Below are 71,014 nucleotides of genomic sequence, written 5' to 3' on the forward strand. Positions count from 1 at the left end.
AAAGGTATCGGTAAAATCGATTATCTGTCAATCTAAATGAATTAGAATATTGTATGTATCTATCGATACAGCTTCAAGTCTGTCTTTAGGTCTTATGGCAGGAATTTGTGTTGTTTTCTCTGCTGGTTTGATTTGCTATCACCACAATAATGTTATACATTAAGCACAAACAGTTGATCCCAAGATTTAGTGTGCGAAAATGATATTTGAAAGGTGTGTAATATGTATTTCTCAAAAGTTTGAAACAGTTATTTCCCTACACGCTGCTGCTCCCTGCTGGTAAGAACAGTGGAAATTGCAATGGCAACCCAAGCATAAAAACACTTGCAAATGATTTAATAGTGGTAATATATTAAATGCAATAAACAAATCATTTAATACCATTAAATATGAAGTGTCTTACATGTGTTATTTTATTACATTGTATGACTTGTTTTATTTGTTTTACCAAGAGTTTGGTTAATCAGACCAATAAGATAATTGTTTTGATTATAAGGAAAAAAAAGTTTAATGTGTATAATTTAATTTAGTAAGGGCAAAGATTAGGGTTGGGGTAGTGGTAGACATAAAAAAAAAATACATAATAGCCACCCACATGGAAAGAACCTATATATAAGCACATATATGATAATATAAATGCTGCATGTATGCGTATATATGCCACATATAGGCAAAATTGAGGTGCATATATGTGCATATACAGGCCATATCTCCTGTATTGCTTCTTTATATCCGCATATAAGCCCTATATGTACATACAAGATTTGTCTCCTATATAGCTCATGGCAGGATCTGGTCATTTAAGCTCATATCTCACTTTGGCAACTGTCATACATGATGCCTAGCTCATATTTTCTATTATCAAGGCAATAACTAAGAACTAACTAAAAAAAGTAAAATGCAAAAAACTTATGTGCGAACACGTGAAATTGGTATCACATGTAATTGGCATGTTATGGAATTCAACTATGGCAAATAAGTGAGAGGAGATGGAAAGCTATGATGTCTACACGTTTTCCTGAAACATTTACAAGGTCAATTCTTTCTTGTATGAAAATAGTGGAAAAGAAGGAAATGTATAACAAAATGGTTTGACGTTTTTTTTTTTTTTTTTTTTTTGTCAATCAAGTCTTTTTTCCTATTTCAAGTCACTTCCAGATTCACATTACAGCTCATACACATCCACACATTCACTGTTACATCCACCAAATGCAATGCAAAATGCAATGTTTTATGTATTGTCTTAAAGCAGTTTCTAGATGAATATGGCTGAAAGGTCATTACAGTCTAAACGTAGCAAAAAAAAAAAAAAATCCAAAGAACATGCATTCAAGTAATCAGCATCATCATCATCATCATCATCATCATCATCATCATCCCACATTTATCTGAGCATTTCACTGTGCTTTTATTTATGTTGTCTAGCTGCTATGGGTTTTCATGCGGGGGCAGCCGTGACCTAATGGTTAGAGAGTCGGACTTGTAACCCAAAGGTTGCAGGTTTGAGTCTCAGGTCCGGCAAGGATTGTAGGTGGGGGGAGTGAATGTACAGCACTCTCTCCACCCTCAATACCCGGGCGCCGCAGCAATGGTTAGTATGGGTCACCATACTTGGCCTCACTTCACCCCCTTTCCTTAATAATTTTACTAATATATAGGTAAACATATATGTACATATATATGTATATGTACGCATATATAAAATTGGCCGTTTTCCTATATTATATGTACAAATATGCACGTGCATATAGGAAAACGGCCAATTTTATGTATGTCACATATATTAAAAACCTATATCAAAACCTATATTAAAACATATGTTTATATAGGTTCTTTCCGTGTGGGCACAACCATCTGATGGCACGCTCTGCACCACTGAAAATACTTCACGAAGGTGTCGAAGCTTCATACAGTATCTATTTACAGCGCACTCTGTCGGGTGAAGGTATAGAGATATTATTAGAGGGATGTGATTTTCTGATTTCGACACCAGAGAGTGATGGTGTGATTGGGCTGAATTTGCCGAAATATCCAGCAAAGCTATATTTACACCACTATGCTATCAATATTAGTTTAAATTGATTTAAACAGGAGTAGACTGACTGACAGAGAACAGTGAGGGGAGGGATTATTACAATATTTAAAACGTTTTTTTGCGAGTTAAGTTAGAAAATAAAACATTACAGCCCGGTTTAACAGACAGGGCTTAGGCTAAACAATTAGGCTAGGACATTTAAGTAATTTTTTTTAAACATGCTTGCAAAAAACAAAAAAACAACAACAACAAAAAAAACATTATTGATGTGCATATTAAGACAAAACAAAAGCACTGATATATTTTAAGACCAAACTGTGAAACAACTCAGATTTGACATTTTAGTCTAGAACTAAGCTTAAGCCTTGTGTAACACCAGGCCAGCAGAGGGAGCCCTTACTCACACTAACTGTTGCTGCTCCCTCTGCTGCCTCTGTGGTAACTTCCTGTCTGTCTGCCATATAAGAAGGGCCTAAACTAAACAGGCCTTGCAAAGTATTGATTTGCTGTTGCGGACTCTGCTAAGCGTTTCTCTTGTTGCCTTGCCTTGCCTTGCCTTGCCTTGCCTTGCCTTGCCTTGCCTTGCCTTGCCTTGCCTTGCCTTGCCTTGCCTTGCCTTGCCTTGCCTTGCCTTGCCTTGTCATTTTCACGGTTTTGTTTCACGGTCATAGTTTTGTTTTCATTGCCAAAGTTTTGTTTCTTAGCCATAGTTTTATCTTGTTTCACTGTTTTGTTATTTTGCTACTTTGGACTGCTCACCTGGATTCTGACCCACGCCTGTATTACTAGATTACGCTTTTGTCTTTCCCTGGATGTTATTGTTTGCTGGTGTTTTGACCCTGCCTGTATTGACCACGATCTGTTAAATAAAGTTTGCCAATTGGATCAATTGGACCAATTGGATCTTCAACGCTTCCCTGAGTCCAGTGTTACAGAAATACTTCGCCTCCCAAAGATCCAGCGGCTTTTGGACACAGATCATAATGGACCCGGTATCATGCCTCCTCAGCCTAAACCAAGGTAAACGGCCCATTGAAGAATATGTTGTGGACTTTTGCGAACTGTGTCATCTAGTAGAATTTAATGATGTAGCACTAAAGGACATTTTTCATTTTGGACTATCTAATGCTCTTTCTCATTTGATGCCATGCCACACACCGCACTGGACTCTTGAACAATATATTGATTTTGCACTTTGTTTGAGTGGTTCCTCGTTTACTGTGGGGGTTGTGGATGAAGAACCCTGCCACCCCACAGTACCCACAACACAACAGTGCTTTCACGTCCCCACCGTCATGTCTCAAAAAATTATTATAACAAAACAAGCATTGCTTTTAGAGTCAGGGTCACAATGTCCTAAAATAATGCCTTTGTAAGTAATGGATACATCTAGCTGATTATTATTAAATGAACCAACATTTTCCCAGAATTGTTCAGAATAAATGACGTTTCACACCACTTTGCTTGTTCTGAACCGCCTGCACATTCCACCTGAGTCAGTTTCGCCTAATGTTTTTTTTTTTTTCTTGTCTGACGCCTTTTAATCTGAGTCCGTTTCGTATGATATTTAATGGTACGAAGCCATTTAGTCTGAGGCAATGCAACTTTTCATTATGACTGAGGTCTGAGGGTGTCATAAAATGTACACCGTAGCACTGCTATGAGTCAGGGTTCGCAGAGCTGTAACATTAATTCCAGATTCGGTATTTGATCATCTTTTTTGAGGGGAAATTTCCATAAACATGCCCCTCCATTGATTTCTGCAAAGAAAAAAAAAAAAAAAACAGTCAATCAAAAGCAACAGTTTAAAAAAAACATTGAAAAATTATGATAGAACTTTGCTTCCAAGTAACTCAGAGTGAGCATGCAGGCTTTAATTGATTTCACCTTTAAAGTTGAAATTGAAAAGTTTCACCTTTTTTCGTGACGTTTCTGAATGAGTTCTGTCTTCCCCCTGTGTTCGGACTGCATTAACAATGACATAATACATGTTAAAACAAAGTTTTCAATCCTATCTTGAAATTTGTGACTTGCAAAAGCTAAGTATTTCAACATATGCATTAATTGTTTGATATCCAGAGCTATTATTATTATTATTATTTATTTATTTTTATTTATTTTTTTACCTTTTCTGCAGATGGAAAAGATCCCAACTGCAGCTACAACGAACAGAGATCCAGCAGCAGCAGCAGAGATCAGTACTATCAGAGATGAAAAGTCTGGAAGAGGAACTGAAGGAGAGTGAAAGAGAGATGTATTGATTAAATCAGTCTGATCTACAACAAAAGACAGAGATCAGCTTAATGGATAAGCATTAATACCACAGCCATACTTGCACATGGTTGACAGAGTTTGCTGATGTCCAAATGTTGAGTCTGGTTGCGAATGGGATTGTTGAGCACACAGCTGTAGGTGTTGTTATCCTGATATTCCACCTCCAGAGGTAGAGAGAGACTGATGCTGAGATCAGACACACTGATGCTGGACAATAAACTGTTTCCATTGTACCAGGAGAGAGTCACATGACTCACATTCACCACTGAACACAGCAATGAACAATTCTGCTGTGATGATGATGACGACGACGAACAGTTTGGAGGGTTACTGCTGATAACAGGAACAGGCAGATGAGCTACAAGAAAAGATAAAAAAAAAAATAATAATAATAATAAATCCCTCTGCACTCTTAAAAATAAAGGTGCTTTAAATGGTTCTTTACTGCGATGCCATCGAAGAACTATTTTTGGTTCCACAAAGAACTATTAAGTCAAAGGCTATTTAAAGAACACTTGCTTTCTTACTTTTTTATAGTATGAAGAACCTACTTTTCACCACAAAGAACCAGGAAGGTTCTTAAGATGGTAAAGATTCTTTCTTAAACCATTTAGACAAAAAAGGTTCTACAATGGCATTGTGAAGGACCTTTAATTTTAATGAGTGGTGATTGAAATCGCTGAAGGGGCTTTTTAGCATCACGGTTAAGGGGAAAGCAGTTTATGACTGTCACATTATAGGATTTGGAGGTGTTTTTTGCATTCATTTTAAGGAGTGGCAAAAGAAGTGGCAAATAAGTGCTGAACAGAATGGCATACTACAACGAACATTCAATTCAAATCGAAACTAAAACTATGATTTGATTTAATAACCAGTTAGCTACATCCATTGTATCCCTTGTGGCGATACTCAGATGTAAACAGCAGCATGCCGTATAATAGAGACGCATGTTATTATTTGGTCACGGTCATTTAGTAGGCAACCATTGCTGCAGGTTTACCAATTTTACAAAAATGTGAGTGATCAGTCTGGTTTCAGAATACCCGAAAAGAGCTGATGCAACCAATCAAAGGACCTCTAATGATGCCAGCCCAGAAACAACATACAGCAAGTTGGATTTTAACACATAATCACTACTATGAAGAGTGTTCATTGTCTGTTTGATTACACCATTACTTTAACTTACATCTATACCATATGTTCATCGACTTGACACACAGTAGTCACCATTAGTAAGCTATTAAATATTTTGTAGTAACCTAAATTTTCTGTACAGCAGCTGTACTACGATTTGTATCTTGGACCGCGCTGTACAAATAAACTTGAATTGAATTTAAATGAATTGATCATGGTCTCTGCAATTCACTTGTAATGTAGACTGTCTACATCTTCAAGATCGTTCCTGATATAAAATGCCATTATGCACTGAATATTGTTTCAATAAAACAAGATATGTAAAAGGCATGACAAATGATCTCTACTCACCATCAACAGAAACACTGAATGTTTTTGATGATTTTTTTGCTCCCGCTATTTCTAGTTGATAGACTCCTGCATGTTCGGTCGTGATGTTTGTGATAGTCAGAGATCCAGTTTGATTGTCCAGCTTCAGTCTGTTTCTGAATATCCCATTAGGACCATCATATGTGGAGTAGATTTTCTTCCTTTTCCTGATTTTAGCTATTTGAGACTTTTCAACTCCAAATTTCCACAGTATGTCATCGTCTTCACATATTTGAATAGCGTCAGTGTGTAGAGTAACAGTAACAGAATCTCCCACCGTTACTGCCACTGGCTCACCAAACACACCTGGTGAACAAACAGATTTTAGGCTTCTTAAGAGTTACAAAGCCTGAAACAAGCTGTCATTTGTGAGTTGAAAAATATTCAGAACAGCTACAGAAACACAAAAGCAATTAAAGGTGATGCATGAACATAAAATGTATTAATATAGCTGTATTTTTTGTGTGATCAAAGCTGAATTTTCAGCAGTGCAGTTTTAAGTGTCACTTGATCCTTCAGAAATCATTCTTATATAGGGATTTGTTGCTCAAAAAATGTTTTCTCATTACTGTCATTTGAAAACTATTTTGCTGCTTTATATTTTTGTGGAAACCGGGATACATTATTTTTCCAGAATTATTTGAAATTTTTTTTTATTTTATTTTTTTTTTGTAACAATGTAAAAGTCTTTTGTGTCACTTTTGATCAATTCTGATTAAGTTTATAAAAAAAAAAAAAAAAAAAAAATGAGGGACAAAAAACACCCTAGGACTGATATTTTGTATGCAGATCAGTCAATCCACCCACCCCTACCACATATTGCATTTAGAGTTGGGGGTGTAAAATTTTCCACAGTATGGTTGGAGTAAATTGCTCATATGTGACACTGAACACCAAACCCAGGCATGAGGGCCAATTTTTAAAACTGAGATGCATACATCGTGGTGAAAAAGTGAATAAATAAGATTTACATTGAGGCATCTTTTAGTAGGATATGACAATATTTGGCTGAGATACAGATATTTGAAAAATCTGGAATCTGAGATTGCATAAAAAATTGAAGTTCTCTAAATGTTCTTAAAAATGCATATTGCTAACCAAGTTGTGATATATTTGCATTAGACAATTAACAAAGCATCTTCATTAAACATACTTAATATCCTAGTGATTTTTGCCATAAAAGAAGTCTATCATTTTGACCCATACCATGTACTTTTGGCCATTGCTACAAATATATCTGTGATACTTAAGACTTGTTTTGTGGTCCAGGCTCACATATTATGTCTAGAAACATGTAAACATTTGACAAACACTAGCTTCTGAAGGGTTGTACTAAAAAATAAGATGTTTCAACAAAACAACCAATCCACCAATTAATTTACACAAATTCAATTCTGTGAAATATCTGAAATAAAGTCAATAATGTCTGCCATCTCACACTTTGACAGTCATGCTGTTGAAAAGTTTACAGCACAGGGCAATGTTATGCGTTGCCTTGAACATCAGCGAACGTTTGCAACTTTTGATAATCTAGCTAACATCATGTATATTAAGTAGAAGAATCAGACGTGTGGAAACATTTGACCCAGTTTTTATTTTTTTTGATTAAACTCAACATCTGTTATGCGAAACAATTTATTTTAAAGTACTGAATAAAAACAGTTGCAAGATTGTATAACTATAATTGTATAACTTACCAATCAGACGCCACCAGCACAAACAGAACAAAACAAACACGTGTAACATTTTCTTCAGATGTTCAGTGAAAAATCCGCAAAAATGTTAATAATGTCTCCCATCTCACAATTGTGACATCTTCTCAGCACATCTTCAGAGTAAAACTGAAACCTGCTGTGGTCGGTATTCATGAGAAATGTTGAGTGTTTTTTTCTTGTACATGGGTGTTTAGTCTGTAGGTGAAGGGTCTTGTTCCATTCCCGCTTTTATTGAACCGCACAGTTGATGTCTTCACAAAACAGATTTACAGTGTAATAAGAAATAAAGCATAAGCAGTCAAAAATGGTCAAATCATTGTAAGAGGCCTAAACTAGAGCTGTAACTTCACGTGTCATTGATGTCATGGTTCAGGGTGCCTTGCCTTCCTTGCTCCTCTTGGTGTCTGTGTTGTCCTGTCAGGTTTGGCGGCTTGTGATCTGGACAATCAGCACTGATGGTGTGGTGACTCTCTACCACCTGTCGCTTATTTTCCCACCCCTTCATATGTCACCACTTTCCCTTTCCTCACTGTGAGTAGATTATTTTGTCCTTACCTGTGTTTCGTGTCACTCTCATGCTACATTCTGAACCTTCTTTCCCTTGTGCTGTAGAATTCTTTCAGCTGCTTGGATGGCCCGCTGTTTCTGCCCACCAGCTCTGGAATCTCTGCTTCTCCTACCAAGCGGTAAAATATTGTTTATGTTACTTTATGTTTTGTTGCTGCCGGCTTGCTCTGGAATCTCTGCTTCTAGCAGCAGTTTCTATTTTTTATGTCAGGGATGCCCAACCCTGTTCCTGGAGATCTACTATCCAGCAAAGTTCAGCTCCAACCCCGAAGAATCACACCTGAACCAGCTAATTAATCTCTTAAATAGCACTTGATAATTGCAGAAAGCTGTATTGGAGCAAGGCTGGAACAAAAATCTGCAGGTAGTTAGATCTCCAGGAGCAGGGTTGAGCAGCCCTGGTTTGTTATTTTGTGTTTTGTCACAGGACGTTCTACGCTAATGTGAAAAATGCTTCACGTGGCTTAACGTACATAAAAAAACGACCAGGAAACCCCAAATTTCTGTCAAACCTTATTTGGAGCAAACACTAACTACTGTCAAAAGAATGCCTCAGGTAGCCAGCGGAATTGGGTCAATTGCGGCTGAGTGCTGGCTCACTCAGCTGTGTTCTTGCAGCGGCTCGCCAAAAGTGAGCCGGCTGTGGCCCAGTAATAGTTGCCGGATTTGGCTAGGCTTTGGATCTGGCCCGATTCTGGTTGAGAAAACGGCACATTTAGACACATTCAGCCCGACTCTGGGCCATAAGTGCAAGTCCCAAAAATGTAAAGAAATCATGTTTTACTCCTTGTGTAAATAATTGGTCCCCACAATAGAGATTAAAACACACACACACACACACACACACACACACTGGTTTACATGTTTTATGGGGACATTCCATAGGCGTAATGGTTTTTATACTGTACAAACCGTACTTTCTATGGCCCTACACCTACCCTACACCTAAACCTAGCCCTCACAGGAGATTGTGAATACTTTTACTTCCTCAAAAAAACTCATTGTGCATGATTTATAAGGCAGTTTCCTCATGGGGACCTGAGAAATGTCCCCACAAGGTCAAAATTTACTGGTATTCCTATCCTTGTGGGGACATTTGGTCCCCACAACATGATGAATACAAGGTACACACACACACACACACACACACACACACACACACACACACACACACACACACACACACACACACACACACACACACACACACACACACAAACACACACTTTTTTTTTTTTTTTTAATGGGAAGCTTTAGAGATGTCAAACCTTTTCCCTGGCAATGTTATTTATTTAGTATCACTATTTTAAATAATATTTATATTCATTTTTCAGGCCAACCGTGGACTTTGTTTATAATTCGTCTAAATTATATGACACTTTCTGACTGTGTGTGTTTGTTCTGCACCCCAAAAATAGAATGGTTTCTGTCTGTAACAGAGCTAATAAAATGCTTTTAACAGGCCTCCCCTTTATAACACTAATTTATAAATAAAATACTAATCATAAGATAATCATAATGTGGCATAATTGCAAAAACTGATACTTTAGTATGAAGTGGTAAACTTTTAGCAAAATATGGTTTTAAATGTTATAATCATGATTTTATGGCAAAAATTAGTAAGTAGAATGAACCAATAATTGATATTCTGCTGACATCTTCTGATTATGAAATAAGTGAGTGACACGATTGTGATATTTTATTAATAACTGATATGTTATATATTTAAAAAGAATTTTACATATATTATATATGTGTGTGTGTGTGTGTGTGTGTGTGTGTGTGTGTGCGCTTTATATATATATTTGTTGTGTTCTCATACACCAGCCCAGACTAATCTTTACAAGTTGAGAGAATTTATGTATTATGTGCATTCACAGTTCTGCTGAAGATATTCTAATTCTAAAATATGATTTTAATTTAGTGATTTTAATCTTTTTTTAATTATATTATAATAATGTGTATTGCATTGTGTATTGCTTGCATTGTACGATTTTTTGTTGTTGTTGTTGTTGTTGTTGTTGTTGTTTTTGTTTTTGTGTTTGCCGAGTTCATTATTTCAGTAGACCACTAGATACAGCAGTAGTAGTTCACCACATATGTCAAGCTGAATGTGGTCCCAAGGTCGATTTGGCCAAGGCAAAGACCCGAGTGGCGGCGGAGTTGGAGGGCCTGTTTTCCCACTTACAAGACATGGAGCATAGTCCCGAACAAGCATTTCGATGTCTTTGTCCAAGCCTGGCCACCATACAAGATCCCTACAGCGCTGCTTTAGTTTTACTATTCCGAGATGGCCCTCATGTGCCATGGTCAGCACTCGTCCTCTGAGTTTAGCAGGTATAATGGCACGTGGTCCACGGGCCAAACATGTGTCATTCCAGCATGACAATTCGTTTTTCACTCGGGCATATGGCTGGAGATCTGGTGCAACTTGAGCTGGCCAGCCATTCATGACATACTCACGGGCTGCAGATAGTGTGAGGTCAGCAGCAGACTCCTCTGTGAGTTCCTCCAAGGACACAAAAGCTGTCAGGGGTGCATGCACTAATTGGATAACGTCCCTGTCCTCAGCCACCTGACCAGTGGCAACTGGTAACAACATAGAACGGGACAGCAAATCAGCCACCACATTATCTCTTCCTGAGGTGTACTGTATTGTAAAGTCATACTGCTGGAGACGGTCAGTCCAACGGTACATGCGCAGTGGTTTGTGTCCAGACCCAGAGGAAGACATGAGTGCACTAAGGGCTTGGTGGTCGGTTCGAAGTGTAAATTTTCGCCCGTAAAGATAGGCATGCCAGCGCTCGCAGGCCCAAACACAAGCCAGAGCCTCCCTCTCTCCAGTTGAGTACTTTTGTTCAGTCAGGCTGAATGCACGAGACGCAAAGGCCACGGGCCGTTCGATTCCATCCTGGAGTTGTGAAAGAACAGCCCCAGCAGCAGTAGCCGAAGCATCACAAGTGACCAGCGTGGGGCAGTCAAGATTGAAGTGTGCCAATACAGGTGGGCTTGTCAACAATTCCTTAAGTGTGCGCACAGCATCAGAACATGCTGAAGACCAGGTCCATGGAGCATCCTTTTTTAACAGCTGGCGGAGCGGGTACGTAATCGTGGAGTACTGAGGCAGAAAACGCATGTAATATGTTGTCATCCCCAGGAACGATGCAACTTGTGCTGCGGACGAAGGCTCTGGCACTTGATGTATAGCCTCAATATTGGAGTGCAATGGTGAAAGGCCCTTGGCTGAGACATGAAAGCCAACAAAGTCAACCTCTGGTACTGCAAATACGCATTTGTCCATGTTAAGGGTCAAATTGTGTTGACTGAGTGCTGCAAAAGTAGCCCTTAAGCGCTGTTCATGAGTCACTGCATTCGGGGCATGGACAATGATGTCATCGAGGTAGATGGCAGTGCTGGGAACGCCAGCCATTATGGTGGACATAATTTTTTGGAAACAACTAGGAGCCGAGCTGAGCCCAAAAGGCATTCTTGTGTAACGAAATACGCCATTGTGCGTAACAAATGCAGTAAGATTCCTGCTGTCTGAGTGGAGGGGAACCTGGAGATATCCTTGGCGGAGGTCAAGTTTGGAAAAAAATTTCGAGCCATGAAAGTGTGTAGTCAGCTCTTCGATTGAAGGCAGAGGGTAGCGATCTGGGATAACTGCTTTGTTGACTGACCTTAAGTCCACACAAACTCTCAGTCCACCCGATTTTTTCTTAGCCACTGTCAGGTTAGACACCCACGGGGAGGCGTTGACCGGTTCGATGATGCCCTCTGCTTGCAGTTTGGTAAGTTCTGCTGTGACTTCATCCCGCAGTGCCAGTGGAATTCTGCGAAGTGGTTGAATGACTGGTTTAACTGTGGGATCCAAGAGGGGCTGGTGAGTAAATGCAGCTACACAGCCGAGGCCTTCAAACAATTTTGGCCATTCTTGTTGCCAGGGACAACTGACTGTCAGAATTTGGGCCCCCTTATTGTCCAGCAGAGAAAAGTCCAAACTCTGAAACAGGTCCAATCCAAGAATATTGCTACCATGGCGTGTAACATGAAATGGGAAGTTGGGTAGCGCCTTGTTGCCATACTGGACAGGGGCATGTACAAGACCAATAACATCAATTGCAGAACTTCCATATCCAGACAGATTCAGAGAAGGCAGCTGAAGGGGCAAGTGTGGCAGGAAACGTTCATAAGTGGCCCTATTAAGTAGTGAGACTTTAGCCCCAGTGTCCAGGAGCAGAGGAATACACGAATCTGATATGTTAACAGTGCATGTAGAAAAACCTGCTGCATTAGTGTTTATTGAATGAATAATGGCAGGGGTTGTTGCATTAGCACGTGGGTTTCGTTGTGGATGAGCTTGAACTGGAGCGGACCGACAACATTTTGCAAAGTGGTTTGGCTTTTGACAACGTCGACATATTTGTCCCTGTGCAGGGCAGTCTGGAGCACGTGATGAATGTCTAGTTGACCCACAATTTCCACATCGCCGCTGATATTGAGAGCATGCATATTGTATGTCTGCATTTGAATATACATCTTCCTCTGCTCTGTGAACATTTGTGCATTGCTGTATGTTCCCACTGCTTACACTGGATTCATGTGAAGTATTTAATTTAGCAGCGCACTGTGCAGCAGATTCAATTTGAGAGGAGATAATTACAGCTTTCTCTAAAGTGAGATCATCATCTTCCAATAACAGCCGCTCCCGAACGAGTGTATCGTTTGTTTTCTCAATTAACTGACCACGTATCATCTCGTCTGTTAAATCGCCAAAACGGCACGATTTTGCCAGCCCTCTCAAGTCAGCAACATATTGCGCAACCGACTCACCAGCGCGCTGTCTGTGCTGCCGAAACTGCAGCCGTTTTAGCAGGAGAGACTGTTTTTTTTTCAAAGTGTCGATCAAGCAGTGTAATCGCGCCGTTGTAATCAGCCGCGTCTCCGAGTGTGCGAAAGACACGCTGTCCTTCGGCACCAAGACAGTGGAGGAGTATAGCCATTTTCCTTTTCGTCGGGACGCCATCGAGGCCAATGGCTAACAGGTATGTTTCAAATGACGTTTTCCATTGCTCCCAAGGGACCGTGGGCTCGCCAGGATGGGGCAAAAAAAAGTTCGGGAGAGGCAACGACAACGTGAGGGATTCTTCAGCCATCCTCGTCGCCAATTGTTGTACCTGAAAAGAGGACTCGCACTTGAACTTCTTTCAACTCTTTTATTGTTCTTCTTAAACTCACTGAACTGCCTGACACTCAGGCTTGCAACCCTGAACTGTGTAAAAACATTCCAACGTCAACGTCACTTGCGTAAACATTTCTTAACTCTTAAAGTGACCAGTATTTTTATCTTTTATCAATGTAACAAACACATTACCTTAATTAAACAGCATATTAACTAAGCATGCAACACTTTATTTGCCAGAATCTGCTAAATATAACTCAAGTACACTGAAATCAGTACAGAAGCTGTGTTCAGAATGGCATACAACCATACAACTACTATTTCAGTATTCTGTGTTTACTGTGAATAGTGAATTGTCTGTATGAATGTAATGCCCGAATTCCCTTCTGCATTTGCTGAAATTTGATGTATGCATCTGAAACACTGTAACATGCTCCATTTGATGTTTCATCTTCAAACACGTGTGTGAATTACGGAATAATAATTACTGAACATACTGTTATGCTATTTGAATTTTTTTTTTTTTTTTTTTCTAAAAGCTACTCCTCCTAGGGCTTTAATGGTACAAGCCAGAAACCTGGGCCCTGATCGGTAGTTTGTTGCTATGCTATATCTTAGACTGATCAGACTTACAGTTTTTTATTATTAATTTTTAAAAATGTTGAAAAACTTTTCCCATTGACTTACATTGGCAGAGAAAAAATGCCCCCTCGACTGAAGGGGAGGAGCAGTAACCTCTTAGTTTCACAATTATGTACAAAACTACATAATTTGCACATCTTTTAAAACCAGACAGAAGCCTCCCTAATTAAAATTTCTTTATTTGTACATGCACATGTTAAAGCATTTAAATAAAACACACCAGCAATTCAACAGGATAACAAATTCTCAAACAAATTCTCAATTTAAAGACTTTTTTTATATATATATTTCATTTAGGTGACAGAACTTTGAAATATTAAACTGGGAAAACAATTAAAAGCATATAAAACCAATAAAGAGTTATTTCACATCCAGGGGTCCGTTCTTCGTACCTCGCTAGCTGGATTTGATTGTTGACGATTTGGCATGATCTTGGATTGTTTGGTTCTTCGAAGCTCATCCTGGACTTGCTGTCATAGCAACAGGTGCGCAAGCTTAAACCTGCTCTGGAGCAGGTTTATTTCATGTAAACAGGATTTAGGCTGCGCTCCTGGCGGGTTATGATTGGTTGAAATGGCGAGGTCACATCTGATTGGTTAAAGAGCACGACTCACGTGGGAAAAGTAAAGTATCTTGCAAGAAAGTGTATCCTGGGGGGGGGGGGGGGGAATCACAGGTTCCAAAAATATTTGGCAGCACAACTGTTGATATTATCCAACATTGATCATTCTAACAATAAATCGCGATGATTTGATCTTGGATGTGTCATTTGATCTTGGATGTAGTAAGCAAGGTACGAAGAATGGACATCAGCTAGCCAATTCTGTTGAACCTGTTGTCAATGCCTGTAGGCTTTTTATTAGAATAGGAAATAGCAAGGGCCCATAGAAAAATACTTTGTGTGTGTGTGTGTGTGTATATATATATATATATATATATATTTTTTTTTTTTTTTTTGCTGCTGGTCAGCTCAAGAATGCCAGACACACAAGTACTGTGGCTCTTTTGCCCCAAGGCTGCTCAGGCTGCTCAGATTGGCTTGCCAAGGCAACATTTAAAGTTTGTTTTCAAACTATAGCTTCTACTTATAAATGTAACACTTTGATATGTACCAGGACATTTCCTCCAAGGAGGCAATGGAGTCTTCTCTCCTCAAAATTTGATGAGAAAATAATCGAGATTACAAATGTAAACCAACCCAAATATGACTAAATATGAAAATTCTAAAAGTCACTAGTTTTACAAAGTAACATTGTCCAACAGCACCACCTACAGGCATTGAAGAGTCATTCCATGAAAATGGCACAATTTGAGTCCCTCTCACCTCTTACGGTGTATTTCATCTATTGGGTTACCAAACTTTATATTTAAACAGCTTTACATATATATTGAATTGCACCCTTTAATACAGTGTAAAAAAAAAAAAACTGAACTAATTTTTATCTTTTTATGAGAAATAATACAGTTTTTTTTTTTCATTTGACACCACCTATTTTGTCATGTGCCTCATGGCCTTGATGAAACTTTACTTTGAAAATACCAAATGAAACTATTTAAAAAGTCAATACATTTTGATATCAACCTAAACATCTATTTGTGCTCTTTTGCTGGTAATGTTATTATTATTATTTATTTTTTTCAAATTTAATTGTTAATTATTCATTAAAATCACAATTATTTCTGTACCTGAGTAACTCCTCAACCAGGCCCGTAGCCAGCCTAGCAGAAGGGGGGGTTCTTTTTTTCAAAAAGTGGACCTTTTTCTGTTCCCACCCATTTTGTATTTAATTATGAGGTTCAAATAGCCTACTTCATTTTGGTGACTTCTCATGCACGTTTGTGCTGGATTAGCATGTCTATTGGTATCTTAATAAGCATGATTTTTGATGCACCAAACATATTTACTACAATTGAGGTCAAACTTACCAAGATCATGTACTACCTTATTCAGTAAATATACACAAATACCTAAAGCAATTAATAAATAGCCACAAGAGACACTGTGTAATGCAATAAATGCACAGATCCTTTATACTGACACACTTCCAATTAAGTTTATGTTTGTAAGATTTAAATTAAAAACTTGGCTTGAGCCAAAACATCAGGGGGTAATGGTGCTGCATGGTTGAGGGCTCACATCATGGTCATGTAGAATTTAGAGAGACAATGGTGGATGAATGTGTATCCCTCTAGGGGGGTCCGGGGGCATGCCCCCCTGGAGAAAATTTTATACATTTTAAAGGTAAATCCATTCATTTGGTGCATTTTGAGAGTTCAAAAATAAGAGCAACAACTATGTTCAGTGTGCAAATTGAACAAGAATAATAAAAAAGTTGATGACAATTTAAAAAGGGTCCAGAACTGTCTTTAGTCAAAAAGTACCGTGTTCTTCCTTGACCCATGCTACACCCCTGCACTGAGTTTTCTGGACCCATTTCAACCTCTGGGCCCTGTGCAGTGTCCTCCTTTTCAAAACACAAATATCAAGAAAGGAGTTTTATTTATTTATTTAGGCCTACATGGTATCTGCAGAATTTTTAAAATCAAAATTATGGCTTTTTGTTTCCTATTTTAAGACCTGCAGAAATAGAATTAATATTGAATGAGCGGGATAAAGCAATGTCAGGTAAAATATTAAACCTCTATCATGATTTACAGCTCAGATAATGTTCATAAAAAACAATAACATCTGTAAAAATTGTAACAAGCTCATTTTTGTATGGTGAAGTTTAATTATTCTGACTGAGTTATTAAAATGAAACCTTGCTAGTAGCATACATTATAACTAGTAAAAACACACACATAGGCCTATAGCACCTTAACACCATGGTATAAAAATTAACTACATATTTTCTATGTATTTGTATAAAGAACAGTTGTCTAAATACATTTAGTATAAATGCACAAATGCTATAGATACTATAATTATATAACATTACTTTACAGTTAATACGTGTCTACATTAATATAATATAATATTGCGCATTTCTGCCACAATACCATGGTGCAGTTAGTGTAAAATAAATAGGCTACATGGTAAATGATTCTGACTGTATCGTCGCGCACAGTGTTTCGCCTGTTTAAGTCGCAAAGTCAGTTGTGTTCTTTACTAAATTCAAGCGCTTCATTGTGGATCTTACAGCGCTGTTTAGCGCTCACTAGTAAACGCGTCTGCTCTAGTGAATTTGCGTTTATCTGAGCGGATAAACGGTCCGTGTGGCACGCTTTAAATGACTAGCGCATTTAATCCATAATGCGATTCATGTCTTTCCTTGCCCAAATTTATGACATCTTTAATAATTAAAGCTTTTACACTAATTAAGGTATATACTTTGCATGGCTTTAAATGTCGTTATTTAAAAGAACACTTGTTTATAAAAAAATAAATAAATTATGGACCTTTGGCAATATGGGGTGGTTCGTTCGAACCACCCGAACCCCCCCTGGCTACGGGCCTGTCAACCCCGTTACATGAATGATCCCACCCCCATAAATACAATGGTGTGATCCAGAATTCCATATACATCAGGAAGTAACATCACTGAAGTCTTTTGAACAACAGGACCACAGAGACAGGCAAGTTGCTCCCATCTTTTCCTTTATTTTAGTAATTTATCTTGTGATATTGTGGTCGTCAAACTCAATGACTCAACACCGTAAAATGAAAAAAAGATAGAAAACTATTACTTACGAAAAAGTTTTTTGTTATTTCATGAACATATGGTGATTCTGAATTTCGTGCATGCCATGTGCTCTCTGGTATTCACTACTTTGAGCAGCGGCCATTTTGTGCAAAAAATCTCAACCCCGTTATGTTTTTGATTGTAACGGGGTTGTGAGATTGTGATGGGGTTGAGATTTTAATACTTTGGTTGTTAAGTTATCCAATTATTTAAATTAATTATTCAATCAACATTCTTTTACTGCATGCATGCATGCTGAATGTAATTTACAGTGAGGTCAATAAGCAATTGGGGTCGTAAAGAGTCACCATGAGTTATTCGGTGGGGAGGTGAAAGGGCCTGCCTTTCTCCAAATAGACAGTAAAAATCAACAGAATGCCATCAAAGACTAGCTGGGTGGAGAATTGGATGAAGCAAGACATTTTTATTTATCTTTGAGTATCTGGAGATGGACACATTCATATCAATGAACAATCTTGATGAACAAGGCCTGAAGGTCCATGCCATGTTCTGTGAATAATCTATCAGAGCAAGAAATCTCTCATTGTAGCCTATATGTGTATGTATTTTATGTATTTATATTTTATGTATGTATTTTTATTGTTTAAAAGAACTGTTTTCTATTTGAAACTGTTTTCTATATTTCTAATAAAATGTAATGTATTCCTGTGATTTAAAAGGTGACCTTTTTTAGCATTACTCCAGTCACATGATCCTAATATTCTAATTTGCAGCTCAAAAGAATTATAAAATAAATAAAGGTTTCTTTGATTAATAGAAAGTTCAGAAAAACAGCATTAAAATCCTTTGTAACATAAATGTCAATTTAAAGCGTTGCTAAATAAACATTAATTTCTATCATTTCTTTCTAGTGTATAATGTTACAAAAGCTCATTTTTATTTCAGATAAATTCAGATCTCTGGATCTTTCTATTCATCAAAGAATCCTGAAAAACATGCACTCAACTTCTTTAAATATTGATAATAATAACAATTAAAAAATTTCTTAAAGCAGCAAATCATCATATTAGAATGATTTCTGAAGGATCACGTAACATTTCAGACTGCAGTGATGATGCTGAAAATTCAGCTTTGCATCACACAAATAAATGACATTTTAAAATATATTCAAATACGAAATCAGCTCCGTATATTAGACACATTAAATATATTAGATTTAAATTGTGCCATTTTAGCCTAGACATGCTTTACAAAAACAAGAAAACGTGTATTAGTAAAATGAAGGACAATAACTACAGATCCCCGAAACTGCCATCAATTACTTCGACATACTTCCGGGTTTCCCTGTACAAGGGATTGGGGAATCATGTATTTTTCAGGGGGCGTGGCTTTCGACATCACGCTCGGACATGGGCGGGGGTGTATTGGGGATGGGTCTTTCTGTCCTCCTCTATCATGTGTTTCCAATTCATTCCGGTGGTCGCTTCACATCGCTCCTACATCACACGCAAACGTCGACGCAATATTTCTAATCTGCGTCTTATCGACACCTCTTCCACTGAACTTTTCTCTTTCACGGTTGGACTCTTGAACTGTCAGTCAGCTGTCAACAAAGCTGACTTAATTTCTGCATTTTCTTTGCAATCTGGCCTGAGCATTCTAGGTTTGACTGAGACCTGGATTCGTCCAGAAGACTCTGCAACCCCAGGTGCTCTTTCTAATAACTTTTCCTTCTCTCACACCCCTCGTTACACTGGAAGGGGTGGGGGTACGGGACTTCTTATTTCTAACAACGGGAAATACTCAACCCATTCTCCTCTATGCAATTATAGTTCATTCGAATCTCATACAATCACTGTAACATCTCCTATCAATCTCCACATTGTGGTAATTTACCGCCCTCCTAGTCAACTTGGCATCTTCTTAGAAGAACTTCTAGTCGTCTTTGGGGACTTCAACATTCACCTTGACAAACCCTATGCTGCAGACTTCCATTCACTGCTTGCTTCATTTGATCTACAATGCGTTATCACTACATACACTCATAAGTCTGGCAACCAACTTGATCTCATTTACACGTGAAATTGTATTTCAGACAACATTGCGGTCAAACCCCTACACATCTCTGACCACTTCTTCATTACATTTGACCTACATCTTGCTACTTGTGCACCCCCAACCCCTCTACCTGTCACTTTTAGACGAAACCTACGCTCTCTCTCACCCTCCCACCTTTCTTCTTTAGTATCCTCTTCCCTTTCCTCTCCAACCCACTTCTCATCCCTGGATACTAAATCCAGCAACTGACACCTTATGCATCACTCTCACCTCTTGTCTAGATGATATATGCCCTCTCTCCTCCAGGCCAGCACGAGCTGCTCCGACAAGCCCTTGGCTATCTGATGTTCTTTGTGAGCATCGGTCCAAACTTAGGGCAGCCGAGAGAAAATGGCACAAATCTAAGGATCCATCTGACCTCAGTATGTATCAGTCTATGCTCTCATCTTTCTCTACCCAAGTACATACAGCCAAATCTTCATACTTCCACAACAGGATCAACAATTCTCCGGACGCACGCAACCTTTTCAAAACATTTAATACACTGCTTTGTATCCCTCCACCACCTCCCACAACTTCTATAACAGCTGATGACTTTGCCACATTTTTTACAGACAAAACTACATCTATCAGTAATAAGTTCTCAGCTCCACACATACAGGAACTAAAATTGACCACACCCACAACCAAAACTCCCCTCTTCTCCTTCTGTCCTTACTCGGAGGCAGAAGTAACCAAACTTTTCCTCTCCAGCCATCCGACGACATGTCCTTTAGATCCTATCCCCTTACACCTTCTCCAAGCAATCTCTCCTACAATCCTACCGGCTCTCACACACATCATCAACACATCTCTTCTCACAGGCACTTTCCCCACTACATTTAAGCAGGCCCGGGTAACCCCACTGCATAAAAAACCTACACTTAACTCTTCACTCATTGACAACTACAGACTTGTCTCTCTCCTTCCATTTATAGCAAAAACACTGAAACGGGCTGTTTTCAACCAGCTATCCTTATTCCTCTCACAGAACAATCTACTAGATTCTAACCAATCAGGGTTCAGAAGCGGCCATTCAACTGAGACTGCACTACTGTCTGTCACTGAAGCCTTGCAGACGGCAAAAGCTGATTCCAAATCATCAGTACTCATCTTGCTGGACCTATCTGCAGCTTTTGACACTGTGAATCACCAGATCCTCCTGTCTACCCTCTCATCGTTGGGCATCACAGGGACTTCACTTCGCTGGTTCAAATCCTACCTCTCTGGTAGGTCTTTCAGAGTGGCTTGGGGAGAGGAGATATCCAAAACTCATCAACTGGTCACTGGGGTTCCTCAGGGATCAGTTCTTGGACCTCTCCTCTTCTCCATATACACTACATCTCTGGGCCCCATCATACAGGCACTTGGCTTCTCCTACCATTGCTATGCTGATGACACACAGCTCTATCTTTCATTCACACCAGACGATCCATCGGTAGCCGCACGGATCTCAGGTTGCCTGGCGGATATCTCTGCGTGGATGAAGGTACACCATCTACAGCTCAATCTAGCAAAGACGGAACTCCTTATTTTTCCTGCCGCTGCACCTTTACAACATGACTTCTCCATCCAGTTAGGTTCATCAACAATTACCTCATCGACTTCAGCCAGAAATCTGGGTGTAATCTTTGACGATCAATTGACTTTTAAAGACCACATAGCTAAGACTGCTCGATCTTGCAGGTTTGCATTGCACAACATCAGAAAGATCAGGCCCTTCCTAACAGAGTATGCTACACAACTCCTCGTCCAGGCCCTGGTCATCTCCAGGCTGGACTACTGCAATGCTCTTTTAGCTGGTCTTCCAGCATGTACAATCAGACCTCTACAAATGATTCAGAATGCAGCAGCACGACTGGTCTTCAATGAGCCCAAAAAGGCCCATGTCACACCTCTCTTCATATCACTGCACTGGCTACCGGTTACAGCACGCATCAAATTCAAGACACTGATGCTGGCATATATGACAGTCACCGGATCATCACCTGCCTACCTCCATTCACTACTACGCATCTACACTTCCTCCAGAAGTCTGAGATCCTCTAGTGAAAGACGCCTCATTGTACCACCACAGAGAGGTATTAAATCACTGTCCAGAACATTCTCGTTCAATGTCCCTGCCTGGTGGAATGATCTTCCCACCCCTATCCGGAATGCAGACTACTTAACAGCTTTCAAGCGACTGCTGAAAACCCATCTTTTTCGACACTATGTGACTCAAAAAAAAAAAAAAATTATCTCTTCTTGATCCTCCCTTTCTAGCCTGTTTTTCCTCTCTTTCTTGATCTTCTCCTTCTAGCCTGCACTCTTCTAACAATGCCTGATATATGGTATTTTGGAGCACTTCCTATGTTGATCTGCCTCCTTAGGATGAATCACTTGTTGTATTCCCAATTGTAAGTCGTTTTGGATAAAAGCGTCGGCTAAATGAATAAATGTAAATGTAAATGATATAAAGTATCGGGTAGGGTTAGGGTTGGTGTAGTGAGGGATTTACAATTATATTTACATTTAGACATTTAGCAGATGCTTTTATCCAAAGTGACTTACAAAAGAGGACAATGGAAGCAATCAAAAACAACAAAAAAGCAACAACATGCAAGTGCTATGACAAGTCTCATTTAGCCTAACGCATTACAAGTATCAAGTTTTTTTTATTATATTTATATATATTTTTTTTATTATAGTTCGTTTTTTTTTTAAGAAAACAAGCAGTAAGTGAATTAAAAGAGAATAAGTCTAAAAGGGCAAGTTTTATTTATTTATTTTTAAGAATAGAGTTAGAATAGAGGGTGCTAGATTTAGACAGTAAAATAAAATGGAAAAGATGTGTTTTAGCCGATTCTTGAAGATGGCTAAGGACTGTTCGTATTGAGTTGGACAGGTCATTCCACCAGGGTACATTTAATGTATATGATTTGTCCCAATAAGGTGGCATCCATTTATTAATTTGAATTCAAATTATAATTTACGCTCAATATGTTATTGTTGAATACTGTTTTATAATGTACTGAAGTATAAATATCTGCCACCTAACTAATATTTACATGCCTGTTGCTAAAAAAAATGCTGCTATTTTAGTGTAAACAGAATTGTTGGCATTATTTATGGCTGTTATGTTATATCTATTTGAGCCTATATGCAGATGAATGAATCTACTTCAGGACAAGAAGACTGCCCTCATTGTAAAGCAAAACGTGATTGGCTACAGCGAGAGCGTGCTGCGATTTGTCAGCGAAATGTGGCTGTTATCTCATTGGCTTGAGTAGACGGTGGGTGGAGTCCACTATTTGTGGACTGATGCTAGAAATATTTCACAATTCACAAATGCGTGGGGCGATCTACTGGATGCGATTGACAAATGCATGTCAGGCAAAGTTGTGGTTGTGACATAAATATATATTTATATAAAATAGGATTTTTTTTATTCATTTATCATCTTTTGATCAGAGTTTCATATATTGTTTACATAGTATATTTGTCACGGTGTGTAGAGAGAAGGAGGCTCACCAAGATGAAATGCAATAACAGGTATTCTAATAACGTCCACAACAGGTTAATCCACACAAGAAGGGTATGGGGAAACACACACCAATGTAACCTTGTGCTCAAACCAACAACACTGAACTGAATCCAACTTATATAGACATGTTAATGACACAAGGACAGGTGATGTGATGGTGATAAATAATAAAGACTTAAGGAGACAAGGAAACAGGATCAACCATATATGGGCACGAGAGGGAGAAACTAACACAAACAGTCCAAAGGGGTGTGATAATATTGTTTCACATGTGATGTCTTATTTTAAACACTAGATGGCTGTCTGTGCTCTGGTTACACACTTTCTATAAAATTATGTGGGGAAAATGCCTACATGATAATTACATATGTTTATTTATTTATTGAAGTCTCTTAATATGGCTGAATTTGAAAGTAGTATTTTTATTGAATCAAAAAAACCCATAACACTCTGATAAGACTAGGCAAAACACGAATGGAAAATCTGGTGTAATGTGACGTGGACAGATAATTAACTAACATCAGGCTTTTCAGGGTTTACTTTGGCTTTTTTCGATGAGTTTTTGTCACAGGGTCTGAATTAAGAGTCAAACATGAAAATGCTCCAAGTGGGTCATACAATTTACAGCATTTTTTAACATTTTATTATTTGCATGTTATTCCTTGTTAACAGTAGTAATAAACAACATGAGCTGTTACAATAATATTTAGCGTTTGCATAGTTTTCAATAAATGTTAATGATTCTATCTATCACCTTGATTGAGTTCTTTGATGTGTGGCCACACCCACAAGTGTCATATTGCATCATATTGCAAAACTGAAAACTAAATACATCAAACATAAATTAGAAGTCCTACATTGCATGCATTCTTTAAATGAAACAGAGCAAAACAGGATATGACCTTTCTAAGAAAAAAAAGTATGAAGAATAGTTCTGTTTAGAAAGAAGTCTTGAGCTGGAAATAATCATTGCACGATAGCTATACGATCATGATGCATATGCCCACAAAGTATACGGTATTTGCATATTTTACAGTTATATCCCAACTTGATTTGAGACCATTTTGACGAGCAAAGCATTGATAACTTCAGTATTATGTAGTAAAGTGGTTTATATTTAGAGCAGAAGTCGATGGTTTCATGTGAACAAGAATGGAAAAAAAAATTAACCACACGTGATTGACAGACCATTTTCACACCTCAAACCCTCACAAACAGACATCAAACACAAACATCCAGCAGTAGGCACATTCTCATGCACAAGCTTGTTGTTTGCCAGCAGATCTTACCGCATTTCTGTAAAGATGTAAATAATCAATACCACAGTGGGCTCTCCATTCCTTTTTATGAGTGTAGTTTGCATCTACAACTTGCACTTTTGACTTTAAGAATACAAAATAAAACACTCCAGTCTGATATAAGATTTATATCATTCATTAAAGGTCCTTGTATTTCAAGGTAAAGTTTTTTTTTTTTTTTTTAAGACTTAGGAGACCAGATACAACATGGTGATCTTGTTTTATCATCTTCGTGCCATTATTGGTGCATAATCCACATGACTGTCCTCTTTAACTTCCTGTAAAAAATGCATTACACAAGATATAATAATAATAATAAGAAATGATATACTGTCATTACATAATTTTTAAAAGTAACATAAGTGAATTTGTCATTTGGACTTAGTATGTCATAATTTTGACTTTTTATATCATAATTATCTCTTTATTATTATTTACCTACATCTATTTTACCTAACATAATTTCAGTTATCCAAAACACAAGCACACACTGATCTACATCAGACTCTCTGCTAAAATTAAACAAATACGTTCAACAAATGAACAATAAAATGTCTTACCGATTCCCGTGTGTTTCTTTTGAAGAATGTCGGCTCAGTGTAAGTGACCTCTTCTGTACAAGTCTCAACTGTTTCAACAATAATATGCATTAAAACAACTGAACTCAATCCTAGACAACTAGATGTGTTTCTTCACAACATATGTGTTGTTATTAGGGCTTTCAAACTTAAAGCTATAAATGTTTAACACCAGTTTTTTTTTAAATGGCATTAACAAATTTGAATTACACACACAAAAATTTAGGGTGATGTTCTTTACACATAAAGCGAACCCCGTGGGATGTTTAGCAAAAGTCATTTACATTATTTGTATTTAATCAGCATTTAAGCTCAACCAGCATGATAAAAGTCATCATTAAGATTAGAATTTGAGCGCCAGCTGCATCTTTACACCATTTTTTTTTTTTTTGAATTAAAATGAATCATTCAAGTTTGTATTTTCTGTATTTTCAGAATCTGTTTTTGAGCGAGTGAGATGAATAAAGAGTGACGTTCGGTATGATATGAGTGTGATCTACAGGAATAGCCAAACTCATTAATTTCACATATTAGTTTGGATTCATATCCAGGATTTTAACTACAAAAGAATAAAATGGGTCCAGAAGGTAACACTTGCCTTCTTGATCAGTTTTTCTATATCTCCTGCAGATCCAGATGATCACGACTGCAGCAACAATCAGCAGAGATACAGCAACAGCGGCAGAGATCAGTACTTTCAGAGACACTGAGACTGAAGGAACTGAACGAGAGTAAAAGCTAGTAAAACATAGCCATTAACGTAGGTGACTCAGTCAGTCTGATCTACAATGTAAGATGAAGATCAGGTCAGTAAGTAATTACACATATCACCGCTGCTGTATACCTGCACATGTGTGACAGAGTTTACTGATGTCCAAATGTTGAGTCTGATTAGTTGAGCCTGAATTGTTGAGCACACAGCTGTAGGTGTTTTTATCCTGATATTCCACCTCCAGAGGTAGAGAGAGACTGATGCTGAGATCAGACTCACTGATGCTGGACAATAAACTGTTTTCTTTGTACCAGGAAAGAGTCATGTTAGTCAAATTCACCACTGAACACAGGAATGAACAATTCTGCTGTGATGATGATGAACATTGTGAAGAGTTACTGCTGATGACAGGAACGGGCAGATGAGCTGAAAACATGAGAGAATGAACAGAAATATGATCCCAACAATGAGTCTATTTTCAGTGTTGTGAACTGTTGCAAATCGGTGTAAGTTTTTTTGTTGAGTGAGTGTTCAGTGTGTTGATCACTCAGTGTAAAATGATTTAATGTATGAATATATAAATACAGTGTGTGCTTGATTTGACAAATTATCTCTACTCACCATAGACAGAAACACTGAAGGTTTTTGATGACCGTTTTCTCCCACTAATATCTAGTTGATAGAGTCCAGCATGTTGAGTTGTGATGTTTGTGATGGTCAGAGATCCAGTTTGTTTGTCCAGCTTCAGTCTGTCTCTGAATCTCCCATCAGCAACATCAGATGTGTTGAAGATTTGCAACCTTTTCTTTATTTTAGCTATTTGAGACTTTTCAGGTACAAACTTCCACAGTATATCATCAGCTTTACGTATTTCAGTAATATCAGCATGTAGAGTGATAGAATCTCCCTCCATGACTGACAATGACTCACCAAAGACCCCTGATGAACAAACACATTTTACACAGATTAAGGCCTGATGGTTTACATGTGAAGTTGAAAACATCCAGAACGGCAAAAGAAACACAAAACCAAATTATAGGTGAGGTATACGAACAGGCAGATGTGTGAGAGCCACACATTTGGCATAAGTTACACCAAGGATTTAATTAAATATATTATTTTACAGCTGTATATCACTAAATTCATTTGACAAATAGAAAGAAAAACAAATAAATATTTGTTAAATATCAACTGCCTTTATAAGCTGCTACGGTAAATTGTCGATTTGTACCGTTACACAGAGAGAGAAAAAAACTTGACAGCACTTACAGATTGCTGGAAATATATTTATAATATCAATTAATGAAGTAATATGGCAGCATGGATTTATGAATAAATGAGAGATGATTGTGTAATGCTATTACTCTTATGCATTAATTATTGTTATTACTGTATTTATTGTTACTTTCGCGAATATCGATTTTAAGCAAGCACATAAAACATCACAAGTAATAATCTGATTTTTATACAAAATATTCCAAACTGTTTAATACACTAAAGACATAAATGCATTAAACCTCACATAAATTCAAAGCAAGCAGGTTTTTAAAAACAGCAAGAACTTTTCCAGTTATGCGTATAAAGATAAAGAGTTTAAAGTAACATGGTCAAGCCAAGTTAATCTATCTCAAATATAGACATGAAAATTATGGTTTAAATGTAAGCCTGCTAATTTCAAAACTTAAAGTTAAGTTAAATTTATCAGCTAAACTTTAATTCAAGCTATAGCTCACAAAACATCCCTAATCTTTAATTTGTTTAAAAGTGTTTGTTGTAGAGGAAAACCAATGTACAACATCAATGAAAAAAATAAATGCAAATTATTACAAATTGAGAGTGTAATTGTGGCAGATATGTTGAATGCTTCTTTTGTTGTTGTTGTTAATGCATTTTAACTAATGGATTTCAATATACATAAAAACCGGCCTGTTTAAATTTAAAAAAGTGCCTTTTAACATTTTATTTTCATGATCTTTCTAGATCTGGAAATTTCAATTAAAAATTCTGAACAGAGACTCAAGTTAGTAGATTTCACAATAATCATAATTCATCTGGTACAGAGAGCTTCAGATGATATAATCGTAATGTGTACAGTAGCTGCAGCTTTATTAATATGAAGTGGAAACAAATAAATAAATAAAAATAAGCCATACAAATATGTTTTATAACTTACCAATTGGACTCCAACAGCACAAACAGAACAAAACAAACATGTGAAACATTTTCTTCAGTCGTCCTGTGTCTGATTGAATAATACCACCTGCTAAACCAACAGCAGAACTGTAAATGTGTGTGAATCCTCCTACGACAGAGTCTGACCCTCCTCGTTCACACCCTACGTTTGCATGATATTATCGTTCATCTGGCTGTTATTAGAACTTTAACTGTTTTTAATGTGTGAAATATCCTTATTTTTGTCATTTAGTATCTAAACTGTATCAAAATATGTTTTAATGTGCAAAATAAAATGAATTTGGTCAATGAAAGCATTGCAAATATGTTCTTTGTACTTTTGTTAATTAAATGTATGTGAATAAGAATGAACACATTACTTTATTGGCATTTTCCAAAATGTCCCAACTTTTCAGAAAATGTTGTAAAGCCTAACTCTAGTGATTTTAAAATGATGTATATTTATTATAATTTTAGTAAATGTTAAGTAAAAAAAAAAAAAAGTCTGCCACCTCACAGTACCAGTGTTAAGTAGTTCAGTTCAGTTACTGAGTCAAACCGAAAGCTGTTGTGGTCGGTTTTCTACAGACATGGGGTTTGATCTGTTGGGTGGACAAACATTGTGTAGGTGAGTGTGGGCATGCATTGCATGTGTTTGAGTTTGTAGGTAGAGAGCTTCTTCCTGGCCTTAGTTTAAGACTAAACTACTACTACAAAAAAAAAAAAAAAGAAAAAAAAAGTTTGACATTGAGGAAAAAAAACAATAATAAAATGATCATATTTAACTCATCTGAAGTTTAGAATGCTTTCTTTCTTTCACACACAGGAAGGAGCTAAACAACACACTGGTGAACGTAATGAGTAGCTAACATGAAGAAACACAGGATGAGAGAATGCAGACTAACAGTCCTTGAATAACTTAAACATAATAAGCCTGAACTCAATAGAATGCACAAAACAAGAAGCTGATGTTAATAGTAGAGTTGGTGAATCTGAAGACTGAAACGAAGGTGGAGGCCAAGGAGGAATCAGAGGAACAAATGACCAGAGCCGAACCAGAGGAATGGAGAAGCCATTGGAGTCAATGTGGTGGAGGGCCCAAGCCAAAGGCCCGAAAGTCCACCTTGGAGCCGAAAGATGAAAAAACCATGGTGGAGGGTCTTGGGTGATATCCAAAACCAGTTAACAAAACTGTATTTTGGCTGGTATTCAAACTCAAATGTATGTATGAAAAGTGAGCTTTGAATCAGTATTAAAATATAACCAAGATAATCTCCTATCACCTTCACATGCACATTAAAGTGTCACACAATTTTCACACTGCATATTATGTCACATGGCCTTTAGTGCTGTGATGCTGTTTTAGCTGCTGACATTCACCAGATGGCGCCACTAGATAAAGTGAATGAAAGTGATGACAGCAGAGAGGTGTAAATATGAGTCAAAAATATTTGGTAAAATCGATTATCTGTTTAAAATTAAATATCTAAATTAATAAGAATGATAGTTTGTATCTATCAATACAGTTTCAGGTCTGTCTTTAGGTTTTATGGCAGGAATTTGTGTTGTTTTTCTGCTGGTTTGATTTACTATCACCACAATAACGTTTTACATTAAGTACAAACAGTTGATTCCAAGATTTAGTGTGCGAAAATAATATTTGAAAGGTGTGTTAATATGTATTTCTCAAAAGTTTTGTTAAACAGCTATTTCCCTACACGCTGCTGTTCCCTGCTGGTAAGAACAGTGAACGTGGAAACCCAAGCACGTGTAAAAAAAAAAAAAAAAACACTGGCAAATGATTTAATAGTCGTAATATATTTAATGCAATAAACAAATCATGTAATACCATTAAATATGAAGTGTCTTACATGTGTTATTTTATAACATTGTATGACTTGTTTTATTTATTTTACTGAGAGTTTGGTTAATCAGACCAATTAGAGATTGAATAATTTTGATTGAAAACAGTCTAGAAAATGTCTAGAAATTTAAAAAACTGATCCGAGATCAGGTAAAGATATATAGACATATATAGACGCTTGGTATATGGCTTGGTATACAGTCAGTGTAGGCTATATACTGGCAAATATACACAGGCTCATAGGTTCTCAGAGATCATCGCCCCCTAGCGGCGACCCACTGAACGTTTAAAACAGTTGACGAAACCGAGTATACTGAAATCACGTGACTTTGGCAGCCTGATGGGGTTTAGACTAGAAGGGTGAAGACTAGAAGGGAGACAGATCTGGCTACTGGGCATGCGTACATCATTTATTATAGTAAGGGTTGGGGTAGGTGTAGACGTAAAAAAAAAAAAAAAAAAAAAAAAAAAAAAAAAACACATCTAATAGGTAGAAAAATTTATTTCATTGTTAGTTTCTGTTCGGAGCGGTATCCCTTCTAGCCACTACCGTCTGATGGCACGCTCCGCACTACTGGAAATGATTCACGAAGGTGTCGAAGCTTCATGAAGCATCTATTTATAGCGCACTGTGCCGGGTGAAGGTAGCGCTGTTATTAGAGAGATGTGATTTTCTGCTTTCGACACTAGAGAGCGATAATGCTATATTTGCTGAAATATCCTGCAGAGTTTGTGTTAAACACCACTATGCAATCAATATTCATTTTTATTTATTTAAACAGGAGTAGACTGACTGACAATAAACAGCAAAGGGAGGGATAAATATTATATTTAATACGTTTTATGCGAGTTAAGTTAAAAAAAATAAACATTTAATTACGTTTCTGAATGCTATGCTATTTGTGAGCCACTAAATTAAACTAGGCTACACATAGCAGCAAAATTTCAAGAGATAATAATGACAGTGCATGTACAAAAGACGTAGAAAAAAAGTCAGAAGAAAAACATTCCGGCAGAGAATTCGTAAATGTAAACTAAAAATGTAAACTGTATTTGATCATTGTTTTGGGGAAAAATTTGCATACACATGCTGCTCCGTTGATTTCTGCAAAGAGAAAAATAAAATCAGTCAATCAAGAGCAACAGATTTACTTCCAAGTCACATCCAAGTGAGCATGCAGACTTTAATTGATTGCAGGCAATCAGAGTGACTGCAGCATCTTCTCACACCTTCTTACCTTTTTTCGTGATGTTGATTTAAACAATGCTGAATGAGTTCTGTCTTTCCCCTGTGTCCGGACTGCATGACATAACACAGGTTAAAACGCCAATGCTTTCAATCTTATATTGAAATGAAATATAAGCCTTACAAAAGCTAAATATTTCAACATATGCATTAACTGTTTGATATCCTAAGCTAATTCTTACATTTTCTGCAGACGCAGAAGATCCCAACTGCAGCTACAACGAACAGAAATCCAGCAGCACCACCAGCAGCGGCCGAGATCAGTACTATCAGAGATGAAGAGTCTGGATGAGGAACTGAAGGATAGTAAAAGAAAGATGGTCAATTGATTGAATAAGTCTGATCTACAACAAAAGACAGAGATTCGCTCAATGGATAAACATTCATACCATCACAGCCATACCTGAACATGTGTGACAGAGTTTGCTGATGTCCAGATGTTGAGTCTGTTTGCGAATGGGATTGTTGAGCACACAGCTGTAGGTGTTTTTATCCTGATATTCCACCTCCAGAGGTAGAGAGAGACTGATGCTGAGATCAGACACACTGATGCTGGACAATAAACTGTTTCCTTTGTACCAGGAGAGAGTCACACGACTCACATTCAACACTGAACACAGCAGTGAACAATTCTGCTGTGATGCTGATGAAGAACAGTTTGGAGAGTTACTGCTGATAACAGGAACAGGCAGACGAGCTAGAAGACATTAAATAGTAAAGAAAAAAATTATAAATCTCCCTCTTAAAATCAAAAGTGCTTTAAAAAGTTCTTCACAGCGATGCCATAGAAGAACCATTTTTGATTCTACAAAGAACCATTCAGTCAAAGGATCTTTAAAGAACACTCTCTTTCTGAACTTTTTATAATCTGAAGAACCTTGTTTCACCACACAGAACCAGAAAGGTTATGAAAGTTTATTCATTTGAAGGAGTGTCAAAAGCCCACCACTTTAAATGAACGGAATGGCATGCACTACAATGATCCTTTTATTCAAATCGAAACTAAAACTAAGTTTTGATTTGTCGCACAATAGAGGATTTGCACCTACATCACCTTTTAGTCAGTTACCAGTAGGGCTGCTCGATTTTGGCAAAAGTCATAATCACGATTATTTTGGTCAATTGTAATCACGATTATTTAACACGATTATGACTGGGTCCAAAACTTTATATTATTAATTAATTCAAAGACAGCAATACAGCAGAAAAAAAAAATAATGAAAAAAAGGGGTAAAAAAAATACTGAATACTTTTATGCAAGTCTAAAGTAGTCTAGCAATACTACAGAAATTTAATGTAATTATTTGAACGTAAAACAAAACAGTGTCTTCACTGTAATAGTTAAGCATGCTTTGTTTCTTATTAAAACTACAAAAGTGCTTTATTCAAGAGTAGTGAGTGATTTTTCTCTTTGTATTGTGTATGTGTTGTTCACTGGAAAAATGTGTGAACCCTGCTAAATCATATAAAGACGGCTTAGTAAGCAGGATTTATTATTTATTTATTTTTTACTGCTATGCATTTTAAAGATCCCATATTGTCAAAACTGAGGTCTAGGGACTATGCAACTACCATATAAGTTTCAAAACAGTCAATCCACAGTAAAATGCACACAGCCTTCATAAAGTAGCTGTGCCTTTTCACAAGCCACTGTGACTTCCATTAAAATGTGATCTCCGATCTATTCAGTCACCACCTTCAGTCACCACCTCTAGCACCAACCACCATCCCACCCTCCTTTTACCAAACCACAGGCTTCCGAACAACGTTAATATAAAAGACCACTGGCACGTCAACTTAAGCCTCTTTCATACAGCCATTTCGGAAAATACAGATAATGTGTCCCATGATTCGTTCGGGAATCACATAATAGAAACACATGATATCATTTAGCTAGTCACATTAATCTAGTAGGAAGCCATTTCTGTGGTTCTGCCATTTTTATGAAGACTTGAGTAATCACGGTCTCTGAAATTCTCTTAAAAAGTAGATTGTCAATGTCTACCGCTCATCCTTAATCAACATTATTAAACACTATATATTCCTTCAATAAAACAAGATATGTACAGACCAGGGCAAAGGATCTTTACTCACCATAAACAGAAACATTGAACGTTTTTGATGATTTTTTTGCCCCAGCTATTTCTAGTTGATAAACTCCAGCATGCTCCTTTGTGATGTTTGTGATGGTCAGAGATCCAGTTTGATTGTCCAGCTTCAGTCTGTTTCTGAATCTCCCATCAGGAACATCTGATGTGTTGAAGATTTGCTTCTTTTTCTTCATTTTAGCTATTTGAGACTTTTCAGCCCCAAATTTCCATAGTATATCGTCGTCTTCACGTATTTGAATAGCATCAGTGTGTAGAGTAACAGAATCTCCCTCCGTCACTGACACTGGCTCACCAAACACACCTGGTGAACAAACAGTTTTTAAGTGTCACTTGATCCTTCAGAAATCATTATAATATACTGATTTGCTGCTATTTGTTCTTATTGTTGTCCTTTGAAAATTGTTGTGCTGCTTCATATTTCTGTGGAAACCGGAATAATAATACCACCCCCCCACCCCCCCCAGAATTCTTTGAACAAAGTTCAACAGAAATGCATTGATTGTTGTGTGTGAGTGTGTGTGTGTGTGTGTGTGTGTGTGTGTGTGTGTGTGTGTGTGTGTGTGTGTGTGTGTGTGCACCTGGTATTCATCACGTTGTGGGGACCAAATGTCCCCACAAGGATAGGAATACCAGTAGATTTTGACCTTGTGGGGACATATCTTAGGTCCCCATGAGGAAACAGGCTTATAAATCATGCACAATGAGTTTTTTTGATGAAGTAAAAGTATGCACAATCTCCTGTGAGGGCTAGGTTTAGGTGTAGGGTAGGTGTAGGGCGATAGAAAGTACGGTTTGTACAGTATAAAAACCATTACGCCTATGGAATGTCCCCATAAAACATGTAAACCCAACATGTGTGTGTGTGTGTGTGTGTGTGTGTGTGTGTGTGTGTGTGTGTGTGTGTGTGTGTGTGTGTCTGTGTGTGTACCTGGTATTCATCACGTTGTGGGGACCCCACAAGGATAGGAATACCAGTAGATTTTGACCTTGTGGGGACATTTCTCAGGTCCCCATGAGGAAACAGGCTTATAAATCATGCACAATGAGTTTTTTTGATGCAGTAAAAGTGTGCACAATCTCCTGTGAGAGCTAGGTTTAGGTATAGGGTAGGTGTAGGGCGATAGAAAGTACGGTTTGTACAGTATAAAAACCATTACGCCTATGGAATGTCCCCATAAAACATGTAAACCCAACATTGTGTGTGTGTGTGTGTGTGTGTGTGTGTGTGTGTGTGTGTGTGTGTGTGTGTGTCTGTGTGTGTGTGTGTGTGTGTGTGTGTGTGTGTGTGTGTGTGTGTGAGAGACAATGTAAACGCCTTTAGTGTCACTTGATTTCTGATCAAGATTTTTGCTCAAGAACTAAAATGATGGTCAAAAAACACTATACTGTAGGACTGATATTTTGTATGCAGATTAATCGATCCACCCACCCCTACAACATAGAGCATGTGGCCTTGGGGGTGTAAAATGTTCCATAGTATTGTTGGGGTAAATTGCTCATATGTGACCCCGGACCACAAAACCAGTCATGAGGGTAAATTTTTAAAATTTAGATGCATACATCATCTGAAAAACTAAACAAATAAACGTGTCATTGATGCATGGTTTATTAGGATATGACAATATTTGGCTGAGATACAGATATTTAAACAATCTGGAATCCGAGAGTGCAAATAAAAATAATAATAATAATAATAATTAAAATATATAAACATATTGGGAAAATCACCTTTAAAGTTGTCTAACCAATCTTAGATATGCATATTACTAACCAAAAATAACGTTTTGACATATTTACGGTAATGAATTTACAAAATACATTCATGAAACATGATCTTTACTTAATATATCCAATTAATCATTTTGATACATACCATGTACTTTTGGCCATTGCTACAAATATACCCGTACTACTTTTTTGTGGTCCAGGGTCACATATTATCTAAAGAAACATGTAAATATTTCATGTACAATTGCTTCTGAAGGGTCGTACTAAAAAATAAGGCCTTTCAGCGAAACAATCAATCCACCAATCAGTTTACACAAATTGCGTGAAATGTCTGAAAAAAAGTTAATAATGTCTGCCATCTCACACTGTGACAGTCATCCTGTTGAAAAGTTTACACCACATGGCAATGCAATGTGTTGTCTTGAGCATCAGTGAATGTTTGCAACTTTTGATAATCTAGTTTACAGCATGTATATCAAGTAGAATAATCAAACGTGCGGAAACATTTGACCCAGTTTTTTGTTGGTTAAACTCAGTTATCAGATATTCAAATGGGGGTTGTATGTCAACATCTGTTATGTGAAACAGTTTTAAAGTACTGAATAAAAACAAATAGCACAAGATAATGTGCTAAGTTTCAAGTTAAATAAGTCCCCCAAGGACATGCAATTCTACAACTGGGCCTAACATTAAATTTGATGGTGAAATAATAGAGAATCCGGAATGTCCGTTATATTCCATGAATTTTAACATCTGTGAAACAAGCTACTGACATAAATCCCAAAAATATATATAACTGTATAACTTACCAATCAGACGCCACCAGCACAAGCAGAACAAAGCAAACACGTGTAACATTTTCTTCCGTTGTTCAGTGAAAAATCTGCAAAAATGTTAATAATGTCTCCCATCTCACAGTTGTGACATCTTCTCAGCACATCTTCAGAGTAAAACTGAAACCTGCTGTGGTCGGTTTCATGAGAGACGAGGAGTGTGTGTACTTGTACATGCGTGTTTAGTCTGTAGGTGAAGGGTCTTGTTCCTGTCCTGCTTTTATTGAACCGCACAGTTGATGTCTTCACAAAACAGATTTACAGTGTTCTAAGACATAAAGCATAAACAGTCAAAAACGGTCAAATCATTGTAAGAGACTGAAACTAGAGCCTTAACTTCACATGTCGTTGATAGCTTGCACAGATTGAAAGCTTAACAAAATGCTAAATAATATACCAGATTTTTTCTTTCCTGCTACTGTAGCTTTATGCAGTTTTAAAAAACATTGTGTTCAAACCCACCGACATTTAGGGCTGTGATGTTGGGCCTCCTTTGAGCACAACGTGAACAAGACGAGAGACGACGTGTGGAACACGCCACAAAAACCAACCCTATAAACGCTTAATGATGGCCCAATATCATAGCACTGAAAATAATATGTCAGCGGTGCGTTGTTTACAGTTTGTATCTCTGCAGTCCTAGTTTCAGTTTCCCTTTTTGAATTATGAATTTTGACAGTTGATACCTGATGATAGACTGTTATTTCCTTACATGCAGCCGTATACTTGTCGACAGTCACCTGTAGGCACCTGTACTACAGCGTTGTCTTAGGTTGTCTCGCAAAAAAAGTTGCCCTAGAACATACTGGACAGACTACAGCCAACAAGCATGCATGCTTTGTAGTTGCATGAGAAAACATAACTCTCCCACACCAGCAGGTGGCAGTAGTCTGTTTTCAGCATTCAAACATACCACTTTTCCAAGTCCATTTAGGAACTGGGCCTCAAAAATATTCTGGGCTAATGCCCAGATCCCGGGTCCGAACTGGCCCCAAAACTTTGCTGGTCTCGAACAAGTGAACCAATGACATCAGTAGGTGGACCATCCACTTCTGCAGTTTGAAAAGAAGCCATTAGGCTTGTTCAAGATGCATCGGCGCTGCTCAAACCAGATATGCAATCAGAGTATCGCCAGAGCAATATACACTGATCAGTTTGTGTGGCCCCGATGTATCTCGAACAAGCCTATTTTTAAAAGCCTGCCTGTTGAAGCTGAAGTCTGCAGAACTGTGGCTCTTCTGGACCAGCCCTGGACTAAATCCAATGGTGCAGAACACACTGAAAAAACTAAAACCACTCGATGGCTGACAGTCAGCTTGGTATGTCTCGTGCTTTAGACCAGGGTTGACAAACTTCGGAACTGGAGAGCCGCAGTCCTGCAGAGTTCAGCTCCAAATTCTAATCAAACACATCTGAACAAGCTAATCAATGTCTGAAGAGCTTTTGAAAAGCTATAGGCATGTGAGGTTTTATCAGGGTTGAAGCTGAAGTCTGCAGCTCTCCAGGACCAGAGTTCACCACCTCTGCTTTAGACCCTGTCTTTCTGTTTGCCTTCTGTCCTGTATCTCAGAGATGGACCAGGTAAGTCAACAGGTAAGTCATTTACAAGGTGCAACAGATTTCCTCGCAAGCTCAGATTTATGATGAATCTCTTTCTGGACTGACTGTCTTTTTAGTTGACTTAAGGGTGAAGTATGTGGTTTCACAAATGCACCTTTTGCACAGTGCACCTCCTCTACTCAAACATTGTGCAGTTTCTACAGGTGCATCCGATGCTTGTCTTAACAGTTAAATATCTAGGCACCAAATCTGTTTGAGTCTTACTGGGCACATCAAAGTAAACATTGTAAACTGATACACTTGCAATACCATAATGATTCATTATAATGCCACGTTCACTTTGGTATGTTCATGACCTGTTTAATCTTTGAAGGTCTAGTGAATTTAGTCTTTCATTTCTGTAACTGAAGTTGAATGTACTTGCCAATGTAAGGCATCAGTAAAGATGTGTCTAAACGCACCTTGGCTCTGCCTGCTGCAGTAAGCACGCCACAAATCCATACTATTGGTTGAGCCATGAAGTGATTGACCGATTTCCTGATTTTTTTTTCCTTTAATAAATCTAAAGACAAGACAATCCAGGAGATAAACATGAAAACAATATGAAAGGCAACTGAGGAAAACATCGGGCTAATAAACACAGGGGATGTAATGAGGGTGAAGGGACACAGGTGTGGACCTAATGAATAATTGACTAATGAATAAAGGAACAGAACCAAATAAGGGCAAACAGGAACTAAACTATAACAGATCATTCACGTGACACCTTTTTACTAGATTTTCTCTTTTTACTCGCAATTCTGTGTGCGTTTTGTGGCCAGTGTGTAAAACTACCCAAAGCATGGAATGACAATATTTGATTTTTTTTTATTTTTTTTTTGCTGCTGTTTTTTCCAAACTTGTACTTGGTTGCATATGCTTAAACACAGCTTAATACAACATGTATACTATAATTGCCTAGCTTTTGTATCCTCATTCGCATTTTCCAGTTCATAGGTGGGGGTTGTCTTGTTTTCTATTTTGTGTGTTTTCTGTTTGTGTGTTTGTAGGGAGGAGTCAATCAGCTGTGGGTGCTGTGGGTTACATGTCATGAAACGACTGATAAAAAGGTCCTTCCTGTCTTCCTTCCCTTGATGTCACTTTCACTTGAACTAAAGCCAATAAAGCAGAAGAACAGCATGAATCCAGATTAATTTTCTGAAGAGAAAAGTGATGAAAAATGAAGCTTCTTCTTATTTTGCCCGCAGTCATCTTGTTTTTATTCGACAACGGTAAGAACTTTATCTGTTACAATCTTGCACTGATATCTGTGAGATATTTAAGGAACGTGCAGGGCTTTACCGATCTGATGCAACTAAGATCATTCAATGAACTCTGCCCCTTTTTATCATATTACTTTGATGCCCTACTTCTGTTTTTTGGGTTTACTCAGTCAAGTTCTTGGCTGAGAGAAGACTATTAATGGAGTTAATAAAGTTTTGGGTACCAGAAAATACTTGCTGTTATGAGGTTTTATAGTATTAGACAATTTGGCTCACTAGTTGTTCTGTTACCACACAAAACAGATATTTTCTGACAGGATCTGGTATCCGGGGCTGGATCTGATATTTCTGGAGTGGAGGAATGATCTAACGTTTGGATATCATGTATTGATGGAAATTATCTGTGTGACTCATGTATATGTTTATCTGATGATTAAATGTAAATATGTCTTATGCTGTCTGTTTGCATGTTTTGAATCCAGGAATATTTCTCTACTCAACATCTTTGTTATATATATATATATATATATATATATAAAAAATATCAGCACTATTGTATATTTTGCTTGGCTTATGCTAACTGTTTGTTCTTCAGGTGCATCTGGTGATGGTACAGATGAAGTGTTGTTGTCACTGAAAGAGGCTGATTCAGTAATTTTTCACACCAATGTTAAAACAAACCAACAAAATTATATTAGCTGGTATTTTAATGACACTTGCATCGCTCAAGTCAGTGGAAATCTCAATCATATCTGTACAGATGTTCAGTGTGATAATGACACTGAGAGATTCAGAGACAGGCTGAAGTTGGACAACCAGACTGGATTTCTGACCATCAGAGACATCAGAACCACAGACTCTGGATGTTACAAACTACAGATCAACAGCAGCAATGACAGCAGTAAAACAATCTTCAATGTTACTGTCAATGGTGAGTAATTTAAGGAATGTTTAGTGTTGTAATGTTGCTAACACATTACATCTGCATTTTACTAAAAACACTCACTAATTTCAAATCCTCAGTGATTCTGGATTGTCGATTTGATAGAAAAATGAAAATGTGAATTTTAACCAACATGAACCTAAAGTTCAGCTAAATGTTTAATTGTCCTTCTGACTGGTAAAGTTTAAAATCTGTCTCTGCAAATGCATTAGCCGTGGACAACTACTGAATTGTGGTTCTTAAAAGCAACATGCATGCTTATTATGATGCAAAAACTCCATTTTAACACTGAAAAGTAATATACAGACAATGGCATTCAACATAAAATAATTGGTTGGTTTCTATTAATGCTCCATGCCTCTTTTGCCTAAGGGGTCCATGCTCTAAAAACATTGAAAGACCCTGCAATACATTATTAAACAGCTTATTTTAAATGAACTAAAGTACCATTCAAACTAAGACAATAACTATAACAACAGCTATACAGTATTAGTGTTCACAGCAATGCACAAGAACTGAAGGTTTGTCATTTACTGCTTTAAATGGTGGAGCTTGTTTAGCAGGATCAATACTGATTGCTTGCCAATGTTTTTATTGTTAATAAATGTTATTTACTAACATTATTTTATCTATCTAAAAGTTGTTGTTTTTTTAGATCTGAATCTTCATTGTTATTATCTTTGTTGTAAATAGCCTTAAGCCATTTCCACTGGCAAGCTGTTAGTTTTAACATTCAATGCTTTTCATAAGAAGCTGCAGTCAGGTTCAGATGAAGTTGACAAAATTATTATTATTTTTTTTTTTCTCAGGTGTTTCTGCTGCTGAACAAAATCAAGTGAGACATGTTATGGACAGAAAATCTATCACTTTAGAATCTGGTGAAACGACTAAAACAAATTATTTCATGAAGTGGTACTTTAATGGCTTTGTAATCAGTGAAATAATTGGACATCAGATTAAAATCTGTACAGATAAACAGAGAAATAATGCTACTGAGAGATTCAGAGATAGAGTAAAGCTGGATCAGGCTGGTTCTCTAATCATCACAAACATCAACATCACAGACTCTGGACTTTATGAACTTCAGATTGTCATTAGTAGCAGAAGCTTTTGTATCACTAGACTGAGGAGATTCACCGTCACAGTTTTTTGTGAGTATATACAGTAATTCAATGCATCTTCACTTGAGAAATTTAGTTAAGTGTTTTTAGATCAGCCAAATAAGTGTTTGGTTGTGAACTCTTCAAATAAGTGAACTTTGACTCATGTTATTAACATATATTTGTTAAAACAGCATTTTACAACTGATGACCAAAATAGAAAGGTGTAAACATGAGTACAAGATATTCTTAAAGGGGTCATCGAAAGCCCATTGCCCAAGTTCTTATGATTCTTTAGGGTCTTAATGAAATGTCTCTAACATCCTTTGGTTAAAAATTTCCAATAGAAGTGTAAAAACACCCTTTTACCTTGTCAACATCAGCTCTGCAAAATTTCAGCTCATAATAAGACATGGCCCCTTTAAATGCTACCGCTCACCCCGCCCCTCTCTGGGATTATGTTTACTTTAGAAACAGTAAAGACCTTTTTCGGCGAAACTTGCCAACATGCTCATTATTAAGAAAGCCCATTTACAAAGATGCATAAAAAAAAAAAAACGTATACTCCCTTCTGCTGTGGGTGAAGCTACATCACAAATGATTCACACGAAGATAGATGCATATTTAGATCGGGATTGCAGCTTTCTATTTAAAAACGAAAGTAACGTTAAACCTCTCTGCGTCTTCAGCGGCTTAGATGTCGGTAGTAAATGACTACTGCTTTGCTCATTATTACATCTAACAACAGAACACCTCGAGCACTCAATAAGAGTCTTCCTCTACCCATGAGTCTGTTTCAGCTCGGTGAGGGCGGGGCTAAGGTAAGACGCTCATGTCAATCAACTGTGTTTCGTCACAACGACAAGAAGCTGAGGATGAAAAAGGGGATATTACTTTTAAATATATACATTAAAAAAATACCACTCTGTGGATTTTTATCATTGTAGGGTGGTTGTGTACACAAACTACCAACACACTTTAATGTTCAAACAACATGTAAAAGTTCACACCCGATGACCCCTTTAAATACTAGATTGACTATCGATCACTCTGTAGTAATAATGACCAACTGTCTTCAGTTCCTGCAGTGGGAATATGTGTTGTTGTTGTTTTTCTGCTGATGGTTGCGACTGCAACTGCTGGTGTGATTTACTGCCGTCAGAAGAAATATAAACCACAATTAAAGAAAATGTAAGTATTAAATACAACTGTTTTAACAGGATATATGAATTACCAATCGACGGTCCTCCTCATTAATCTTACTATTTTTTGAATCTGTGTTTTCTTATAGGAGAATGATGTTAATAAGTCGCCACAGAATCCGAAAGACATTGCTTAAGGGATTCGGCATGACGTTAAATCAGACTCAGGACGAGACTGCTTATAAACTAATCTAATGTCATTTATAATTTTGATACTTTCTGTAAAAGAGACACTAAAGAGAATTAGGAAATGATGGACAGAAGTGGAGCTGAAACGGCGCTATTTGAAGAAATCGACCAACCTTATTTACAACTGTTTAGCATATTAATGTGACTTTAAAAATATCAGGTAGTTGGTGACATTTTTTACGGAGAGTATTTATTCTGTGTATTGCATGAAACTAGACACAATGTAGTTAAGCTGTTTGTTTGTTTTTTAGACAAATATTGTGTTTCTTGCTCTCCTGGCAGAATATTTATAGACACTTTACTTTTTGTGTTCCTTACCTTTACATCAGGAAAGGAAAAAAAAAAGTTTCTTCCTTCTTTCTGAAAGATGGAAATGAATTTGAAAAATCTTTGTGTGTTCATAAGATATTATTAAAACATGTCTCACTCATGACAGGTGGAGCATGTGTGTATTTAAAATGTGTGTGTGTGTGTGTTTGTGTACACATTAGCCTACATCTTGTGACTTTATGCAATTATATGTGGGCAACTATTGGTTTTTATTGCCTGCACTATTTATCTCTATATAGTTCTGTTTTCCTTTCTGCTGTTGAGGGTATTGAGGGAATTTTCAGACACAGCTAAGGTTAACCAAGGTCCACGAACAAAACTCACTGAGCTTGTTTGACTGATGGACCTAGAGGCCTGTGAAAAAGTTAAAAGAAATTGGCCACCTGGGGGCGCCATTGCGTTTTTTTCAGGTGTGTAAATGATTGCATATTACACTTTTGTTTTACCCCACAAATGCACACCAGACTAATGTCATATGAAAAATCTCCTTATTCTAAACAACTTTGCCTGTAGGATCACTGCTGTCAGTTGAAACGTTAAAGATTGGAGATTATTTGAAAAAACTACTTTCGTGAACTAGGCCTAGGTTTTCAACTCAATTCTCTGGACTCTCTAGGTCAATAATTATTAATTTTTTGTGTTTTTTTTATTTTTTATTTTTTATTTTTTTTAAAGTAGAACTTTGGTATTTGGACAGTTATAAGTGTACCCAAAAGCCTATTATTCTAATAATACATATTTCCTTAGTCATATGCCTTTATTTTTAAGAGATTTGTAAGGAGCAGCATCATGTTCAATCAACTAATGCCTAACGGTGCGTTCACACTGGCACGTAGCGAGCGGGGCGAAGCGAGCGTTTTCAATTCATTCATATGGAAGTTGCGCGTAAACGGTCGCGTGGTGCATTTTGGGATTGGAAGCGGCACGGAGAAAGCGTTGAGAGCAGCTGAGAGCGTCAAAAGGTTGGGCATTCCTCAACTTTATGCAAATTTCGAGCGCAAAACGCAGGCAACAACCAATCGCTGTGAAGAGTAGGCAAGGCAAGATTATGACGCGTGTTTCTGAAACTGGTGGATTACTGAGCTGAAATCACATATTATTTTAAAAAGTCAAGCAAAAGTAAATGTACGTTATGTTTTCATTATATGCTACAGTTTAGTTTTCGAACCACCGTTAAAAGAAGACAATGGAACATAAATAGGGTGTAAACATTGTTTTTCAGAGGCGTGCTCTGCTCTAAATTAGACACACCCCAAAGCAGTGGCGTTGTAGCGTTGCCAGCGGCACTGAGCGCGGATTTGACGCTGTAGTGTGAACGCATCGTAACGGTGTGTTCACACGGGGCGCAAGCGTCAACGCTTCCCATTGACTTTGAATGGGTGACGTCAAGCTTTGCCGAAAGGAATTGTGGATCCGTCGGCGGCGCTTCACTCGCGTTGCTCGCGGCAGAAGTTGAGAAATTTTCAACTTCTGCCGCGAGCAACGCCAGTGAAGCGCCGCGTCAGCCAATCAGATCGCTCTATGCAAATACAGTGGCCAGGCGGCAGCTAGTCTCGCGTAGCCAGACCTTCAGACTGACGTCTTAAGGTCTGGAATACATGGCAGCTTTAATTGGCCAAGGCCCACCTATAAGGCCGTTTGACCGACATGTCAAACAACCAATCACAGTTCGTTTCGTTCAGCGTCACGTTTCGGGGCGTAGAAATGTCCCCACAACAACTGACTGGCATGCAACAAGTCAGTCATTGAAATAACCAGCATTGAAAGTTAACGAAGAAGAGGGAGAACAAGCAGTAAGTCAGTAATTTGTTCGCGAACGTCGCAAATGTGTTTAACAACAACGGCGTCTGCATAAGCACCTTTTTGCAAAACGCCGAGTAAACCAGTCTGCGCTTTGTTTCCCGGCGGACCGTCAATAAACCCGACACTCGCGTCTCCCGGAAATCCGGTCAAATTCAACTAATCAGATGACGACTTCGACATTCCTGAAGTGTTTCCAGTTAAGTGTACCATATGCATCAGACGTTTAGCCAACGTTCCGTGGGCGTGACGTCTGAGGCTGAGACTAGGCGGCAGCCAATCACGTTCATCTTGTTCAAGAGCAGCATTTTATTGGCTGACGCTGCTATGACCATGACGTCAGCCACGCCTTCCGTTAAGCGTTGACGCTTGCGCCCCGTGTGAACACACCATTAAAGCTACAAACAAAAGCATAAAACATCTAACCAAATCAAAACAAGTGATATAATGTGCTGTTAAGATACAGATTAGAGAATTTAATATAAAGTAAAATTCATAAAAATTCATAAAAGCAAGATATAATATACAGACAGTAACATACGGTTTCAAGTAACACTTGAATCACTGAATTTTACTAAAGTATTAACTGAAGCGTAATCATAGCCTAATGTTTCACCTACCTGAACAGAAATGATAAAAAACAAATACAAATGTTGTCAAGATTCTTGCCCTGGAAATCCAGATTCAGTTTGGCCAACCACAAACAACTTCTTTCCTCATACAGTCTTTCACACCGTTCTCTTTGATTTGTTATAACTTTTGTCAATCTCTAACTCCAAATGTTTTTTCCCAGTCTGACCGTTTATTACAGCCCAAAAGATGACAATAATTGACCATTTTCAGCAGCAATAATCAGCAAAATATGCAAGTTTCATTTTTTCAGTGACATTTTTACATTCAGTGCTGCTATATGAATATTTAAAATGTTAGGTATATCAGCAGTCTAGTTTTGGCTTTGTTGTTTGATTAAAGAAAGTACTAATTATTGATGCATCTTTTTTTCTGGACTGATTGTTATTTTAGTTGGCTTGAAGGTAAAGTATGTGGTTTCACAAATGCACCTTTTGCACATTGCACCTCCCCCAAACATTACAGGTGTTTGTCTGAACAGTAAAAAGTTGGCTGGCACCAATGCTATTTAAGATAGTCTACCATGGCCACGTCAGAGTAAACACTGTAACCGGAGACATTTGTCATTCTGAATGGGTACATGATAATGCTTAAGTGAAGTGTCCATTGTCCACATTTCATCATAAAGTTGCTTTGAAGTCTTCCTAATCTGTTTCATCTTTGAAGGTCTAAATATACAGAATTTTGTCTTTCACTTTAGAAACAACATCTGTAATTTTTAACAAGCCAGTCATGGTCAAGACTACACACCCTCTGGCTCCACCTGCTGTAGACATGCCCCAAACTCATGCTATTGGTTATAGAAAGTGATTGACATATCTGAATGGATGTTTTCAATGTTTTGATGGTGTGCTGACGTTTGGTAATATTACAGCTTTCTTTATGACTTACTATCTTAAAGATTTTCTGGTCTACCTTTTCTAATGTTTTAGAAAGCAAAAAATTACTATTGGCTAATCGCTAAAGCACTGCGCACTAGATTTGCCGTTTTTACTTGCAGTTCTCTATGATTGTGTGTGTGTGTGTGTGTGTGTGTGTGTGTGTTATCAGAAATAAGTAAGCTAATATTACATTGGGTTATAACATATTTCAACACTTTACTCTATATCCGTTACATCTTGTGACTATGTTATGCGATTATATGTGGCAACTATATTTGTTTTTATTGTCTGCGCTATTTCTCTCTATGTAGTTCTGTTTTCCTTTCTGCTGTTGAGGGTATTGGGGGAATTTTCATACACAGCTAAGGTTAACCAAGGTCGACTGGAACGAAACTCACTGAGCTTGTTTGACTAATGTTGCAACGACCCTGTAGAGGCCTTGTTGGAAATATAAATAAATAGCCACCTGGGGACACCATTGTGTTATTTCAGGTGTGTAAATGATTGCATTTTTTTTAACCCTACAAATGCACACACTATTAATATCTCCTCATTCTAAACAATTTTGCCTCTAGGAACACTGCTCTCGATTGAAACGTTAAATATTGTAGATTATTTGAAAATACTATTCGTGAGCACATGTGACACATGACTCTAAAGAAGCATGAAGCATGCAAACTTAGAATCAACCTATAGCGCTACAGCTCCTAAAAAAGCTTTATTGCCTTTATTACTTCTAAATGGTTTATTCCATCTATGACCTGTTTGGTAACAAGCTTGTCAAATAAAGCAATAACAACAGCAACAACAATTTAATTAAACAGGACACATTCTAATGTATTAAAAAGTACAACAGTTCAAAGTAGAGATCTACGCGGGACGGATTTTTCTGCCCTGCTTCGGCAAGATTGTGTCCCCAGCATAAACACTCCGGATAAAATTTTTGTTATTTAGGCTAAGCATCAACATTCACAAAACACTGTTAGTCTTAACAGAAAAGAGCTACTGCGTGCATCCATAGCAGAATACAAACAAACAAAGCTCCTTTAAAGCGGACATCTCAGTAGGCTACATGCGATCTCAGAAAGCTCTTATAACACAATGGATATTAGGCTATGCACAATTAATCTTTCGCAATATTTACACTTTGTCTGTCCTAATTCGTGAGCACGCAAAATTCAGCACTGCGCAAAAACCTTTGAGCAGTCAGTGGATTCTATTTAAACACCACCGCTTAGGCTACATTGCGCACGCAGCTATTGTTTAAATCGAAACGGCCTTTTCTTGCGCTTACTGATCATATTTATGATGTTCTTGCTGCTTTTGTGCATTAGATGAATAACATTTTATTGTTTTGTTTTTAGATATTTTGTTTAGATATTTTTATTTTGCTGGAGTCCCGCGATTCATTTTATTTTGCCGAATCCAGCACGACTGCAGTAGTTCAAATCTCTATTACAAGCTGTTTTTGATGCTTGAAAACTCGTTTCACCTTAAACATTTGAATATGTAAATAGGTATATTAAATATGTAAATAAGTAAAAGCATTTGTAAATGCATGGTATAGTATGGCAAGAATGGCATACTACTATTCAATAAACAACAAACTGGGTTAGGAGAATGTATTTTACCATTAAAAACCTGTCACATTAAAGAAATAGTAAAGATGTCCTTACCATTGTTGATAATACAGGTATTGAATTAACTTTTTTACTACTGATACTGGTAATATTGCATTTTTACACTGAAGTTTTTGTGGTCCATATTTTCTCGTGTTTTTGACAATGACATAATTGTCCCCTGTCATTGTATTTAAAGTTTTTAGTTGCAATTCTATATGCAGTGTGCAGCCACTGTGCAAAAATATTCAAAGCGTGGAATTGGATCATTGAATATTGTTTCTGCTGCTGTTTTTTCTCCACACTTCTTCTACTAATATATAGCTGCATATCCTGTGAACATATCCTGTTCGTTATTTGCATTTTACAGTTGACAGGTGGAGGTTGTCTTTGTCTTTGTGTGTGTTGGGGGGATGGGAGTTAAACAGCAGGTGTTGAGGGTTACTGCAATGAACCGATCGATAAGAAGGTCTTTCTTTTCCAGCGTGAATACCACTTGGAGAGTTTGAAATACATTTATTTATTTTTATTTATTCAAATTTTATATTTCTATTATTTTGTATTGTTATAATAATATTAAAATTTCCATTTGTTATTATTATTTATATATTATATATATTATTTATATATTTTTATTATATAATTATTGCATTTTGTTCAGTTTTTATTTTATTTTCCTTTTTTTCTTGCTGGACTCTGCTCATGATTTTATATTTGCGTTATATTTGCAAACGTTCACTAGGCTACGTCATCGCTCTGCCTTCCAAAAGGAGGATCAAATGTCACTTTCACTTGAACTGCTGATAAAATTACATCTCTATTTAAGCAGAAGAACAGAGCACTATTATTAATATGAATAGGCATCTATTTTCTAAAGGGAGAAGTTGGGAAATAAAGCTTTTCTTTAATTTGTTCGCCGTGATATTGTTTTTCCTCGTCAAAGGTAAGATCTGTATTTACAATCTCTCACCGGTTTCTGTGAGCTTATAATGTGTGACCGAAAGATCCGGGTTTGTGTTGACATTATGATTAGAGTGACAAAAGTGCCTGCTAAGGTCAAAGAAATCGTAATTGACACACTTACGTGCTAGATTTCAAAATAGGGCTTAAACATATTTGAAGAAAAATATGCCATTGTATTAATGTGGTGGGAAGTAACAATTTTCTTAAGTATTTTAATGGTTAATCCATCTATGTAAAAGAGGTAAACATTTAAATCAGGAATGATCTGTGGATTTTTTTATACTCATTTATTCATTTGTTTGTTCATTCATTCATTTCCTTATAATAATAATAATATATGATTTAATCATTTTATTATTCCATTTAGTCATACAATTTAAATCATTTATAAACTCATTTCATTGATTCTTCGCTGATTATATTGTTATTTTTCATATTAATTTTTCATTATTGTGTGGTTTCAAGGGATGTTTGTCTTACAGAGAAAGAGACAAGAGAATGTCTCTTTTTCAAGTTTTTTTTTTTGTTTCTTTCTAACATCACAGGATGATGATGATGATAATTTTTCACTGCTTTTGTTTGTGGTAATAACACTGACTGGATTTATGCTGGTCAGGTGAATTCTGAGCTTTGGAACACACAACAAGATTATACCATAAACTCTCCTTATTATTAGTTATAATTATCACTTTGTCTGCTGCCTCTTCTTTACTCATTCGCATTATTGGCTGATAGAAGACTGTTTATACAATTTTGGGTACCAGGCCAGATGTGCTGTTAACAGGTTTGGGTATTAGACAATTTTGACTAGTTGTTTTATTGCCAGAGAAAGTGGTTATTTTCTGACAGGATCAGGCATCCGGGGCTGGATCTGATATTATTATTTGGAGGCATGATCTAACTTGTGTATTGTTCAAGATGATCCATAAGACTCATATATGTTGTCTGATGAGTGAATCAGTAATGTTCTTCTGCTGTTTATGTTTCATCAACAAAGTTCTGGAGAAGCAAGTTCAGAAAATTAACCCTGGCCAATTCATCATCAGTAAATACATTGTTTATTCTACCATCATTTATTAGAAAATGGTAGTGTGTTCTTCTCTTTAGAAAAAAAAAAGTTACACATAGGTGCAAAATGGACAAAAATGTCCATGTCCAAAAACTGCCATAACAATATGAATTAGTAATATATATGTTCCCTTCCGGAGGGAACTCTACGCTGCGTCCTGGTTAGGACACTTTGGGAACTGCTCTCAGCGTGACCGGTTCTGAAGCTCTTATAAAACAACGACAATGAACTTGACATTGACCGGCGCCAGCCCATGACGTCATTAACAAGGCGCCTACTAGTATAAAGGGGCGCTTGTGAATACATCAACCATCTTTTTGTTCTTCAGCCGTACCTTGTTCTAAGCTCGAGTAGAATGATGATTCCTAGAGTATACAGTTCAGCAAGTGTGCAGAATCCGTGTCAGAGAAATCTGACACCAGATGACGTGCGCAGCCTGTTTGTTATGTGTTTGGGTGTGAGCACGCGCGCTCTGTTCTTGAGAGTGCAGAGCGCGTCCATCGTGAGAGTTTCTCTCTAAGGAAACTCCGCTCTCGTTTGTCCCCTTTTCCGAGGGAATCGGGACATTTATCTGCCCTACGCGGCTCGGGTCCCGTTGCAGCCGAGGCTGCACGGAGAACGAGCCCGCGGTGGTTACAGATGAAGCGCGCACACGAGTTAAGAGATGTGTAATCTCTCACGCTCGTCAGCCGCGGACGAGGGCGAGCTGCGGGCGAAGGATGTATTAATCTCTGACATCCTTTGATACAGCAGCAAGTGCTCTACTGGTTTTAGCCAGGTAAGCAGGATGTGGCTGTTATGGGCGAAAAGTGATTTTCTGAGCTCTCACAGCCTGCCTGCCCCGCGTATGATGAGCTGTTGTCTGTTATGAGCTGCGCTGCGGTCTGCTTTGATCTGCGGTGAAAGCACGTGCAGGGGGAGGTTGCTCATAGCAATTTATATGAGCAATTTCACCCTGACCATAACAGACCAGTCCCCATATACATCCCATTCCCTCCTGATCTATATATTAGGATCGGGAGGGCATGGGATAAACCATATTCAGCCGCACTCATCTATATCAGCATGTTAGTTATGCTGGTGCAGAGTGAGTGCGTGAGTATGGCGGGGCGTCGATGCCATCGCCTGAGGATATGCTTGCTGCCTCTCGGCGTGGTGGCGTCGACGCTGAGGGCATACGCGGCAGCGGGTCAGGCTGGTGCTGCCTGCACGCAGTGGCAGTGTTGCAGGCGTACCGGGCTGATCTGCTGGAGGATGAAGACCCGTGGAGATGGCTGAGCTGTTTTCACACCACAGGCTTGTAGGTGAATTTTGACAGACATCGGGGAGAAAGATGAGTGCTTTCTCCTCGATGCGCCAGTCTCGCCTTCCGAATCATTCGGTACATCCGTCGTTACGATGTTCGACTGACTCAGGGAGGCGGAGTCGTGCTCAGCGGCTAATAGATCCTTTGGGGTCTGTTATTTCTCACCGGTCCTCATCTCCACCCGAATGCAGGGGGAGCCTGGCCCCTCCTGGCCTGCGGGCTGGAGGCAGGGCCAGGCGGTTTGTGTGGCCACTCGAGACCCTCCTCCTGGGAGGGGTAGGTCTCAGAGGAGACGTGATGTGCGTTATGGGAGATGGGATCGTAGGGAAACGATCCTCTCCCTTCTCCCTCACGTCGTGCGGCCGCCCACCCCTTTTTTCCCCTTAAGACTCTGGGGCTGGGCTGATGATAGATTGATAAATTCAATCCGTTGGCCCGGTACATGAACTGACATATAGGTGTATATGTATATGTACGTATTCTTTGTCTACCAGCTCCGCTTGGGTGAGACTTTAGTATTTGAGCTACTGAGCTCCTAAGGTCCCTGAGTGTCGAGTGTAGCCAGGTCTTCCCTCGTTTGTGAGTTAGTGTACCAAGACCTCCACTCGTAAATAACTCCTGTAGGGGTTAGGCGTTGTCAGGCTTCCTCTCATTCTGAGAGTTATCCCTTGAAGCCTCCGCTGCTTTCGAGCTCGGCTTAGGCACTATTTATACCTGCATATGCATGTCTACACACCTACTGGGTGTGGCAGTCTACCCCGTCCCGTGGTAAGAGTCCCTCTAGACTCCGCTCGTCTGAGTGTGAAGACCGGGAGGTTAGGGTAGGTTCCCCACCCTCTTTTTAAGAAGATAGGAGCAACCCAGGGTTGAGCGCATGGGCTGCCTCTCTTTGTGAGTCAGTGCACTGAAGGCCCCGCTCCCCAGGGCCCTGTGTCAAAAAGGGAAAGAAAGAAGTTTCTTTAGTGAGAGAGGAAAGTTTAGAAACCCCCCCCCCCCCCCTAAGTGTGAGGATTTTTTCAGGCCTCCTCTCTCTGAGAGTTGCGCTGACGAGATGCCCCTCTATGGAGGTTCTTGTCTAGGCTGATTTCTCACAGTTCTATCAGATTTGGGCAGTTCTGGGAGCTGGTAGGCTCTCGTGAGCCTCGCTCTACACCGAAGCGTACAGTGTTAGGTCCTCCTTGGCGGAAGCCCTGGTCTGGACCTCCAGGTTTCACCTTTGAACCCTGTATAGGCGCTTACAGCTCTGTCCAGATAGCATTTAGGGGGTTGAGTGTAGTAGGTCTCCCCTCATTATTAATGAGCTCTGTTGGTTAGCACCTCCACTCCTAGACTTTCCTGCCACGGTGAGCGTTGTCAGGGTGCTGCAGGCTTCCTCTCGATTGAGAGTCCTTCTGTAGGAGCCTCCGCTCTTCGCTGCTGCTGATCAGACCTCCTTTCGCCTAGTGGCGTCATGATGTAGGTCGGGCGACTGGTCTTCCCTATGGTTTAGACTTAGAATGGTTAGATGTGTTCTCCTGCATGAGAACCGTCCAGCTGCAGCCTTCGCTCCCCTCAGTGCTCCGCTTACAAGTACATACTCGTGGTATTTAGCTGGTAGGCCTGCTTAGGCCTCGCTAACTGCTGTGCTCTGTGCTTTGAGCCCTCTGCCAAAGCTGAGTATTGTTAAGGCTCTCTCTTTCCAGACTTGAAGCCTCCACTCTACAGATTCCTGTGATGTGGGTTCATGTACTTGTAGCGTTGAGTGTAGCCAGGTCTCCCCTCAGTGGGTTTTTCGTAAGACCTCCACTCTCGAGCATCTCTCGCTAGGGACTATTAGAATACCGCTCACCAAGACCGAGTGTTGTCAGGCTTTTTTCTCTCTGTGAGATTCGTTTCAAAGCCTCCACTCTACAGGGCCCTGCTCTGAGCATTTGGGCCCTGCTGTGAGTCCCGGTATTCTCTGAGCGTTGAGTGTAGCTAGGTCTCCCCTCACTAAAAATATTTGGGTGAGATCTCCACTCCATAGAGCTAGGAGATTGAGCGTTGCTAGGCTTCCCCTCATCCGAGGGTCTCTGTGAAGCCTCCGTTCCCCTGAAGCTCCGCTCCGGGTACTTTCAGACGTGAGTGTAGCTAGGTCTCCCCTCACTGTATATTTGGTGTGAGATCTCCACTCTGTAGAGCTGGGAGGTTGAGCGTTGTCAGGTGTTCCTCTCATTCTGAGAGTCTCTATGAAGGCCTCCGTTCCCCAGAAGCTCCGTTTTTAGTACCTCCAAGCGTGAGTGTAGCCAGGTCTCTCCTCACTTAGAGCGTTGAGGCCTCCACTCGTAAAGAGCTGGCGGATTGAGCGTGTTGGGGCTTCCCCTCTGGTGAGGCCCCCGTTCTCCAGAAGCTCCGCTTCCAGTCTTTCCCTCCAGGCGTGAGTGTAGTCAGGTCTCCCCTCATGAAGGGTTATTGAGATCTCCACTCCTAAGAGCTAGTGGATTGAACGTCGTCAGGTTTCCTCTCTTTTTAGAGAGTCTTCTGTGAAGCCTCCGTTCCCCAGAAGCTCCGCCTCCAGTACTTTCAAGCGTGAGTGTAGCCAGGTCTCCCCTCACTGAAGGGTTATCTGAGACCTCCACTCCTAAGAGCTAGTGGATTGAACGTTGTCAGGTTTCCTCTCTTTTTAGAGAGTCTTCTGTGAAGCCTCCGTTCTCCAGAAGCTCCGCTTCCAGTACCTCTAGGCGTGAGTGTAGCTAGGTCTCCCCTCACTGAAGGGTTATTTGAGACCTCCACTCCTAAGAGCTAGTGGATTGAACGTTGTCAGGTTTCCTCTCTTTTTAGAGAGTCTTCTGTGAAGCCTCCGTTCTCCAGAAGCTCCGCCTCTGTACTTACAAGCATGAGTGTAGTCAGGTCTCCCCTCATACAAGGGTTTATGTTTGAGACCTCCACTCTTACAAGAGCTCCGAAGCTCCAGGCTTTGCTGTCGCCTGTGATAATTATATGGTGTTTCCCTCGCTATGCTCTGGGCACCTCCTCAAACCCACAGTAAGTGGTGAGTACTCACGCGAAGCTTTTGAGCACTCCTTAAAACCCACGTGAAGTGGTAAGTGCACACGCAAGTCCTTGGGCACTTTCTAAAATCCACATGAGTGGTAAAGATTCCCCCCTAAGGTTGGGTTCTTTTGTAAAATCCTGTATGGTATGGGTTACGCATTATCCTCCGTTCCCATTCTAGAGTTGGTTCTAAAAACCCCTGGGTTTTTCCAACTCCACTACAGACAGCACTACTTATAGGATCGAGTGTCGCTAGGCTTCCTCTCATCTAGAGAGTCTTCTTGCAGAAGCCTCCACTCTCCTGAGAACTCCACTTAAGTGGTTCTATTGCTTAGGCTCCTGGAGCCTCATGGATCACCTCCAGTGTTGAGTGTAGTTAGGTCTCCGACCTCCACTCCCAGAGTTCCCCGCAAGCACAGAGTGTTGCTAGGCTTTCTCTCGTTTAGAGAGTCTCTTTAGAGCCTCCGCTCCTCAGAACCCCCGTCTAGTGTGAAGGCTTAAGGGTAAGCTTCACTACTAGCGGTGAGTGTAGGTAGGCCTACTCTCGCTTAGAAGTATCAGGCCTCCACTCCTTGGAGTTCCGTGCTTGGGTGGCCGAGCCAGCTGTGACGTCGGCCCGAGCGATTTCGCCGGTAGTGGGGAGTGATGTTCCTTCTTGACTCCTCAATCAGTCAGTTGTTCACTTACTCCTCAGCATGGCGGTGTTGGTATATCGTTCCCAAAGTGTCCTAACCAGGACGCAGCGTAGAGTTCCCTCCGGAAGGGAACGTCTCAGGTTACGTAGGTAACCCTAGTTCCCTGAGGACAGGGAACGAGACGCTGCGTCTCGTAGCCATGCTTCGGGCCCCACTTACGTCTCCATCAGACAAAAAGATGGTTGATGTATTCACAAGCGCCCCTTTATACTAGTAGGCGCCTTGTTAATGACGTCATGGGCTGGCGCCGGTCAATGTCAAGTTCATTGTCGTTGTTTTATAAGAGCTTCAGAACCGGTCACGCTGAGAGCAGTTCCCAAAGTGTCCTAACCAGGACGCAGCGTCTCGTTCCCTGTCCTCAGGGAACTAGGGTTACCTACGTAACCTGAGACGTTTTTCCACAGGTGTTTTTTTTATGAAAAAATGAAAAACTTATTAGCTTCTTGGGTGTGTCAATGAAGAACAAGAACATTAATTTTGAGGCATTTATATTTTTTATGAAGTTTCAGATTTAAAAAAACTAACAAACAAAAAAAAAAAAAAAACTAACACTAAAAACACTAAAAACTGCCACAGAAATGTTATATATTAATATTTTTCCACTCTCACTGACTGTTGTTTTTCATCAGCATCTCTTCTATTCATAATTACCAAACATTCATTCATTTTCAGATTTGTAATGCTTTAAAGGCTGATTTCTTTACATAATGCTGACTGTCAGTGGGCAACACTAGCTCCAGAGCTTCCTTTGCTGAGTAATGTCTCTTTATCTTGCAAGCAATGAAATGACCAAGCCCTCAAGCACCAAATATGTATAGGTTTGGCTTTGCGAACACCTGTTTGGCTGTGTGAACACTCAAACTTTGTATCTAATCTACCAGACTACACAATCTGCGTTTTCTGGTGGTGAAAACAAAAAGAATGTGTTTAGGGGCTTTTGAACTTCTACATCAAATTCAATCTCACCTTTTATCTCTGTACAAAAACAATAACAAATAAAAAAGTGCAATCAAGGAATAAGATGTGTGTTTGGGTGAAAAAGAAAAATCTTCAAAGCTCATTAACCTTCTTTGACTTTATTCCTAGTTTTCTCATGGCCCTATGACCCTGCCAATGGTGTGACTCATATACATGGAGTGGGATTTTTGATTGCCAGTACAATATAATGTCTTTCAAACTAATTACACCCATAAAATTTTCAGTAAACACAGGCAAACCACACTCTGACATCCTTACCAACATACCCACACAATTATAGCTGCATTATTATTATTATTATTATTATTATTATTTTTATAGGCTATAATATACAGACAACACAAAAAAGCAAGTATCTCTTTTATATGCCAAATTAGAAAAAAATTCTAGTAAAAAATTTAAATTTGAAGCCTTTCCGATATGAATGCCTATTAGCAAATATTGCATCATTTTATATTCAAATGGCCCTGGGTTAAAAAAAAAAGGCAGTTTGAATGGGTTTCAATGTGGACATTTTTGTCCTTAAGGTCCTGTGTGTGAGTATTTTTTGTACGGAGGGTAAAACTGATTTTTTGAAGGAAATGAGGGTGAAATATTACAATTTCAATAAAAATACACACCTGAGCCCAGATTTATGCAGTTGGCATTAACACAGGCATACTTGTAACAAAAAACAGAACTGAAATGGACAAAAATGTCCATAAGGTCACACAAGGGTTAAGCTGTACCTTCAATCATTCTGCAGCTGTTCAGCATCCCTTCACCACCCCGACTCCTCACCTTTGACCCGTTTCTACCCCCAGACAGCATGCCAAATGCGCATAACCTTTACTTTGTTTATTATATATAAGTGTGAACTTGTGAACTTTGTTCTTCAGGTGTGTCTGGTGTTGGATCAGATAAAGTTTTAGTGTCGGTGTTGGAGGAAGATTCAGTCATTTTTTACACTGGTGTTAAAACAAGCCAACAAGAAGACATTAAATGGTACTTTAAAGACACTCGCATCGCTCAAATCAGTGGAGATCTCAGTCATTATTGTACAGATGTTCAGTGTGAAGAAGGTGAAGAGAGTTTCAGAGACAGACTGAAGCTGGATCATCAGACTGGATCTCTGACCATCACAAATATCACCATCACAGACTCTGGACTTTATGAAGTGAAGATCATCAGTAGCACCAGCAGCAGTGACAAAAGCTTCAATGTTATTGTCAATGGTGAGTCCTTACTACAGTTTCACAATTTGAGAAGTGATAGAAAAGAAGTCAGAAAATGGATTGTGCAATTGCAGTCAGGTTCATAAATCTTTCATGTTGTGTATATATTTTTAATCATTACTAAAAGATCCTCCACCATCTGTTGGTTTGTGTTTCAGGTGCTTCTGATGCTGAACGAGATGAAATGCAGAGTAAAGAAGGAGAATCTGTTACTTTAGATCCTGGTGAAACAAAAAACCCAAATGATGTGATGATGTGGTATTTTAATGAGATTCTCATCACTGAAATCATTGGAGATCCGAGTCAAATCTGTACAGATGATCCGTGTAAAGAGAGATTCAGAGACAGACTGAAGCTGGACAATCAGACTGGATCTCTGACCATCATGAACACCAGAACCACAGACGCTGGACTTTATAAACTACAGATGACCATTATCAAAAGTAACTTCAGCATCACCAGAGGGAAGAGATTCAATGTCACTGTCACTGGTAAGTGTAGAATTTAGTAATTAAATGCATTTTCTGTTGAGGAACATGTTGGGATGTGGACTGTTAAAAAAAGAGGAGTTTTGACTTGATATGTCACAGTACACTCTTAAAAATATAGGTGCTTTAAAAGTTCAACGATGCAATAGAATAACCTTTTTTGATTCCACAAAGAACCATTCAGTCAAAGGTTCTTGAAATAACAATCTCTTTCTTACTTTTTTATAATCTGAAAAACTTTGTTTTGCCACCAAGAACCTTTTGTGCAACAGAAAGGTTCTTCAGATGGTAAAGGTTCTTTATGGAACCATTTAGACAAAAAATATATATATAAAAAAAGGTTATTCTATGGCACCGTGAAGCGCCTTTATTTCAAAGAGTGGTCATGCAGGAGATTCAAACTTTAATATTCTTTAATAACCAAAAACAGAGGAGAAATACACTTGGAACATAATACAAGAAACTGAGTTAAAAGACATAATAAGACTCAAGACTGGACAAAACACAAGGGACAAACAGGAACTTGTTACAATGAGAGAAGAGCGAGAAGCAGGCGGATCCAAATGCAAGCTTTTATTTATGTTAAGCACACACATGGTTATAAACAGGCAGAGGGTTGGGCAACAGCAAACAGATATAACAAGAGCAAAACAAAAGAGTAATTCAAACATACGAGGGTCCAATAACAGCAGCGAATGTAATCCAGGGGGCTAGGCAAAAGGGTAATCCAAAAAGACAGGCAGGAGATCAGAGACAAGGAAACACTTTGTATGCCTGCAATGCAATGCACTGCAAAAAAAAAAAAATCGAAAATACTCGGCAGTGAGTGACTGAGGTGACCTAGTATTTATACAGTTCCTGATTGGATGTGGGTGAAAATGCAAACCGTGCAATTGCACATGGGAAATTCAGTCCAGGGTGAAGTGTAACAGTCAGTGAGATGTCTAAAATCAATGAAATGCACAGACTACTTTGATGGCAGGCAGATATAAGAACATGGGCAGGGTACGTAACAGAACTAATATACACAAGCTCATTAAAAAGACAGTTGCGTGAAACCAAACAAGAACAGGAAGTGACCATAAAAGGAACACAGGAACACAGACGGGGGTCTGTCAGCATTGTTTCATGTTTCCCATGTATCAGTTGCATCACTATCATACAACTGATGACCAATGTAAAAGTGCAAATATAAGTCAAAAGTATTGCTAAATATTGGTTGGATTATCATTCACTCTGTAGTAATAATGACTGTCTATCTTTAGCTGTTCCAGATTCAGGTCTGTCATCAGCTGTTGTAGCAGGAATATGTGTTGGTGTTCTGCTGGTGGTTGGTGTAACTGCTGGTTTGATTTACTACTGTTGTTGTCGCAAAGGATATACACCGACAGCACAGAATGTAAGTAATTCATACAGCTGATTTAACATAAATATCATAAATGTCCACAGTGTTCTTTATTGTTATTAATTTAATCACAGAAGACTGTGTAAAATATTTAGTGAAAGCAGAAAAAAAAACTCTGTACGGGCCACATGAAAAACACAATTCAGAGTCTCTAGTAAATTATTTATTTGTAGCTAAAGCATCAATCCTCATCATTACTTTTACCATTTGTGAATCTGTATTTTCTTACAGGACAATGATGTTAATGGCTCCCCACCGAATCTGAACAGCATTGTTTTGAGTGACACATAACATCCTTGAATCAGGCTCAGGCTGAGGCTGACGATAAAACAATGTGTCATTGTTTAGAATTCCAATACTTTAATTGAAAGGGACACTAAAGAGAATTAGGAAAGGATTAAAATGTAGCAAAATGCTACTAGCAATGGAACAGTGAGGGATATTTATTAAATGTTTATGAAGGCTGCTGAAGTAATCCAGATGTCAACTGTTTCTTGCACTAGAACCGTTCTGGTTTGACATTTCAATTATTTGGTCTTGCCTGCTTACCTGCTTACATTCTGACAGAACTGACTGTGTTATCACATTATGACCAAGATTTTCCTTCTCACACACAGTCCCATACTGGAGGACAGTCTGCACTAAATTACTGTAGGTGGTTTTACTGGTATTCTTGTTGTTTCTGGAAAATGTTGTGTTATTATGTTTATGGTTTAAACAACACTATCCCTTAGTCATCAGTCTTCATCAGAAAACACCTTCCACAAGCTACACTGGAAGCAAAATCGGCCATAAGAAGCTTGGAAATACATTTATTTATTTTAAAATTGGGGTGAAACACTTTGCAGAGAGTATTTGTGATGTTTAGTACTTGTAACTGATGCAGACATGACACAGACTGTGGTGAATTTTGTTACTTAAGTTTGAAAAACATTTTAATGTTGTTTGTCAGGAAGAATGTTAAAGCACAATTAAAACAAATGTGTGCATAGTTGATAATGAAGTGAAAGTGACATGATGTGGCCAAGTGTGGGAATGCAAGCTATATCACTGAAATATGTAAAAATTAGTCACAGTGAAATTGCAACATCCAGTCTTTTTACCTGTAGTTGTAAACCAATTATCTGTGACATTTTATGAGTTGGTGATTTATTTATTTATTTATTTTTATTTTATTTTTTCATTTTATTTATTGGCTTGGAGGAGATGTCTTTTGGTACATCCTAAATTATATTCAGCTGTGATTGTTGAGTGTGATTTTTTTATTTATTTATTTTTTTTTCAAAACTCATGTAACTGTTATATTTTGCTGGTGTGTTTGTCTTGTAGAATATTATCACGGTTTGATGAAGATGATTGCTTTCAATTAATTGCTCTGGTCAGTCCAGCCTTAAGCTTTAGACTTATGGTTTGAATAATGATTTACTTGTGGGTTTTTTTTTTTTTTTTTCTTTTAGCAACACTTCTGTTCTATTGTTCCTGTTTTTGGATTGGTCTTTTTGTCTGGTGCTCATTGAAAATGTTTCATGAGGTGTATCATGATTGTTATTTATTCCATGTAATGTTTTCAGAAATGTCATTGAAGTTTCAAAGCTAATATGCGAAACGTCTCTCAAAAAGCTACAGATTTAAACCAAATTTGAAGTGGAAATGAATGTCATAGTTTTCTTAACACAAAAGTTTGTTTTTAATAAGCTGTTTTGATCATGATAAATATGGTGTGTTTTGCACTCTGGGAAGAATATTTTTAGCCTTTTTTTTCTTTCTGCGTTCCTCGCCTTTGCATCAGCCAATAGAAAAGTGCCTTGAAGAAAAACCTATTAAACACTATTTCAGAAACAATTTGAAAAATCTTTGTGTTTTTGTGATAAATATTATTAAAAACATGGCTCATTCATACCGGCTGTATAATTTGTCTCTTAAATATTTTGTGGTACAGAAATAACTAAGCTAATATTGAATTGAGTTATTATAAATGACTTCAATACTGATGCACTACTTTCACTAGCAAGTTTAAAATAGTTTTTATGTTCTACTATGACCTTCTGTAATGCGATGGTTGATGAGTGAACTGTGTTTGTTTTTGCTGTCAGTGCTTTTTCCTGCTCTATTGTTCGAATGTCCTCTGTACTGCTGCTGCTACTCTAATTTGCATACACGTATCATTCACTGGCTCCTCTGTAAAAATAAATAAATAAATAAATAAACAAAGCCAAAGGAAAGGATAGGAAAAAAGAGACGCGTGATGTGTGGAATTTGTGCTTTGCATTTAACTCATCAAAGTGCACACACACAGTAGTGAACAAACACGCAGAGCAGTGAACAGCCAATGCTGCGGCGCATGGGATGCAATTGGGGGAAGGGGGCTTGGGACTTGGATGTTTTTCCTCCCCATGAGGCTCCTGTTCCAGACAGTTGCTATGGGAGTTATGAGACGTTTCAAAACTTCTAATCAACTGAAACAATTAAAATTATTCACTGTTTCAAATGGTTTGAAACGCCACACACTGGTGACCCCTGCTGGAAGAACAATGCAGAGAAAACGTCTCAGGTTACGTAGGTAACCCTAGTTCCCTGAGGACAGGGAACGAGACGCTGCGTCCTGGTGGACACTATGGGAACTGCCTTCAGCATGACCGGTTCTGAAACAAATGTATGAAACAACGACAGTGAACTTGACACTGGCCGGCGCCAGCCTATGACATCATCATCAGGCGCCTGCTAGTATAAAAGCAGGTGCCTGAGAGCACATTACCATCTTTTTGTCTGACGGAGGTATGTGCAGGGCCCGAGGCATGGCCACGAGACGCAGCGTCTCGTTCCCTGTCCTCAGGGAACTAGGGTTACCTACGTAACCTGAGACGTTCCCTTCCGGAGGGAACTCTACGCTGCGTCCTGGTGGACACTATGGGAACGATTATACCAACACCGCCATGCCGAGGGATAGGTGATCAAACTGACTGAATGAGGAGTCAAGAAGGAAATCACCCCTGCATCAGCGAGAGTCGCTGGGGCCCAGTGACCTGCCACGGCTAGCCCGGCTACCTGTGCACGCAACTCTCAAGCGTGGAGGCCTAGAGGAAGCCTACTACACTTAGCTCTCTAAGTGAAGGAGCTCATAAACGCCCTGACCATAAGGGGCGGAGTTTAGGGAATGGATGTCTCGGCAGGGCGGACGCCTGCTCTAGGGACCTGACAACATTCAGTGCTACAGGTATAGATGGGGAAGCGGAGCTTCTGGAGAATGGAGGCTTCATAAAAGACTCTCTAAAAGAGAGGAAGCCTGACAACATTCAATCCACTAGCTCTTAGGAGTGGAGGTCTCAAATAACCCTCCAGTGAGGGGAGACCTGGCTACACTCACGCTTAGAAGTACTGGAAGCGGAGCCTCTGGAGAATGGAGGCTTCATAAACGACTCTCTGAAAAGAGAGGAAACCTGACAACATTCCATCCACTAGCTCTTTAGGAGTGGAGGTCTCAAAATAACCCTCCAGTGAGGGGAGACCTGGCTACACTCACGCTTGAAAGTACTGGAGGCGGAGCTTCTGGAGAACGGAGGCTTCACAGAAGACTCTCCAAAAAGGAGAGGGAACCTGACCATATTCAATCCTCTAGCTCTTTAGGAGTGGAGGTCTCAACTAACCCTGCCGTGAGGGGAGACCTGGCTACACTCACGCCTAGAAGTACTGGAAGCGGAGCTTCTGGAGAATGGAGGCTTCATAAAAGACTCTCTGAAAAGAGAGGAAACCTGACAACATTCCATCCACTAGCTCTTAGGAGTGGAGGTCTCAAATAGCCCTGCAGTGAGGGGAGACCTGGCTACACTCACGCTTAGAAGTACTGGAGGCGGAGCTTCTGGAGAACGGAGGCTCCACAGAAGACTCTCCAAAAAGGAGAGGGAACCTGACCACATTCAATCCTCTAGCTCTTTAGGAGTGGAGGTCTCAAATAACCCTGCCGTAAGGGGAGACCTGGCTATACTCACGCCTAGAAGTACTGGAAGCGGAGCTTCTGGAGAATGGAGGCTTCATAAAAGACTCTCTGAGAAGAGAGGAAACCTGACAACATTCCATCCACTAGCTCTTAGGAGTGGAGGTCTCAAACAGCCCTGCAGTGAGGGGAGACCTGGCTACACTCACGCTTAGAAGTACTGGAGGCGGAGCCTCTGGAGAACGGAGGCTTCACAGAAGACTCTCTAGAAAGAGAGGAAACCTGACAACGTTCAGTCCACCAGCTCTTAGGAGTGGAGGTCTCACTAGCCCTTCAGTGAGGGGAGACCTGGCTACACTCACGCCCGGAGGAAAGCCTATACTCGACACTGGGGGTATTCAGTGAGGCTGCATAGCCTATGCAACCCGAACTACCCGAGTGGAGCTTCTGCTCAGAGGGAATCTACGGAGTGGAGGTCCCATGACCTAACTACACTTGACACTGACGACGGCCTGTGAGGCTGAATAGCCTGTGCGGCAGGCCTGTCTAAGTGGAGATCTTCTGAGGAGTGGAGGCTTCGACGAAAGGAAGCCTGGCAACACCCTGTGCCTTCCAGAGAGCAAACTCTAAGAATGGAGGTGCCATGGCACCTCTACACTCAAAACCTGGAGGTATTCAGTGAGGCTGAATAGCCTGTGCAACACAAACTACTCGAGTGGAGCTACTGCTCAGAGGGAATCTTCAGAGTGGAGGTCTTATGACCTACTACACTTTGACGACTCTGAGGATGGAGGTCTGTGACCTATCTACACCCAATACTAGAGGTAGCCCGCGAGGCTGAGTAGCCTGTGTAGCAGAATTACCTACAGGGAGTTCAGAGGAGTGACTGCTCCAAAGGAAGCCAGAAAAGCACTCTGTGTCTTGCAAAGGAAAACTCTAAAAGTGGGGGTCTCGTGACCCACTCCACTTTCAACACTGAGGGTAGTCAGTGAGGCTGAATAGCCCCTGAGTGGAGTTTCTGCAAAGTGGCGGCTTTGGTAAGAAAGAAGCCTGGTACCACTCTGCACCCAGCAGAGGACGACTCTAAGGATGGAGGTCCGTGACCTATCTACACCCAACACCAGAGGTGGTCCGCGAGGCTGAATAGCCTGTGCAGTCGGACCGCCTAATTCTAGTGTGTCTCTGGAGGCAACGAAGGACTCTGAGTGAGGCTGGTAATGTTCTGCGAGCAGCAGAAGGACTCTAAGAGTGGAGGTCCCAAGACCTACTACACTTCAACACTGCAGGCGTTCATCGAAGCTGAACAGCCTAAACGACAGTACTGCCTGAGTGGAGTCTGGAGAGTGGAGGCTTTCTAAAGAGGGAGCCTAACACACCTCCGTGCTTAGCAAGGAAGAGCTCTGAGAGTGGAGGTCTCAAGACCTAGCTACACTCTAGCCTTGAAGGTCATCCGCAAGGCTGACTAGCCTGTGTGACCGAAATACCTTCATTTTGGAGCTCTTCTGGAGAGTGAGGCCTGAGGAGGCCCGACACTCGATCCTGCTAGCAGCGCTATCTGGATTGGAGCTGGAAAACTAAAAGGTTTTTGAGAAAAACCAGCTCAGAGAATGGACACGGAGGAACCCTGCGTGGTCCATGGGAGAAAGGAACCTGCCTTTACGGGAGGGACCTTACCATGAGTATGGATTTTAGTGAAGTGCCTGAACAGTGCACTTACCACTCACGTGGATTTTAGAGAATGCCCAAAGACTTTGCGTGAGCAAACACCACAAATGTGGTTTTGAGTAGGTGTCCTGAGCATAGCGAGGATCACCAGATTTGCAGTCTCTAGGCGATAGCGGAGCCTGAAAGCGGAGCTTCTGGAGAGGGGAGGCTTCAGCAGAAAGACTCTCTAAGCGAGAGGAGGCCTACGACGCTCTCCCTAGGAAACTCTTCAGAGTGGAGGCCTCAGGTAAAACGCTCTAGGCGAGGGGAGACCTGACTACACTCGACGCTCAAGAAAGGTAGATACTCACAGTCAGAGCCAATAATAGAAAATCTCATTTATCATCTAGCTCCGTGTAGTGGAGGCTCCGAGACTACATCTCTAAGGAGAGAAGCCTACAACACTAGTTTTTGGTGAGTGGAAGACTGCACTCCCCAAAAAATAGTCAGCGAGGCACTCATGGGCCTGCCAGCTGCTATAACTGTGAGAGTGAAGGTCTCAGTACTGTTGGTTGTGACAGAGGGGAGACCTATTACACTGTGCTATCAAAGGAGTTGTAAAACTTAAGGGTTTTGGAACCAACTCAAAAAATGGGCACGGAGGATTATCCTGCGTGGTCCAGCCCGTGAGGGATTTGAAGAAGGAACCTGCCTTTACGGGAGGAGCCTTACCAAAAGTATGGATTTTAGTGAAGTGCCTGAGTAGTGCACTTACCACTCACGTGGATTTCAAGTGCTCAAAGACTTGTGTGAGCAAACACCACCAACGTGGATTTAAGAAGGTGCTCTAAGCGTTTCGCGAGAAAGACACCTGTATTATTCCTGGGTGATAGCAGAACCCGGAAGCGGAGCTTTCAGTGAGGGAGGCTTTAATGGTTACAAGCTCTCTCGAACGTAACAAGCCTGGCGATGCTCAACTGAGGAAGCTCTATTGAGTGGAGGCCTAGGTATACACGCCCTCTCGCGGAGGGGAGGCCTGACTCCACTCACGCTTATAATGACAGGTCCACGAAAGAGTTCACAAGCTGCCTTGCCTTGTGTTTTCGGCCTGCATTTTCTGGAAAGTGGAGGCTTGACAGAAATACCTCATAAAGAGGGAGCCTAGCAACACTCGACCCAGTAAAAAGCTCTCATGAATGGAGGTCTAAGAATGACCTGGCTACATTCAGCGCTAAGAAGTATCTCTCTCTATATGTCTCTCATATAGAGGACTTCACAGAGAGGAGGCCTTCTAGGCCTGCTACACTCTTTTACTTCAAAGCGGGGCTCTTTTTTTTTTTTTTTTTTAAAGAGAGCGGGGGCTTCATCTCTCTCACAGAGAGGGAGCCTTAACGACGCTCTATTCGCCCTAACACACAAACTCCTAGGAGTGGAGGTCTCACATATATGTATATAAAAATACACAGGGAAGGGACCTGACTACACTCATGCCAAAAGAGTATTACTCTTAGCAGGGTTTGAGTGAGCGGAGGCTTCAGTAGCGATCTCTTTCCGCTTGAAGCAGCTTGACAACGCTCAAGAGGGTTTTACATATTCTCGTATGTATATGTATGTTAGATCATGTCTGTACCAAGCTCACTCTTTAGCGGAGGTTTTATTAAAACCTGACAACGCCTAACCCAGAAGGGGGTTTTCCACGAGTGGAGGTCTCTACACACTGTTTTCATTTATAAAACGAGGGGAGACCTGGCTACACTCGGCACTTGGTGGCAGTAGAACTCAAGAGGAGCTCTAAACTGCAATAGTAAACACCCAAGCGGAGCTGGTAGACAAAGAAAACATACACATACACGCTTGAATATTCTATTAAAGTATCTTTACTGTTCACATACCGGGCCAACAGATGGAGCCTCAGTCTCATCGTTGGCCCAGCCCCGGAGTCAAGGGGAAAAGGGAGGGGCAGGTAGCCCCACACTGGTGACCTGGCCTCGTCTCTGGCCCTTGGGCCAGGACGGGCCTGGTTTCCCCCCCGGTGTTTAGGTGGAGGCGTGGACCAGCAAGGGATGTAAACCCCCGGGGCTCGGTCCAGATTTTTCAGCAGATCAGCCTGGTGCGCCTCTGCAACACTGCCATCGTGTGCAGAGGAGCACCGGCCACTGCCGCATATGTGCCTTTGGAGCCTTCAGGGTCGATGTCCCTCGCTCTGAGAGATAGTTCGCCACCGTCAGCGAGAGACATCGTCACATATCCGCGCCCATGCATTCCCTCGACATCAGCATGATTCACATGCCGATGTCTGTGAATGCGGGCTGAATATGGCCTGTCCCATTCCCTCTCGATCTCTTAAGCAGATCAGGAAGGAATGGGAGGCTCACAGGAGTTGGGTTTGTCATGGCCCGGAAGAAACCGCTCGTCTAGTCTGCCGAGAGCGGCCTCTTCCCTCGCGGGCTTCCACTGCAGATACAAGCGGGCAGCCGCGCGGTCCATAACAGACATCAACTCTTCATATGCGGGGCAGGGAGGCTGCATGGGCTCAAACGAGCTCATAATTGTTCCATTTCAACCTCCTGCTCACCCTGGCTTGAAGCCAAAAGAGCACTCGCTGCAGAACCGGAGGATGTGAGAGACAACACATTATCCGCTAGCAGCGCATTCTCGCCTCCGGCTGACATGCGCGAGCGATTAAACGCTCTCTCAAACTCGTCAGCCAGCTCCACCTGTGAGCCCCGCAATCTCAGCCGCCGAGCAGCCTCAGCTGTGGCGGGACCGGAGCAGCATGGGGCAGATGGATGGCCCGATTCCCTCGAGAAAAGGGCCAGACGAGAACGGAGTTTCTTCAAAGTGAAACTCTCACAATGAACGCGCTCCGCTCTTCTAGAGCAGAGCGCGCGTGCTCTTACACCTAAACACACCAAACACGGGTCGTGTGCGTCATCAAGTGTCAGATTTCTCTGACACGGATCCGCACACTTCCTAAACAGTTTTTCTCTAGGCATCGCTGTACTCACTCGTTTAGAACAGAGGACTCTGAAGACAAAAAGATGGTAATGTGCTCTCAGGCACCTGCTTTTATACTAGCAGGCGCCTGATGATGATGTCATAGGCTGGCGCCGGCCAGTGTCAAGTTCACTGTCGTTGTTTCATACATTTGTTTCAGAACCGGTCATGCTGAAGGCAGTTCCCATAGTGTCCACCAGGACGCAGCGTAGAGTTCCCTCCGGAAGGGAACTCCCTACCACTATCCAGGGGCTACTAAATTGTCCCTAGCAATAATTTTGATCAAACAATTAAATACATACACATTGCGAGTTGTGCGTGTGTGGATTGAGCAAGGTTAAAAAGGGCAAACCGAAAGTCTCAAAATTTAAATTAATCAAATAGAATCGACTCAGAAGAGTTGTAAATGAATGCACGCGTGTCACCTGATCCACAAATGCACATTTTACAGTAATATATATTTTTGCTGAACTTACATTTGTGAAAATATTTTTTAAAAAGGGCAATGTCAAAATAAATGTTTCAGGGCAATAAAAGTAGCAACTAAAATCCATATCAGATTTAAATTTTACCAAATGATATTTTGCTGGGTAAACCCTGTGTATAATTTTGAGTGGTACTTCCTTAACCCTTTTTGTAATTACACTAAATATTGATTAGGTATTAACCAAACCTTTTTTCAAACAATATTGTCTATCAATTGATTCCAACATGATTACACATAAGGTTTGAAAAAAAAAAAAAAAACAACGATATCATGTAGAACTTTTGTGTGACGTTTTATTCTCAAGTCTTGAGACATTTGGTGTGTGGTGTGCTGTCTTTGTCACATCGTGGCACACCACACACTATAGGAGCAACACGGTTAAATCTAGGATTTTTTTTTTCTCCTCATGTTTGTGGTCTCTCACATTTTTGAAGATCTTATAAGTTTTGAAAAATCTTTTAGGTGTACCCAGCCTAAGGTTTTCTCTCTTGAAAAAGCACAAGATCACCCTAATTTTTTGAGACATGTTTTATTTTGAACACCATAGGGCTTTAGAGGCGATTATACACACTTTATATTGAAATAAAACTAGCTTCCACCTCCAGACGTCGAGAGAGACTGATGCTGACATCAGAAACACTGATGCTGGACAATAAACTTTTTCTACCAGGAGAGAGTCACATTCACCCATAAATTGTACCTTTTGAAAAGGCACCGCTCCATTAACAGCTTTTGCACTTTTTTTTTCTCTGAAAGTGTACCAGTTTTACTGAAGTTCAGCTTCATGAGTCAAACTGAAAGTGGCTGGTTTTTTTTCTTTCTTTCTTTCTTTTTTTCTTTTCTTCAGACGTGTGGTTTGATCTGTTGGATGGACAGACATCATGTGTGAGAGTGTGCACATGTGTGTTTGGTTTGTACGTAAAGAGTTTCTTCCTGTTCTGCTGTTATGAACCACTTTGAAGTTTAATCTACAGAAACATGAGGATTAACTTTTGCAAAGAGACAGAGAAGTACTGCAAGTGAGGAAAAATAGTTTAAGTTGTTAAAACCATTGCTTTTATTGAATGTTGATGAATTTCACATTTTGTGAACCAAACCCATCACAGAAAAGCGTAGTTACTGCGTTTTTTCTTTGAATCAGCACTGTTATCTTATAACGTCTGTTACTCCCCAATACTGCTGAATACAAAATAAAAAAATAGCCCATGAACATCTGAATGATACCATAAATATTACAACAGTAAATCATACAACAAATTTTACTCTTAAAATTACTCACAAATATTGACAAAGATATAATATTATATAAAAAATAGGATGTGTTATCAAATAATTTTTTTTCTTTCTACTAACTCTACAAACTTAAAAAAAGACTGAAACAAGCACTGCCATGAAAAAACATGAGTATAGAAAATAGATGCATATGAATATCATTTCATATGCATTAATATATAGTAATAATAATATCATAAACTCATGGGAGTCACATGAGTTTCCTAGTAAAATGATCACATCAAAATACACTTTAAAGACAGATGCAAGTTTGATCACATTGTCATACTGATGGACACATACTCTATGACTTCATCCTCCTCTTCAGTTTTCTGTGTGAAAAAAATAAAAATTAAATGTACAATTTAATGGCTAAGTAGCCTACTTGTTCGTTATACAGACAAACACACAAGTGCACACATCTACATCTGACTCACTGCTGAAATGATACAAACACACACAAGATAAATTAGAAATCAATGACTTACGGATTTATGTGCATTAGATTCGTAGAACGGACCGCATAACAGCAAAAGTGATCTCATCTTCATCAGTCTGAACTGTTTGAACAACAGTAAACAGATTAAAACTACAAACACAACTGATCTTTTTTGTATTTACATTTCAGAGCTGTCAAAGTTGAAGTGTTAAAAACACAATTAATTAAATATATTTAATGCTGCAGTTTTAAAATGGCAATAACACATTTTATATGACAATGTTACTTTTTCACACACTGCTTATAGCAGAGTAAAACAGTGAATAAAGAAACAGTTTTCTGCACGCATGAGACAAGTAAAGAGCTGCTCAGGGCAGATCGTCACAAAAACCAATAACCACACATATTATTTATGAACTTAATGGTGTTACACAAATTATAAATTACATAAATATTTAGTGTGCTGTTATTATAATGATACTTTTTACTATTTGTTGTAACATTTGTAAAACCATTAAGTAACACTTGCCTTCTTGATCAGTGTTTTTACATCTCCAGCAGATCCAGAAGATCCTGACTGCAGTAACACCCAACAGAAATCCAGCAGCAGCAGCAGAGATCACAATCACAGACACAAAGACTGAATAATCTGAAGTAGAGTGTCTGTCCTGCACTATAATAATAGAGAACGAGGTGAATGCATCAGTCTGATCTGCAACAAAATGCAGAAATCAGGTCAGTAAATGATCACTAATGTTAGTGCTGCTGTACCTGCACATATGTGACAGAGTTTGCTTATGTCCAGATGTTGAGTCTGGTTGCTGATGGTATTGTTGATCACACAGCTGTAGGTGTTTTATCCTGATATTCCACCTCCAGATGTAGAGAGAGACTGATGCTGAGATCAGACACACTGATGCTGGACAATAAACTGTTCCTTTGTACCAGGAGAGAGTCACATCACTCACATTCACCACTGAACACACCAACGAACAATTCTGCTGTGATGATGACGATGATGATGGACAGTTTGAAGAGTAACTGCTGATGGCAGGAAAAGGTAGACGAGCTGAGAATAATTAGAAAAATAGAAAAGGAATACTAATAAAAAATGCTTGGTTTAATGTGCTGAGTAAATATGTAATTAATAAGATTGAATACGTTTGTCTTCTCATATACTGAAAACTTAAATCAGTGTAAAATGTAAATAATTCCAGTGAAATTAAGCCAGAATATGTGGATGTTTTGACAAATTATATCTACTCACCATAGACTGAAACACTGAATGTTTTTGATGTCAGTTTCACTCCCCTAATATATAGTTGATAGAGTCCAGCATGTTTAGTTGTGATGTTTGTGATGGTCAGAGATCCAGTTTGATTGTGCATCTTCAGTCTGTCTCTGAATCTCCCATCAAGAACATCATCATTTGTGGAGAAGATTTGCTTATTTTTTATAATTCTAGCTATGAAAAAATGTTTAGCTCCAAATGTCCATATTATGTCATCATCTTCATGGATTTCAGTAACATCAATGTTTAAAATGACAGAATCTCCCTCCATCACTGACTCACCAAACACACCTGATGAACATAGAGCTTTTTCACAGATTAAGGCCTCTGTTGGTTTACAAAGTCTGAAATTAGCTGTAGATTTTGTAATTGACATGTGCACATGATTATATTCAGCAGTGGAAACACAAAACAAAAAGAAATATCAACAGTCACAACATTTAGGGTGAGTACACTACCTAATTTTAAACACAGATAAACAAATCAGGGATTATAATCCTGATCTGTAAAAATGTACATTACTCTTGTCTATAATGGATTGGATTTGACATTGTAATTAATTAAAAAACGCAAAAACAGG

At 39.4% G+C, this 71,014-nt stretch overlaps 4 protein-coding genes across 4 annotated transcripts; 1 reads left to right on the forward strand and 3 right to left on the reverse strand.

Moving 5' to 3' along the window:
* Window positions 1-3,700: 3,700 nt before the first annotated feature.
* LOC141338011 (uncharacterized) lies at window positions 3,701-7,558 on the reverse strand. The gene is made up of 5 exons (XM_073843584.1): window positions 7,510-7,558; window positions 5,795-6,118; window positions 4,368-4,667; window positions 4,162-4,266; window positions 3,701-3,795 (listed from the first exon to the last, which is right to left on the reverse strand). The coding sequence occupies exons 1-5, from the start codon at window positions 7,556-7,558 to the stop codon at window positions 3,701-3,703; spliced, it is 873 nt and encodes a 290-aa protein (XP_073699685.1).
* An 18,330-nt stretch (window positions 7,559-25,888) lies between these two features.
* Window positions 25,889-26,686, reverse strand: LOC141337822 (uncharacterized). Its single transcript, XM_073843411.1, has 2 exons — window positions 26,395-26,686; window positions 25,889-26,199 (listed from the first exon to the last, which is right to left on the reverse strand). The coding sequence occupies exons 1-2, from the start codon at window positions 26,684-26,686 to the stop codon at window positions 25,889-25,891; spliced, it is 603 nt and encodes a 200-aa protein (XP_073699512.1).
* A 4,180-nt stretch (window positions 26,687-30,866) lies between these two features.
* LOC141338012 (uncharacterized) lies at window positions 30,867-33,528 on the reverse strand. Its single transcript, XM_073843585.1, has 5 exons — window positions 33,150-33,528; window positions 31,459-31,752; window positions 31,238-31,351; window positions 31,048-31,109; window positions 30,867-30,914 (listed from the first exon to the last, which is right to left on the reverse strand). Exons 1-5 carry the CDS (start codon window positions 33,337-33,339, stop codon window positions 30,867-30,869), a joined length of 708 nt encoding a protein of 235 aa, XP_073699686.1. The 5' UTR covers window positions 33,340-33,528.
* Window positions 33,529-48,034: 14,506 nt separating this feature from the next.
* LOC141337814 (uncharacterized) lies at window positions 48,035-60,491 on the forward strand. Its single transcript, XM_073843403.1, has 5 exons — window positions 48,035-48,186; window positions 56,145-56,480; window positions 56,639-56,971; window positions 58,234-58,367; window positions 58,605-60,491. Exons 1-5 carry the CDS (start codon window positions 48,096-48,098, stop codon window positions 58,662-58,664), a joined length of 954 nt encoding a protein of 317 aa, XP_073699504.1. The 5' UTR covers window positions 48,035-48,095; the 3' UTR covers window positions 58,665-60,491.
* The last annotated feature ends 10,523 nt before the right edge of the window (window positions 60,492-71,014 follow it).

This window comes from Garra rufa, chromosome 7 (assembly GCF_049309525.1).
Source record: "Garra rufa chromosome 7, GarRuf1.0, whole genome shotgun sequence".
Classification (NCBI taxonomy): Eukaryota; Metazoa; Chordata; class Actinopteri; order Cypriniformes; family Cyprinidae; genus Garra; species Garra rufa.

Excerpts from the sequence above, each read along its gene's own strand:
- LOC141337814 (XM_073843403.1), top strand. The coding sequence starts at position 48,096 with ATGAATAGGCATCTATTTTCTAAAGGGAGAAGTTGGGAAATAAAGCTT. Across the intron at positions 48,187-56,144 it reads ATTGTTTTTCCTCGTCAAAG|GTGTGTCTGGTGTTGGATCA; the intron begins GTAAGATCTGTA and ends TTTGTTCTTCAG. Across the intron at positions 56,972-58,233 it reads ATTCAATGTCACTGTCACTG|CTGTTCCAGATTCAGGTCTG; the intron begins GTAAGTGTAGAA and ends GTCTATCTTTAG.
- LOC141337822 (XM_073843411.1), bottom strand. The coding sequence starts at position 26,686 with ATGGAGGGAGATTCTATCACTCTACATGCTGATATTACTGAAATACGT. Across the intron at positions 26,200-26,394 it reads CTTCAGTGTTTCTGTCTATG|CTCATCTGCCCGTTCCTGTC; the intron begins GTGAGTAGAGAT and ends TCATGTTTTCAG.
- LOC141338011 (XM_073843584.1), bottom strand. The coding sequence starts at position 7,558 with ATGTTACACGTGTTTGTTTTGTTCTGTTTGTGCTGGTGGCGTCTGATT. Across the intron at positions 6,119-7,509 it reads GTGCTGGTGGCGTCTGATTG|GTGTGTTTGGTGAGCCAGTG; the intron begins GTAAGTTATACA and ends TTTGTTCACCAG. Across the intron at positions 4,267-4,367 it reads ACTCTGTCAACCATGTGCAA|TTCCTCTTCCAGACTTTTCA; the intron begins GTATGGCTGTGG and ends ACTCTCCTTCAG.
- LOC141338012 (XM_073843585.1), bottom strand. The coding sequence starts at position 33,339 with ATGAAGAAAAAGAAGCAAATCTTCAACACATCAGATGTTCCTGATGGG. Across the intron at positions 31,753-33,149 it reads GTTCAATGTTTCTGTTTATG|CTCGTCTGCCTGTTCCTGTT; the intron begins GTGAGTAAAGAT and ends AATGTCTTCTAG. Across the intron at positions 31,352-31,458 it reads ACTCTGTCACACATGTTCAG|TTCCTCATCCAGACTCTTCA; the intron begins GTATGGCTGTGA and ends ACTATCCTTCAG.